Below are 72,089 nucleotides of genomic sequence, written 5' to 3' on the forward strand. Positions count from 1 at the left end.
GTAGTTTCACCCACTGTACATGTGCAGTGCATTGCTTTCCAGCTTTCTATGTATTTTTTCCAGCTTCAGAAGTGTAATCTTGTCCTTTGTCTTTCAGCTCAATTTGTGTTTAGATATAAACCACACGCATTCCCTCACTGCTGCTTTCTTGTGCCAAATCTCCTCATTACTCTGGGAGTTCTGTAGGTCATTTACCATATAGGAACAATACACGGAGTACACAGAGGAGTGGCAACAGCAAATAATGTCGAGGAACCTGACAAATGAGAAATGTTTTTTAGTTGGAAATCACTGCTGTAGATCAGATCACGTATTTGTACGACTGCAAAGTAGCAAGATAGCTTTTGATATTTTTCACAGTACAGACAACAGTTTACCTTTGTCTTCTTTGTTTTTAGAAGATGGATTTTCATACAAAAATGTCAAGCATTCAAAAGGATTTACTATGTCTAAAGATTATCAATGTTGTCTGCAAATATTTTTCATAAAATAAAAATGTGGAAATTAATTTTTCATACAAGTATTAAATAAGTCCATAAGTAACTTATATTCTAAAATGTATTTACTCACACAGCAGTGGAAATACTAGTACCTCTGTCTAAGTACTTTCTGTGTAAATGATGTATATGATCTATACTTACATGATGTAATTTTTTATTTTGTATTTACTTGGTTCTAAACTTACATCAAAACCTAATGTATAACATTAAAGTTTGCACCTGATCTGGAAAATACAGTGCCTGTAGGTGAGAAAATTATTTTCTTGTGATAAGGAAGCTGACAGTCTCTATGAAATTGCTTTAATTGCTTTATAAAACCAGCTGCTCTTTCCACTGTAATTTTCTCAATGAATGCTACATCCTCTTGCCAGCTACCATTGACAGAGCTAGCTGCCTTGTCAAAGTGAAAATCTTTCTTCTTTCCTGACCATCTGGGTCTTCTGGTCCACATAGCTTTCCGCTGTTCTACGTTTCTCTGTCTAAATTTAGAAGAAACAAATTGGCAAGATATCAAAATCCTCCTTCACACAAAAATAAATCAGTCCTTAGTTCTATAAAAAAAGTCTATCCAATACACATTTTCATGGACTTGCCAGTAGTTCAGAAATAAGATAAGGACATTCAAGGAGAATCATCTGTGTTCTTTCATCATTTCCTCCAACTTATAGATGCAAACATAAAAACCCAATTTTTTTTGCATGTCTACTTTTTTTCAGAGAAGTACTACATTTTCATGTGCATAACAAAAAGTATAGAAAAAAGATTTTCCTTTGAGATGGGTTTCATTTGAAACCTGCTATCTTTTGAATTGCATTGTTAAATCTTGTATGTAAGTTCTTTTTCATGCCTTTTAAATTTTTTCTGAAGAGTTTGTTTAGTTTCAGAATGAATAAAAGTTAAATTTGTGTAAGTATTCCTTCACTTTTTTCCCCTGTACTTTAATTGGTAATAAAAAGGCACTGGCTGAGGGCTGATTTCCATTAGTTACACTGGCTTTGCCCTGCCATGGTTCCATTTACATCAGTAAAGTTACATTTAATTTGCATCACTGTAATGGAATTATTCTTGTCCAGTCCTTTTCCAAGTGTATATGAAGCAACTAAGCAAGGAGTTGAAAGTCTAGTAATAGGAAGTACGCACTCTTTCACTGGGACATTTTGAAAATTTTATTCAAAGCTGGGGAAAAAAAGAAATATATCTTTGGCAGAAAGAGTCTCCCACTTACAACTTATGTTCCGTTACACAAGTCTGAAGTGTCCAGGAACCATAACTTCTACATATTTACCCAGCTGTTTTCCGGAGGGGTGCTCACACAGGCGGCCTCAGCTACAGCAACAAGATGAGACTCACCACCTGTAGCAGTCATAGAGGGAAAAGCTGCTATCATCATCTTCATTAACTTGGGAACCTGTCATGGGACATATGTTTTTCTGAGAAAGGTTAGATACTCAGAGTGCTGTTCATGTCTGTGTATAAGAAACCTCAAAATATATCTTATGTCTGTTTTACAAGCCAGTACAACCTGAAAGTAACCTTAACAGATGTAAAAAACAAATTCAAATCCATTTACATATTGCAATTAAAATATAATGGTGAATTATTAAAAATCCCTAACTATGTGTGTTTTTTTAATTCTGCTACTTTAAGAGAAGTTTTTTGATAGATTTGTTTCCATGCAAGCAGAATCTGTGGTTCAATAGAAGTGGTCTAGTTCTGTACCTACATGTTCAAAAAGCCTGAAATTTAGTCAGAATATAAAATATATCTGGAGTATTCTCATCTCTTTAAATACCTATGAACTGTTGTGACATTATGGAAAGCTGCAAAGAACTTGAGGAGAAGAGATAATTGAGTAGAAGGCTTTTTTTCTAAAGTCTTCCAGACATTTCCATTTTAAGCTTAGGTTAAGAACTAGTTACTAGATCAGCCTTTTGAAAGTATTGCTCCGTTATCTTGGAAAAAAAAATCAATTTTCCTAAAAGGAAAAAAGAAAAAGAAGTGTCCAAAATTACATCTTTGTTCTCTTTGTCTTCATATGTCATCTGATTCTAGCTGATCTGGTCCTTCAAAAGACTGATCAAATTTAAGTGCTTGAAGCAGAGAATGTTTCCCGCTAGGTTAATACAAATTAAATAAATATGATTTTTGATTATAATTAAAGTCAAACTTTTTGCTCAGAATTATAACTCAGGATATAGATTTCATAATGAAGCATGCACATCAGTTATAGTTCTATTTATGCTCATCTCTATTTTGAGGAAAATATTTTTTTTAATAATTTCCATGTTTTCTGGTCTTTAAAACTTAAAATTGATGATGATGATGATGATGATGATGATGATAAATTAGACACTGGAAATGAGCAATTGATTTTTTTTTTTAATTTTATTTGATTTTTTTTGTAAAGAAGGTCACAGTTCCTTAACTTAAGAAAGTTTCTGCTTTATATGAACCAGGGAAACTCTCAATTTCCCACATTTGAGCCTGTAATTTTGCCATGTCATGATTCCTGCTTGGGACAAATCTTGTAGTTTCTCTGAAGCAAAACAAGATGAGCATCAGATGCAAAGCATGACTTTAAGCAGCATACATTCAATCTGAAAAAGGTACCAACATCCTAGGATCTTGCATTCCCCATCCCTCATCAGACAGACGGAAGTAAACTGTCTCTGATTTTAAAGTGAATTTCTCAGCAATGCTGCTGCCCCGGTTTCACTTTTAGAAGTTTACTGATCTGAATGTGATATAAATTTAAGAGTGAAACATCTTGGCATTGAAAGAAGGTGTGTCTTTGTAAATAATTTTCCAGTTTTGAAATATAATCATAATATAATATATATGCTATATTATATAATGTATATATATGGAAGAAGGGAGAGAAGTGAAGAGAAGGAGATAATCTTTTGTCTCCTCTCTCTTCTACCTGTTTTCTTCCTTAAGGGAGTGTGCAAAGTTTGTTTCTGTTAGGCCTGACTCCTGCAGTGCTCTCACACAGAGACCACTGACAGGGCACTGTGAAATCTAGATTTCAGCTTTCACCTGAAGTGCTGTGACCTGCATCTCTCCCTGGACAGAACTGAGTGAGGTAGGTAGCCTTAAGCACTGTGCTCACATCTGCTGTTTCACACCACACATATAAAACAATGAAACACTCTTTTCCTGAACCAGAGGGTAATATATATATATATATATTGACTTTCTGATATGTCATAATGATCATACCATATGTGTGTCCAAATGCTGACATAATGAATTCTTGAACTCTAATGTTAGCTTAACTCCTCCCATTTCATATAATTACTTCAATGTTCATTGTTCCAAAAATCAAGTACGTGAGAAAGACTATAGTCTTTTAGTTGGTATCACAGAATCCCAGATTAGCCTGAGTTGGAAAGGACACAAAAGGATCATGAAGCCCAGCCCTTAAGTGAACAGCCCACATGGGGATCAAAGCTGCAATCTTGCACCATGCTCTAACAACCTGAGCTAATCTCACGGTCAGCATTCATCAAAGAACTGAATCACCTGCTTTTATTCCGTGTTTCTAGTAACTGCAATGTATTCATCTGGATAAATGCAGTATTAAAATCAGAGGGAGAATGACATGGGTTCTGGAGAGCACTCTGACCTGATTGACCTCTTTGGAAGTATGGGATCAGGATTTAAAGTGGAATATGTATCAGCAGTGTTATGCTAAAGGCCAAATGCACCGAGCTGTTGCGTAAAAGGATCCTCCTCTATCAGTTCTGTAAATGTAGGGAGGAAAGGGGAGAAAACAGTCACTAAATTTCATAAATTTTTTCATACTTTAATAAGATGGCTAATGTATAGGGGTAAAATAATTTTTAATGTTTTATTAAATATGTGCAGGATTCCTGAATCATTGCTTTTCAGAGCAAATTTAACTAATTTCCTGCGTATTGCCATATTCTTGTCATTCCTAAATGGTAATTTAATTGCATTCAAAGTTAGAGAGCACACCTGCTTCTCAGTTCAGCTGCTGTTTTCTTTCTCTTCTTTTAAATTTATTATGGAGGAATAATAAAACAAATAAACACAGTAAAATTAATAGCTACTCTTTTCTTCACATAATTTGGAAGTGAAGTCTGGACAGTTGAGAGGGATGTATGATTTGGAGTATATGAAGCCCACTGGTGACTCACAAAGGAGTACAAGAGCTTTTATTGATTAGTGTTTGAATAACTTGAAGATAGATCTGTGTTTGTTTGCTGACAAAGAGTACACAGACGAATACAATGATAAAATTCTGTAAAAAATAGTGGTTTCTCCTACCTGGCATTTCTTGGTAATTGCTTTAAATACATTAGGAAAGTTCTACAGATAATTCTTACCACATATTATTTTATATATATTATTATTATAAGTATTTTTAACCTAATGCTCTCCTCAGATCCCTTTCAAACAATCAAGTACATTTTTTTCATCTTTTTTAGTTTCAAGAAATCTACCAGAGAAAACCAAGCCAATCCTATATTTTTCAGATCTTATATCAGTATAAATTTCTACAATCAAAACTTTTTTAGTTTTGAGTTTTGGAATACACTATAAACTTCTACAAGAGAAAAGCTATGGAGACCTTATCAAAATACTTGAAAATGATGGGTCCTTCTCTTCTGCAGATGGATATTTCTTAAGCAAATAAAATTTAGTAAGCAGAGTGCAAAACTCACTGCAGTGTATTCAACACAGTACACGACCACCAAATTAACATGTTCTTCCAAACAAAACACTGAGGTTATTTCATAATTTTGAAATGAACAAATCCAGTGCAGAGCTACTTGAATCCATGGCAGGTCATTCTCAAAATTGTTCTTTAAGAGGAAGATGTGACCTAGAAGCTTAATCAGGCATTAAGAAATTTTAATAAATTATGGTGACATCAGGAGCTGTTAAATGACCTGAAAAATCAAAAAGGTATGATACAAAGGTAGAAATCAGGCAAATTGACCAGGAAATAGTATAAGTGCACGGAGACAAAACCAGAAACCCTGAAATGCAATATAAGCTTCAACTAAAAGAGAATGCAAAAATAACCGGGAAAAAATTCTACTTATATCTTAAAAGGAAGATAAAAGCAAAGGAATATGAAAGTTCCTTAATTACTGTGACTGTTAAATAGTAACAAATGATACAAAATGTTTGAAATATTCAAAATCATCAGGCTTCCACCTTCACAGGAAAGAGAATGCAACAAAGAAAGGAACAAGGAAGACCACTGGAAGTAACAGACCAGTTGGTGTAACTTTGTGTCCTTCAATATTTTTGGAACAAGTTATTAAACTATTTGCAAAAAACAAAACCATAAAGAAGTAGTAACAGTAGGACACAGTCAATACAGATTTTTCAAGAGTGTTCACTGTGAAACTCCCTACTTCAACCCAATCACTGATATGATGTAAAGGATAGTCTAGATTTGTACTAAATCTGAACTATAAAAGGACAGTTAAGTCTCTTGTTCACAGCACTCTTGTTCTACTGAAAGACTGGCAAAGCGCAGATGTATTCTAAGTCATGCTCAGGTCAACATTTTTGTAAATGCCAAATGCCATAGTTGTAGCAGACAGAAAAATTATGCCTTTGTGCATAAAACCAGGCTGGTTTTAGAATGATTGTAAGTTACTTGGAAGACAGTTCATAATATGATCTCTTCAAATTTAGACTTCAAATAAAAAAAACAATAGACAACATAAGGGACAATTTAAAGAGCTATATTTAAGAATATGAACTTGAATTAACTAATAAAAAGAAAGAAAAATATCTACCTATGTATCAATAAAACAAAAACCAGTAGTGTGATGCATGAAATCAACTCCGTAATGCTACTGGAGAACATGCACGTACAGAGAGAAGTCTGCAAGTTTTCTCAGGTGTGGTCATCCACAGTGTCTAGTTTTGGCCCTTACCATTCACAGATATTTAAAAAAATGGGAAATTTTTGAAAGAAGAGCTAAAAATTTTAAACTACATGGCTTAGTAAAAAAAAGTTGGAATAAAGGCACCAGTTTCAGTTTAGAGAAGAAAATAGAGAAGACACTTATTTTAAAGAGCTCTCTCATGGTGTTGGTGAAAAAATGTTCTTGTCGCCTTTGTGAGACACAGGGACCAGGTTTAACTTTCTGAGACTTCTTTTATTGAAAGTTATTTTTATTAGATCGTAAGACAAGCACATACTAGGAAACATCTATTTACCTGCTTAGTATTCAGACAGCAAACTCAGCACACCTAAAGGAGATGATAACTTCATGTCCTTTCCAGTGCTATCATATGAATCAGTGGTGCTCCTGAAAACATTAAGGGTAACAGATCAGGCTATGAAAAGAAGCTCAAGAAGGAAAAGAAACCCTTTTACCATTTTTTATTGCATTGAACAGCATCAATTAAGTGTTGGTAAAAACTTTGGTAAAAGGTCATTTTATGTGAATACTTGTCTCATTTTGAATACAATGTCACAGGCAAAATTCAGAGCATAGACGAATTCACTGATGCAGAATCATTGGCAAAATAATGGTGTTTTATTTGTTCCTACAGCTGGCTACTGTGAACTGTGAAAATAGAAAATGTTGTGAGCTGTTAATTAAATTGTTATATTAAACAGAAAGTTGAATTACTATTTTTTTCTTTTTTTCTTTTTTTTTTAATTTTAGTCCTTTGGGTGTTGTATTTACAAGCTTCAGGACTAAATATAATTGTCTCTTTAAACTGGTAACTAAATTACTACAAGGAGCAATCATACTTTTCACAAGCCTATGTTATATAAGAAAAGTACAAGAGAAGAATGACAAAGTAGATTCATCATCCATTTTTTTCATGAGAAGTATGAACTAAAACATGGAAGTCTGTTTATAGCTTTTAAAAAATGCTGCAGCTGAAAGATTTTATTCCATTTTCCCTTCTGTCCCCATCTATCTATTCTCACTCATCTGTACATCCTCCAGTGATCTTGGAGCCCCAGAGTAAGATAGGTCATCTTTCTGATGTGGTTGAGAATACATTTTTTCCTTCTACCCCCTGAGAAGAATACAGTGGGATTAAGGAGCTGCATCCCCTCTCCCTGGAATCACACAGCATTGAGAAAAGAATGAAAATAAGGAAACAAGGGTGGAACTGTCACTTTTAGCAGCAGTCACATTTTATAGCAGCTTAAAACACCATCCTAATTTTACTCTTTTAATTTTTCACACAAAACTAAAACAGATTGCTTGGTTCTAACTGTTCTTCACAGAGGACTTTGACTGGTATTACTAAGTTCATTACTATTTACCCAATAAAAATTACTCCTTCCAACCTGTGGTTATGTTCTTCAGAAGTTAGGATCCTAACAGGCTGTATCTGTGCATCAGTGCCTTTAGCTCCCTGAATGATATTTTGTGACTTTTCAAGATGCAAGATAACATTCCACTAGTTGGAGCAAAATGTTACAGTTCAGATAGTCTGCTTAAATATCATTATAATGCCCTTTGACTCAAACATTCAAACAGTCTATTTATTTCCCTTCACCTGACATGAAAACCACATTAAGACTTCCTGATTCTTTGCCAGTTTTATAGTCAGAGAGAAAACACTGTCAAGAGAGAATATTTAGCTGATCACAGGCACTCACTTCCTGGATATGTTCCACAAGACTTATCTGGAAACTGGCTGGAAGTTCAAGAATGATGTCATTTGTGTTTCATGTATCTTAGTCTGTTGCACAGGGAGACCTTTTTATTCTTGATGCCAAATCTTGCAAATGTTCAGTCATGCATTTCACTTCAGCATGAAGTAACCAAAAACATCAGACAAAAGTGTCTATTCATCAGAGCTGAAATATTCACACCTCAATAAGGAGCCAATAAGAGATCTGGTATTGGAGCAGCATACGGAGGAACTGCACATTATGACAAATATTCACCAACAGTTTGATCATTTCTTACTGTCTTTTGTCATGTAACTATGTGAATGGAACAAGAAATACCCATTATGGAATTGTCTCCAGCTAGTTTTACATCTACCATTCCTAACCAATTTCATAAATTAGGCCTAGCTGACATGTCACCACCACATCTCTGAAAAGTCATAGAATCACAGAATATGCTGAGTTGGAGGGACCCAACAAGGATCCTCAAGTGCATTTCTTAAGTGAATGGCCCAGATGAGGATCAAATCCACAACCTTGGCATTATTAGCACAGTGCTCAAGTAATTTTATTAAATCCTAGCCATGTATGTACCATCCCAGGAACTTATACGGTCTGTATTACTTGCTTTTGGAAATAAACCCTTTTGATCAATTTAAGCATGATGCAAATACCCAGTGCATGTCTTCTGTTACATTATTAAATACTTTTTTAAGTACGTTGCATAGAAAAGTTGCTCATGTTAGAATATTTTGAATTACTCTTATGCCTATTTTTTATCATGTTGTACTTTACTATTTCTGGATTAGTTTTCATTTTCTGTATCAGATGGAGATACTACTGCAGAGGTGTAGTCAACTCTGTGTATGTCAGGGACACTCAGCTGAGCAAATGACACATCTGAAAACTCAGGTCCATAACACAGTGAAAATTCACTGGGGTTTTGTCTTCAAAATGGATATTGCAGAGGGAAATGAAAATCTACAAGAAGACATAGATGATTCAAAACATAAAATGGCTCTGATATGAGAAGAAACCGAATACACTACGATTCCTCTAAAAGCCTTGGGAAAACAGAGACAAATCTATGCAACACATTATGAATGGCAGATACAGTATGGTGCACTAAGATATAGTGTAAATTAATGCAGCTTTTGAACACAAAAAGAAACACAAGAGCTGTGGAAAAGACTGCTTTACTTTAAGATGAAGAAAAAGGGTTTTTTCTGAGGTGAGGAGACTATGATTACAAAGTTGTTGCAGCAGTGAGAATCCTTTTCATTCTAAGTGTCTGGTTTTGGTTCTAAGTATCAGTAAGTGCTATCTTCCCTCTGGTACAGTTTTGTAACCACTATTGATTTTAACAAAAAAAAGAAGTGCATGAAAAACCCTAATCTTTTCTTAGAAAATAGAATGTGTAGGACATGGTCCCTAGTGGTTTTGCTGGGGGTTTTGTTTGTTTGTCTTTGTTTTGCTTTTTGTCCTGAAAGAGAACAAAAAATACACCTAAAATCAGAAAGCAACAAAACCGAAATCCAAGAAAGATGCATTTTTTCATTTCACATGATTTTCTTTTCAGGGAAAAACATAATCAAACTGTATTTTTCCAGTTTTCTACTTACTTATATGGGAGGTTTATATGAGCTTCATGTTCTGTCTAAAGCCAAAGATTATGCTATAAAAGCCTTTTGACAGGTCAGGTCTGTTGAAGAGGAAGCAGTCTTGCTAAAGGATGAGGAATTTTTTTACTTTGTGTTTCAGAATTTCTGCTCTCTGTCCTTCTATCAAATTCAGCTGCTTCTTGCCAGTTAGTTGTTTCAGATGGATGACAAATTTAGTTTCTCCTTGCAGACAAATGAAACTTGACAAGCTGGATCTGGGCATCTAGGCAAATTACAACACGGAAAGCCCTGACAGGATTTTAATCTAGAGTAAAAACTTTCTCCTAACCAAACATAATTCCATAATATTAATGGTTTACCACAAAGACTTCTAATTTTTTAACCAAAGGAATTACATGCCATATTCCTGGATTTACATTTGACTTCTTCCTTTTCTTTTTTTCTTGAATTTCTTCCAAAGCCCTTTGTACTAAGGCTTATAATGACAATACCCTTTGTCTTTTGAAATCCACAAATACATGTAAATAGATTTTCAGATTCTGTTGAAATGTTTCATTTAAAAGTCAAAAATCTTCCTTGGAATACAAGAGCAGATATTTCTTGTTTTGCTGCCTTTTATACAAGCTTTTTAGAAATCATTTAAAGGCTGAAATCTGCTTGTTTTCCATTGAAACACTCTATTTACTTTTTCCATTCCATTTTCTATAGCCTCTCTTCAGATATTCATATGATTGTAACTCCATAGACAATGCCTTCAGTTTTCTGTTATATTCGGTGTATCTTCTGAGAAAAAAATAGCCTTTTTCATAAAGTTTGGTTACAGCTAGTTTTCCCTACATGATAGTCTTTCAATACGTCATCTGAATTATATCTCTTCTTTTTTTAAAAAAAAATCTTCCAGCTAAAAAGTATTCCTGTAATAAAACCCAGTCAAGAGGAAATGGAACCTGATCCTTACCTTGGCTGCATTAGTAAACACATAACTAATCCAGAATCTGATTGAATTGAATGAAATTTAATTGAATCAAAATAAATAAAATATAATATTTTCAGTTGGAAGGGACCAGCAACAATTTTCTAGTCCAACTGCCTGATCACTTTAGGGCTCACTGAAAGTTAAAGCATATTATTAAGAACATAGTCCAAATGCCTCTTAAACACCCACAGGCCTGGAGTATTGATCACCTCTCTAAGCAGCCTGTTCCAGTCTTTGACCACCCTCTTGGTAAAGAGATGCTTCCTTCCCCCTGGTGCAGCTTTGAACTACTCACACGAGTTCTATCACAGGATACTTGGAAGAAATGATGTCCTGTTCTCAGAAAACTGTAGAGAGAAACAAGGTCACTCCTCAGCCTCCTTTTCTGCAAACTAGACAAGCTCAAAATTCTCATCTGCTCCTCACTGGACAGCTCTGTTTACCACCTCCTCTGGACACAATAAAGCACCATCATATCCTTTGATTGTGGGGCTCTGACCCACTGCTTGAGGTAAGGCTGCATCAACAGTGAGTACAGTGTGATAATAATCTCTTTTGCCCAGCTGGTCATGCAGTGTTTGATGCACTCCAGGATGCATTTTGCCCTCTGGGCTACCAGGGCTCACTACTGACTCCTGTCGAGCATGCTACCAACCAGCCTCCCCATATCTTTTCATGGCTACTCTTCAATCACTCCTGTTCCAATTTATACTTGTGTCCAATGGTATTCTGTCCTGGGTGTAGAATCTAGCATTTGTTCTTGTTAAATTGCATGCCATTATTGCTAAGTCATCATACTAAAAAGAAAGTTTATGATCTCTATCAGGCTCCATCATTAGCTTTCCACCATGTTCATTCCCTCACTAAAATGTAGCTTATCACAATTGAACGTATAATAATTATTTCAGAGGTAGTCTTGGCAAATTAAATAGCTCAATGATGATATATCATGATAATATAGTGCTAACTCATTAACATGGTGAAATAAAGTACAGAGCTTGAGACACAGAATTTTTAGCAAGATGCAGATTTTTCTTCACAAAATAAATCTGAGTATTGCAAGAGAAGAATAAGTTCAGTTGTATTAATATTTTCCTCCTCCCAAAAACCTGCATTGCCAAGATGGACAAATTTAAGTGTTTCAGTAAAAAAAAGCATGGAGTTATTTGGATTCCTAAGTCTATTGTTAAGGAGAAGCACTCAGTATGTCCTCTTAAGTCTATTGATTGGGAAATTCATACAATTTTATTTCATGAAGGAGCCAGAGGTTTATGTCAGTGGTATAGGCATACATCCTAGTCAGGGAAAAGGAAGGGATGTCTCTCTTAGCTGCCATTCTTCAAGGAAATTCATGACTGTGCATTCCATTCCTTGACTCTATTTCTAATTTCTTTTCGGTGACTTCATGACAGCAACTCTCCGCATCCTTTTAAAAATGGTAGTAAAAATATTATATATGTCAGCATGACATGTATTCTGAAAACTGGTTCACATATGTTCCAGATAATGCCAACCAGAAGTGAAGATTGGAGGGGTTTTTTTCCATTTGGATTAAAAAAAATATGCTTAACTTACATACAGTAATTTAAGATCTATCCTTCTAGCCAATATGGGACTAGCTTTTTTCTCACTTCAAGCTTAGCAACTCAATTCATATATTAAGGGAAAATTTAAATGCATATTATGTGAGATTTTACTTTGGGTTCAATATCTCCATATTTTCTCTTGGAAAAGAAAGAATTTTAAGGACATTTGAATATTATTAAGGCGTGTATATAATGTAATCATCTGACATGTTTCTAGTGCATTAACTTACTCCACTTTTCTGAGCTCTATCATATAAAGGAAATGACACTCTGGACATAGAATGTGAACTTAGTTATTCTGTAGAAATATATTCATACAAATACAGAATAAATGGAAGAGAAATATAACTAACACACATTTTTTTGTTGTCAAATTGAAGAAAAATAGAAAAAAAAAAAAGAGTACTTGAACCTGCAAATATCCATCAATCAAGTACCATTGATCCCATATGTTTTCCATAAGTAACATAATTACTGAAGTATGTATAGTCAGTGTCTTTAATTATACCAAGCAATCATTCATATACAGGCAAAAAGACACCATACAGTAATATTTCCTACAATAAATATTAATGTATGTGTATCTAAACCAATAAGTACATAAGTATACATATACACACATATATGTGCTTGTGCTATGATATCTGTTTTATTTTTATTGACTTTTTGCAGATTTAAGAGGGATATTATATTTTGTCTTCACTGGGAGGTATGTTGTCCTTTTTTCACTCTAAGATGAGGAATTTTCTGATTTTGATACCTTGTTTTATCATTACTACTTTCTTAATATATTATGATTTAAGTTGATTACAGTTTAGTAAAGCATAGGAAAAATGGAATGATTGTTATTAATTTATTTTGGAAGATTTTCTGGCCTGCACCTGGTATTAAGTGAGCTGTAACCTTTATGGAGATTTATTATGAGAAAAAATTAAGACAGAAACCCCTATGCCAAACCACTGACCTTCCATGTTGTATTTGTATTTTGTTAAAGCAAACCAGTACCAAGACAGACCAGCATATTAGGAAAATAAATTTCTCCCTCAGAAGATCTCTGTTGCCCATCTGTCTATATAATGTTCAGTATCTTTCTAAAAATAGTGGATGTATTACTATGAGACTTGATATTCAAAGACTGGGCTCATAATTTATATCATCCACTGTAGAACTGGCACTACTAAGACCAGGGGCAGATCTTCCACATCTGTTTATGATAAACAGATATCAACACATTTTTGTTAGATCTTCTTCCAACACAGGCATTCATGTGGAGAAAACAATTTAGGTTCTATTATGAGCAGCAAGTTTGTGTGCCATTTCTGGTGTTTTCATGCTCATTTAAAAAAAATATGTATATATATACTTCAAGCTGTATAAAAAATTCATTTTCATTTTTACATGCTAATGAATGCTCAGTTTTGAAAGCAAACAGCTTGATAATGAAAATCAGAATAGTGTATTTTTTGGGAATTTAATAAGCTACTGGAAAGATAATTCCCTATGTGATTATTTTTGCAGACTTTCCACAAAATAATACTCATCATACTAAAGCACTGACAGAAAGGTTTAAAATGAAGAAAAATAGATGAGTTTAAAGAATCTTTTGGAAGTTTAAACCTCATTATAATCCTGGAGCAAGGGCTACATCTCTTAATTTCCTAGTTTTACATGCTGCAAAAGCAGAAAAGTAATATTGACTTCCCTTCTTTGCAGGGTAAAATGTAAAATCAGCATTACTTGTCATGATGGAAATATGATTTCTTAGGCTTAATATATAGCAGATTTGGCTGTATTAGATTAACAATTAATATTCTGAAAATTTAGATAAATAAAACACTATTGCAGAACTGCAATCTGTATGACTTTTGCTTTGGTAATGGCACAGAAATTGCAATTTTTATGAGATGTGTCTCTATTTTTTTCAATATAGGTGCCATGTCATTGCCAAAACTTGAGATGCATGTTTCAAACACATTGTAAATTACATTGTAATCACTCTTATTTTACCTCCAAAGACTATTACTGTCCTTTGTATTTTAGTGTAATTTTGCAAAATGCTTGATGATATTAAAGGATAACAACAATTCAAAGTTCAATTTGTTACAAAAGAGTCTGGACACATTTAAACATATACATAACTACCCATCTGGTAGCTATAAAACCCTCTTTATTGTTACTGACTGATTAATTATAGACTGTTCTCCTACACAGTCATGTCAATGGTCATCAAAATGTTTCAGCAGATAAATTTGCCAACTGTCACTTGTATTATTGAAGAGAAGGTAGTGATTAAAAAAAAAAAGAAAGTTGACAGGTGAATTCAACAGAGTGACAGAGTGTATCTTGCCACCAAACCAGAAAGGCTGTGTTAATGGAAAAGTACCATTTTGATAAAATCCATTAGTGTCAAAGCCTGCAAAAGGGGAGCAAAGCATGCCCATGTTGATAAAAAGACCTTTCATGCCAGTCAGATTCAGTAAGACTTCCTGGGTGGATTCACATTTATACTAAATGGTGTGTAATTTTTTGGCTAAGCTTAAACATAAGTGACATCAGCTTCTTTAGCCCAGAACAAGAATATTCATAAGAGGAATAATAGTTTAAAATCACATGTCACCAGAATAATTTAAGTTACATATTTCAAATCTGTATAACTTTCCTGTATATATGAAACCTTAAGCAATTTTCCAGGTTTTCAGATTTTAAAAGCTTCAGAATGCTTGACAAAAACCTTTGATAGCACCAAGAAGGAAAAGCATAAAATAAATAACGAATTATATTTTATCTGTTATGCAGCCTGAATGCAAAGACACCTGGTAATTTAATTTCGGTCATATTAGTAAAATGTCAAATTGACAATATGTGATCAACTATGTTAATGATTTACAATGCCTTTGGTCTTCAGCACATACCCTTATCTTCCATGCCACAAATCTAAGTATCTTGTACTTTCCAAATCTGATAAAGAATAGGTAACTTTTCAGTTTACAGGGAACACGAGACAATGAGCAAGAGTCCATCTAAACTATTGTCTTCTCCAGTGTGGATGAAGCTATTTTTGACCGTACAGTAACAATCACGCTGATGAAGTCCCATTTTAAATGAAAGGTGAGTATGATTGATTTGATTAGGTAACCCCATAGCAATGCATTAGACTGATATGTTAGAAAATAGTAAACTGATCATGATAACCTTGACCTGAATCTTCAATAAAAGAAAATTAAGAAAAAATTTTGATGCCACTTTAAATATAGCTCTAAAAGCTGGTATGCTGACACCTGGGAGAAAATGCAAAGCAAGTAAGCAGATGGCCTGGAAACTTAAAAAGGCAACATCAGCTGATTCCTGACAGCAGGGAGGTAGAGATTTGGCAGCTCTTACAGTCTCCAGTTGCTGTTTTCATTCTCATTATGTGGAAGTCCAAGTCTTTCTCTCACCACGGGCTGATATAAGACAAGGTGCTATACTGGCCACCAGTTATTCATATTTCGCTTGTCATCAGATCACTAGATAGACGAACAGGAACTATACCTATTGCTGAGTGATTATAAGGTCTAGAAGACTGATTGATGTATATACTTGAATTTGCTGACCCCTGAAGCTGGTGCTCTGAATGCCCTCTAAGATAAGGTTTTGCTGATACAAAAGCAGGAGGTGTGGGTTCAGTAGATACAAAGAGCTTGGTCGTTAGCCTGGAGCCAAGGCTGAAAGAATCATCCCTATGACTGCCTAGCCCTTCCCTTTTGCAGAGATATCTGCTGTGTGTCAAAGTACCAGCATCTGCTTGAAAGTGCATTCTCTCTGTGAAACTTTCTGGTATTTTTCTTCCACCCTTTCTGCCAATTACTGACTGCTTTGTGTTTACAGCTATGTCTGGTTGTTCTGTACTTCTTTCAGGACTGCACAGGTGATGAGTGCTGAAACACAGACTACAGAATCTGCCTTCAACCATAAAGATGACAGAAGAAGACTATGCTGTTTGGATGCAAAATTGTATAACAATAGTCCTGAGTTTCCTGCTTTCCATGGGAGGAAAATCATGCCTGGTACTGAAAAATAATATAAAAAATTATGATAATTTAGAAATGTGTTTTGTTAAAAGTCAGAGGCTGCTATTCTAAATGCTTTCATGGACTGAATGGAGGAACATAGGAGCATTTTTCTCTCAGTTTTCTTCCATGTAAGAGACTTCATAGGTCCTTTAGTGCTTCTCTGTTTTATAACATGTGACCTGAACCATCTCCTGCAAGCCCAAATGTAAAGAAGATGAAGACAGGCACCTGTCTTCACAATATACATAAGTTACCCAGAGATGTAGAAAAGGCCAGCAAGTCCCCTACCCTGCAACCCTGAATGTTTCTTTAATTTTTTTTCCTGTTTATGACTATTGTTGCTTACATAGTCAATGAATCAGATATTTTACTTTTATTTCTGCCCCTAAATCTAGTTTTCCACTCACAAAAAATTCCAATTTTACTTGAAACTCTCAAGAAACAACAAAAGATTATGAAACTACATCGTAGTTTCACTGATTTGCAGAGATCCTTCACAAATATAAAGTTTCATTTTCCCTTTATTTTGGTTTACATAAACTTAATCATACTGTGGGTTCACTTTTTTGCTTTTGTTTTGAAGATAATGTCACTTAAATTTATTTGGAATCTCTCTTTTGGTTTAATATACTTTTTTACACTGTTCATAACTGCCTTGTCCTCCTTTCTCATGCATATATTTTCCCTGCAGACTTTGTTTCTGATGCTTCCTTTTTCTTTGTTGTTTTTTTTTTTTTATCAGCAGACCGACATTATCACTGAAAGAGATTTGTTATAAAATGACACAAGTGGTAGAGAAATAGAGGTGCAGTTTAATTTATTTAAAAGTTTCAAAGCCAGATAATCAAAGTGAACAAATAAAATATAAATTATTTGTACATTTTGGACTATTAAACCACAAAGGTATTTGAGCTTTTCCAAAGACAACTGCAGGTTTATTAGAAATTATCTGTTCATTCTGCCATCAAGAAACAGGGAAGCTATGTTATTTGACGAATTTGTTCTGATAGTTTCCAGTCTAGCATGTGATTCCTTTAAATGAAGTCTTAAAGTCAATTTATATTGTTTACAGATACTTCTCTCAGTTTACTGGTTAAAGTAAATATGAATATAAAGTTAATGCTAACATTCATCAACAATTACACCCCAATTTTCATTGCTGTATAAACAGTTGTTGTCTAGGAAAGACTCCCTAGCTTTGGGAGGGATAAATTTGCCCAGCTTCTTCCCATTTCCATGTTAAATGGCACGCCTCAGCACTGAAAATCCAGCTGTTCTGCAGCTGCTTTGTTCACTAATTAGTTTTGATTCTTTGTACACTGACCTTATGTTGTAACTGTGATGGTGCTTTCTGTGTTCCTGACACACTTTACGCCTCTGCTCCAGATCCTCTTCTCACCTCCTGCCTCTTGAATAAAGGAATTATATGGCACTTCTTGGGGACTAGTTCTTTGGCTCCTCCGATGTGGTAACTTAAATATTCCTTTGTTTTGATTTACTAGATTTCATACTATGACATCATGGGATATAAGATGGCTGTAATGGTATCTCCAGAGACATGTTCAGCGTAGCCACACTAACAACAGAAAACAGGTTCCATCTAAAAATACCTGTATTTTACTGGTCTGTCCAGTTTCTCTCAACAGCATAACCATGGAAGCAGTGGTAAAACAGAGTGGACAGGGTATTAACAGGGTTACATTAGGAGTTAGGGTGTGATTGTGTTGAAATCTGAGTCATTGTTCATATCTGAGAACAGCTTTGGTATATAATCAGCCTCTTGGGTAATCTAAACACTCCCCACCCTCTTGTGCAGAAGGACAAGTCTGAGAAATCAGAAGCTATTGTAAGTATTAATTTGGGCTGGCAACGAAGGCCAAGTCACAAAGTCCTTAGTATATGAAAATTTCTAACTTAAGCAGGAATTTTGCCTGCATTAAAACACGTTTGATACATGTAACTAAGAAATAGATAAGGTACTTTTCGTGTAATAGATAATAACGAGATGGCTGCTTAACTTGTTCTGCTAAAAATAAAAAGAGGTTGTCCAAGTTGTTAAACTTCCTCTGAGCCAAACAACCTATACAAAAGAAACATAAGTATGTATACAACAGAAATGGGGTGCCTTCCTATCTGTTAGCATCTTTCTGTTATCCCTTTTGTAAGCTGTTTTTTATCGTGTCACTAATAAATAACCTTTTTGTTTTGACATGATATTAATGATATGGTATGTTTAAAAATACTAATCTTAAGTGGCTATTAGGCAAAAATTACATTTTGTAAATGTTCTCAGAGTTGATAAATTTAGGGAGTATTCTGAATAAAAAAATTTTCTGAAAAATAACCCCTAAGTAAAACCCAAAAAAAAAAAGAATTTGATTGCAGAAGCAGTGTACAAATATATAATTAGAGGGCAATTAAAATGCTTTTCTTCAGTTTGAGCCTTTTGGTTTGCTGTTAAAGTGAAATATAATGCAAAAAAAAAAAAAAAAAAAACCCTGTAAAAACAAATCTTGGTTCCAGAAAGGTTCAAATTAAAACCTTTGTTTGGTATGATAAGAGAAATAAAAAAAAAAAAAAATCATTACTGCAGTTCCTTATATTAATGCCTTACAGCTTTGTCACTTATAGGTAGACATGTTATTCTCCTGAATGAGCCTATCTGTTTCTAACAGCTGTTAGTAGAAATCCTGCAAATATTTCCCTGAATCAACACTAGAAATTTTTTTTAAATGAGCTAGATTCAGGAAACCATGTGTGAGACTGTGATATGTAACAGTCATTCATATTCAAGAAAACTTTCTGTAACAGTAATTAAAATAGCAGTTAAATTCTGTTTAAATTCACGTATAATAAGTTTCTGGTAATTTTGTTATCAATAGATCACTTTTCTAGTGAAAAAAGCACTACAAATTGATAATATCACAGCTTAAGTATCTTCATGCATGCTAATATGATTCCCATATTAAAAAACTGACCTGAAAAAAGAGCATGTCCTTTATCATCTCCTCTTTGCATTTCATCAGCACTAGTTGCAGTACAATTTACTTAAACTGGCAGGGCTTCTTCTGGGTTGAATTTACTCACATGCATCATTTTGAAATTGTAGTAAACACAAAGCATTTAAATTTGTATCTTCTGAAGAAAAAGATTTTTAAAAGCAGGAAACTCAAATTCTAACCCAATATGTTGCCAATCTATGTCAGCTTAATTTATCCTGGTGCAAAACAATAGAATTATGTGGAGATATTTCCATATGTAATGGTATTTTCATTGTACCACTTCTAGGGCTCCCCCATCAATTATCAGTCAGATTCTCTACCCTCAAAATCTGAAACAATCAAGTAGCTCAGGAGATGGCCTTTCCCTGGGACTGGAAACACACAGCTTGCAGCATCAACAGACAACCCTTCCTCTGACAAAGGAGAGGTGCTACATTTTAATCATTGCATGGTGATGGCAGACTAGCTCTGGACAACAAGACATATTGACTATTTGGTTATTTGGTATGACTTTGAAATGCTACCCCTTTGGTTTTGAAAGTGTCTCAAGGTATATGTGAGGAGGTCAAAATATCTTCTGAACTCATTAGTCCTAAAGGGCATATTTTGCAGGATGTGTAAGATAGTGACATTTCAAAGGACGGGCTGATCTCACTTGTCTTCTTTCCTAAAACACTACACATGTAAAACCATGCAGGAAGTCTGTAGACTTATCTCTTTAAGTGTATTTGTGTTGGCTCTTACTTTTTTTTTTTTTTTCCATGAGAATTAATTATATTCATAGATCTGCAAGAGATACTTTCCATTATAATTTTGGACAATAATAAAAATTGTCTAAACAAGGGGAAGTCTTTTGGCAGGCTGCCAGTCAAACTCCCAGTACTACACTGTTTCCATATTTTTTCTGTTATTTATTCATAGTTACATGCATCAAATTTTTCACACCTGCAAATGACAAATAGCCAACTTTCTAATTTTTTTGGCATCCATGTCTTCAGAAAAAGCCTAGGCCAAAATCTGCTATGGACCCCAATCTCTACATTGTTTAAGTCAAGAGACCAGATGTTTATGTGTCTAGTTAAATCCTCCTTTAGGATTTTTGAATTTTTTTGATTCAGAAAACACAAGCTAAAGAAAACAAATGTTTGTGCATATGTATTTATATACGCATACATTTATAAGCAAATAATTTTATTTTACAGTGTGTCAAGTATTTTATAGTATGTCAAGGCATTTAGCCTTTTAATTCTGAAACTCTCTGCAGGTCTTAAATGACTAGCTAGCCAAGACATTTATTATCTCACTTTAGATGTTAAGGACAATAATATATAAATAATGATAACTTACAATGTAGAACTTCCTTGTAGGTAATGATGCACAGGCTGAGGTCTAACCATCATTTTAGTAACTCAGACATGAAGATCAAGTTCATAACACAGACTTTATTGAAGAATATTTCAAGAATATTATATTAGTTAAACAGTTTATTTATTGAATTATCACATTATTTTTCTGCTCCAACACACAGTTATTTTATACCCACTGCCCCTATTTTTTCCATACATTTTTATAAAAATTTGGAACATATCAACAAGAATAGAGAAATTAAATAAACAATTTAAGACAAGTTTGTAAAACAAACAAAACAAAACAAAACAAACCAAACAAACAAAATGCCTCAAACCAAACCAAAACCAAACCTATTAAAAATCTTCTCAATCACTTCAGAACTGCTTTTCTAAATTAGAAATGATCTGGGTTTTTTAAAGGAAAGTTTTTCCCAAACTTCCCAGTGTTCAAAACTCTCCTAGATGAAGATTTGAGATTAGAGTCTCCTAGAGAACATGAAGCACTAAAAAAGATCTTACTAGAAATGCTGTTTGGTTTTAAGGCATCTGTTTTACTAACTGTATAACAGGATGAGGTAAAAATGGAAAAAATATTTGATTCCCATCAGACTAGATTTCAGAAAGCTAGGTCTGGTATATTTACTATGTTTGACCACTTGGATGACCTTCTCCAAGCCGCCTAGAGAGTGTTTTTAACTGTCTGTAAAAGACATAACCTGGGGAAAGACAGAAAGGAGAACCTCTAGGGTCTCAATCAAGCCTGCTAACTGTAACTGAGTTCTTTCATGAAGTGAAAAGATATTCTTGCAGTAAACTTAGAGATTCTCTTATAAGGTAGAGGGCTTGTGGAATCTGGAAAGGGGAACACAGCAATAAGTAAAGCTGCTCTTTCTGAGAGCTCTTTCCAGCTAATAATTTGCAGTCTTAGTTTATTCAGGAGGATACCTCAGAGCACCTCACTGAAAAAATAACTTTGTAAAAGGGTGAAAAGTGTAGAACAGTATGCAGACTGGTAGTGAGCAATTCATTAATTTAAATGCACCATGAAAATCACACTTATGACTAAATCTAATTAAAATAAAAAATACTAGAAACTGGAGGTGATTGGAAAATGTATGTAATGGTATAGTTTTACTAATGATTGAAAACTGGAAACCTAGTTGTCTAACACCTGATGTTGGTCATTCTCATTGTGCTTTAGGTGTCACAAGAGAGCAGTTGGGAGGTGTGACTAATAAACTGTGCAGTGTGGGGAAGGTCATATTGGAGTTTACCTTAGAAGCAACTTAGAAAAAAACTCATGGGGAAGACACACATGCTTATCCATTTCTACTAGTATACAACGTACTCTGTGTTAGTTTCTACTGTCATATGATAATGGGCTACCTAATTTGGCAAGAACAAAAAGATTACAGCTGTCCCCAGGAGGAACAAAATATGGGTCCCACAAGTATATAGTTTATTTCATATGGACTACATTTCCTTCTACTTTAGTCTTCTTTGATAACTGTTCCTTCTCTGAATTATTTCAGGTCAGCACATCTTTGCAAAATAAAAATCATCAGGGAAAGTTTCCTTGTGACCAAAAGAAGAAACTTGTTTACAGTAGATATGGGGCAGTGCCTTCCTTCTTGCTTGTTTTTGTCTTCCAAGGCAAAACTTAATGTTAGGAAACAAATTACAAGGTAGGCTACTGACTAAAACCCAAGAAATAAAAGTAATACATATGTCATGGGATTCCTTAATCCTATCTCTCTCCCTTTTTATCCCTTTTTCTTTTTTCTTTTTTAATCATCTGGTGATTGCTTTTTCTTTCTTATTTTCTTTTGGTTCAGTTGAGCAAAGTTAGCTTGTCTATCTTGGCAAAAATCCCAGAAGAAATGGGGTAATTGCTTCACTTTATAATGGATACCCATCTGAAGAGATGTAGATCAGTGGCATTACAGAAGGGGACTGGTAAAAACAACCTTAAAAGACTTTGAGAGAGTATCCTGGAAAAAATAGGAAAACTCCCTTGCTTTCAATACTATGTGTTTGAAAACAACACTGATCTGAAAAATCAGAGCAAATCCATGGCATTTTGAGACAATCAGTATAATTTCCCTGTACATTTGCACTGTATGGCTGGAAACACTTCTCTTGTGGTAGGCTCATTCTTTGTGATGTCAGCTTGTTTTGATTACAGCAAATAATCTGTATTTTTCTGTGCAGAACTTAACCCATGCTCGACCTCTGTGTGATAATTCTCTACTTCTTGCAGAAAGGAAAAGTGCTATGAATAAATGTGATATTAACATTATTTATCTTTTCATAGTGTTTTGTATTCATGAGCATGTCTCTAAAAAGAAAAAATTGTCCTCCTCCCATGTTTTTACATTTCTTCTTCCACTTGGAAAATAAAAGAATCTAGAAATTCTAGTTGGGTGGTTGATTTTAATTTCTTGTTTTGTTTAATTTTATTTGCAAAATTATCTATTTGAATGAGAGTAAAATTCACTTTATATTTAGAAGGTTCTAGATTTTATAAGATAGTGAGTTTTAAAGGTATTATTTCAAAATTTCCTTTTTCAGCATTGAAAGACACATCCCAGTGGAGATCTCTCCTCTGTAATTAGTTTCCCTGACTGCACTGATGCAGTTTATTGTCTGTTTATTTTACATCACTTTTTTCTAAGCAGCAAATTTTGTCCTTGGATGTACAAATGTGGCTTCCATTAATACAATGAAAATTGCATGTGTGCATCCAAGGGTCAAATCTTCCCTTAAAAGTGAGATTTATCTTCAGATTAGCTACTCTAAGAGCCCTGGCTAGGACTTCAACAACATGAATCAATTTTATTAAGAAAATATGAACTGTAATGGAATTCTTTTTAAACCCTACTTGTTAAAATGGGACGAGATGAGATTTAGATACCAGCAGAAGTCTAACTCTATAACCATTTTCTCTGGTGTAAATCTGGATCATTTCCAATGATTCTTTCTGACACTTTGGTTCTAATGACCTTTAGGTTGACAGTCCGAGAAAACAATTATCTTGTGTTTTTGCAAAATCCCTTTGAAGTTAATGAGAATCCATGTGCATAAACTTCCCTTTGCAAGATTAGATCCTGAATAACCAAGGAATTTGGATGGGTACCAAGGACAGTAAAGAAAAGGAAATTTAAAATTCTTCTCTAGACATTTCAGTTTCCTTTATATTTCTTGAAGAAGACATATAGTTCTTCATTTGTGAGATAGGACATGTGACTACTTGGTGGGTTTGGGTGGATACATGAATGCATTTAAATAAATGTTACATATATTTGTAAGATTCAATTCTGCCTACTGAACTAGGTAACGCCACTGAATTATAGTACTTTTAGTTAAAAGAGTAATAATTACTTTAGGAATGGAGCTTATTTTGCAAATTATGTACAACAAGATGTGCTATTATCAGTAATGATCAGAGCAGTTAATTCTGAGCTTACTGTGCTAAAACAAAAATTACCTCCAAATTGTCAAAGTAACCATATGGTTCACATTTAGAAGTACTTTCATAAGCATTACTGTGTCTTTTAAATGAAGACTTTCTTAAAATCTTTTGCTTTTATGTAGAGAGCTTAAGCTATTTTTTATCCTTTCCTGGAATAGTAACACATCATTATGTACAAGCATACAGAAATTACAAGGAGTTGAAGAGGTGGGTCACTTTTTATAGGTATCTTACTCAGAAAATTAAATAGCTGTCTTCTGCTTCTGTCTTCCGCTTCTGTCTTCCAGTGCATAATTTACTTCTACCTTGTTCAAAACAACTTGTACACTTATGTTTCTTTTTTACTTCATAAAAAAGTAACTGACAGCTAAATTTTAAAGTGTGCATATTATTCCCCCTTTCAGCACAAGTTTAATTCATTTCCCAGTGTTTCAGTGTGTTAAATATTTCACCTATAGGGAAGTCCAGATTTGGTGGTCAGAATACAAGTTTACTTACTGCTGAGTGCTCAACGGAGACAGGCAGATCCAGTCTTTATCCCACCTTCGATCCTGAGCTGCATCTGAAGACGTGCAAATAGGAGCACTGGATATATTAATGACAAAAGCATAGTTTAACTAAGAAGGAAGATTAAAGGCTTGCTCTTCTTATAAATTTGACCATTATTAGATCCTCATCATTCTTTTAAATTATGAAATATAAATGAAATGGCTGGACATGTAAACAAAGTAAACAAGAAAAAGCAAAGTAAAGACCTTGGGTTTCATCTTAAATATTATATATGTTCTGGAGGCTTTATTCCTTTGTTGAACATATGCTAGGTTCAGCAAGAAAGATTGAAATCTTTACCCTTAAAGCCCAGATTTTAATCACATAATTGCAGTGGATATAAATACATTTGCATAGTTACTGAAGCATAGAGTTAATATTCTTGGGCTCATACTCCTTCAGCAGAGAGATTCAACTCCCACTGCCTTCAGACTAACAGAATAATGATTACTAAGGTCAATGATTATGCAGAAAAAATGGAATTTTCAGAAAATTAACATTTTTCAAGGAGGATAAGAGCCTCTTTATTGGTTTTTGTTAGGTTTTTTCCCTTCTATCCTTATTTCTAAATTGGGTGAACCTGAAATAAAGGTATCTTTGAGAATTCTATGGCCTCAAAAACACTGGTTTAAAAACTAATTTCATTTCCCTCTTCCATCTGTTACTACACAGTATTCATAGAACAAACTCTTATTTTCTCTCAAAGAATAAACTCCTTGGTTAGCCTATATATTGTGTGACACAGCAGTCCTTTTTCTTCTGACAGAATGGCCTATGGTATTTTGGGAATAACATGACAATAAGTGTAGGAGGGAAATATGATCCAATAAGGAGATCAGTTTTATAAATGATGGAGAAAGCACTTAGTAATTAAAACTGCAATTCCCATGAAAAAATCTACCCTGGCAGAGAGACTGAGTTTGATGAGAATAACTTAAGAGCCAGTCCAGTTGTAGCATAATATTCTTTTTATATTTTTTATATTCTGTCATTGGAATAATTTCCATTGGAAACTAAAACCAATGAAAAAATATTGCTGCAGTATGAACTTTCACTGCATTTCAGGACTATTTCAGTACATGTTGATGTACTCAATGCCCCACAAATTTGCAAATTTACACTTTCTGGTTATCTCTGACAACTGAGAAGACAATTAAAAATAATCTGCTGTTTTACAGACTTGTTACAGAGCTGTTATATTTGAGGGAAGGTTGTGTATGTCAGATGGTGGGGTGTCGGTGAATCGGAAATATCCACAGCTAAGTGTGGATGTCTGCACAGATGTATCTGTGACTGAGCCAGGTTCTTAAGCTCTCACTGTTCACTGATCTCAGAGGTGTTTGATGCCATTTCAGATGCTCACAGGGTCAATTAATCCTCCACATGGGATCATACTTGGCAGAGGACCCACATGAGACCAGAGTAGGCTGGAGCAGCAGAAGAAAATGTGGCATTTTAGGGCATCTCAAGTGGTCCTAGAGCCTGAATGGTGGCACCAGAATTGCACTGCTTGTGATAGGATGATCCTTACACCTACTGACTTCCACTGGGTAAATTCAAGGGCAATATGTCCAACAGAAGATAACAAAAGATTAGGCAGGGATGTACTCTCTAAAATCTGTAATTCTAAACTAGAGAATTACAGGGGCATAGGACAGCAATGGACTTCAAACAAAAAGCAGGCAGACTTCCATGCTACAGAATGTGCCACAATCCCCTATTGGCTTGCATTAGTACTCCCACCAAGGCCAGAGCACTGGGATAAGTGGATCATTGCTGTAAGGCTGCAGGAAGTTTCTTTTATCAGTATAGTCGTTCTGCAGAGTCTGTCAACTTCACTAACTAAATCTTTCTTGAATATATGAGAAAGATAATTCACATATAGCTCATGCTCACATGAGAACAAATGGGTTTAGATATTTTAACCTGAACATTAATGCCACGGTCCATGGCAATTAGTGGCTTGCAAGAGTAGAAATAGGACATGCTTCTGCTTTTCCTAAATGGGATTTCTCCATTTGCAGAAAATCTTAAAGATTTCTTTAGAGACATTTCTCAGACAGTGAGTAGTAGCATTCTTCCTATGGGACAGACTCTAACAGAAAAGCAGTCCATGAGGTGTATCAGCAGAGGCAGACATGCCCAGGTATGTTATAATGGATATAATTTTTTCCCTTCCGCCTCTCTCTCTTTACAATAAGCAAATAACCCCATGCTGTCTTCTATTCAAAAATGTTATTGCCTAAGCATGTTAGGGTTTTTTAATACTACTATAATAATACAGGCAGAAATTGCTTTTGTCCTTTCAGAGATGTGTTTTAGGAAATGAAACCTGAGGTATCTTTTTTCTACAACTATTCAATTCTAACCCTGAATTCCCAGTGATAATGCTTACAGAAAATTTCCTCGCGTGTTTTCAATTCATTTGTCTCAGAACTCATTTTTATTTAATTTTGACCTGTAGTTTTTATTCCACAAAGTCATGTAGTCAAAGACGTTCATTCTCCTTTCTCTTCTGAATTCTCCCTGGTACTTTAAGAATTCTTAGCCTCATTATGATATAATGAGGCTAAAATGTATATTTTATTGGACAGGGACTTGAAAGATAGATTCCTACATTAATTTTCTTTTTAGGGAAAAATTTGATGTCAGCTATTTACTAAAAAATAAAATACTGTGTAGAAAGACTGGTATTATACAGCCAATATGTAGGACACATAAGCAATTGAAAAATAAAAAAGAAAATTAAGCAGAAAGACTATTTAAAAAGTTCCAAAAGAGTTCAGTTCTGGGTCTGAATGTCAGTGGGTATAAATCAGTGCTCTGGAGTTTGAGGATTTCTGTATAATACGAAGCTGAAAAAAATTAGGCTTCTATTGCTAGCTACAGAATTTATGAAATTATAACATCATGATTGCGACAAATCTAATACAGCAAATATCACCAGGCCAATTTCAGCAAATCTCCTTATGATTTCTCCATTGTGGAAGCTCATGTTAAGTCCAAAGCGTTGATGGGCTTTGGAGGTGGTGGGAGTTTGTTCAACCTTGTGCCAGTTTCCACAATGTGAGAGTCTGAGTTCTATTTAGTCTGTCTGGTGGCTATCACAAAACAAAATAAATGAATAAGCACAGAATCCATCAGTCATCTTTTCTCCATGCTTTAATTCTTTAAATTCTGATATATTTTAAACAACAAAATGAAACTGTCTATTCTATAAATGTGTTGGAAAATATTATGTAGATCACTTAGCTACAATTCTGTTATTTTCACTGAGTTTGTTTGGCCTAAATTAACTTTTAATTAACTGACTTTTTCTTTTTTAGCTACTTCATGTAATTCCTTAAGTAGATTACATTAATGACATATATGATCATCAGCTTATTAATACCTGGGAGAGAGGGTAGAAGTGAAGGAGAATGTGAATTATTGTTCAAATTTTTTAAGGTTTAAAATAGAGTTTACTGGTGATCATATGAATAATTTCTTATAAATGCAGAAAACTAAGTAGTGGGATCTATTGCTTTCATGCAACTGCAGAAAAAAAAGTCTTTTGACTTTGCTCAGAGTTTAAATGTTAGAAGATTTGGCCATAGCCAGAAAATAAGTATCATCCCCTAACACTTTTTTCTCTTCTTCTTTCTTTGAGACAGTATATTTATTTCACATTTGTATCTTTTTCTTTAAAGCAAACATGAAGAATTTAGTTGTGAGATTATTACTAGAGGGCTTTTTTTTTTTTTTCATTAGCACAAGAATATTATTGTTAAATAATTTTTAGCTTTAAGGAAAAAGAGTTAGATGGGGATTGAAGGTCAGGCAGAATAACAGTTCACATGTAGAAAAATCCTGAATCTGTGAATGTTCACAAAATTTTCATTTTTGCAGTTAAAAGCAACTTTCTAAACAACTTCTAAACACCTTCCTAAAAATGAAGCCTGAAAGCTGCAACTTACTTCTCAATTTACTGTTCTAACCACAACACTGCTTCCAGCCTTCAGAACTGACTTTGCTTGCTGCTGCCTTCTCAGACCTGTATTCTCCCTTGCTTACTGAACACCCAGATTTATCTAATCTAATATACTGGGTAATTGATACCAGCTATAAAGCTCTAAGCAGGTTTACAAAGTAGATTTAGGAAGCCTCTATGAATCAAACTCTTAGAAATAACAATGGACATCTTAAAGATACTCTATGAATAAGTCGTAAAATATTTTTCTCTCTAAAATTTTTCAGCTTTAGAAACCCAGAATAACTCAAAATCTATAAGCCTAGAGAACACATGGAGTGGACATGTTTGCCAAAAATCGTTGCCTAATTTTATATAACTTGTATTCACACTCAGAACTGTTCACTAAATATCCATTTCATGACTACTATTCTTCCTGTAAAGAGCTCTTTAAAAAAAAATTGTGCAGTCTAATTTTCCTCTATGACTTACTGTAAAAAGGATATATCCCTTTAAAAATACATCAGGAAGGATATAAAATTTCATATTGATTTATTTTTCACTCTTCAAGTAACATTCAGCATTTCATTTTTTTTGGGGATGAGTTTTTAGATTGCTGTTCCCTGTCATTATTTATTGGCAGCCGAGGTAAGGAATTCATATCTATCTATCTGTCTATATTCTTGTAAGGTCACCATTCACTCCAGTGTCACAATGAAAAATAAGCACAGAAACCATCTTGCAGGTCTTCTGATTTATATTGGTGCATTTCTAGTTCTGCTAGAGCAGGTTTCTACAGCAGACATCCACTGAAAAAATGTCACACGTACTCCTGTATCCTTCAGTACCTGGAATCTCAGCACAGCAGTTTGGGTACAGTTATCATCCCAAAAAGGATTCATCCCAAAAAGCACCAACGTAAGTTCTGGGTCTTAATCAAGACCCAGAAGTGAGTCATGTGTATCAAACTCTTGATATATTTAGATAAAAAAGGAAAATTCATGTGGATCACATAAGGAGATGGACTTTTCAGTAGAACACCATCCCACGGACATGTGTGTTAAAATTTCTCTACCTAGTGAGTGCAGAATAAGTCTTTTGAATTTGCCTCCATCACTGAATTGAGTTCAATAGCCTGAAAAAATCAGTAACATTTTACAACTGTCTTTTGATTTGCAGAGAGATTAGGTGCTTGTCTGTTTCTTGTCACTGACATGACTCATGTATCTAAAATACAAGGCAACTTCTTGGCTCTATGGAGTTATCTCAGAACATCTGCATGGAGCAAATCTGGTTTTCTGTCTCCGGTTTCTTGGGTCAGCCTGGGACTTTTGTCTGAAGCAATAGAGCAGCCTCAGAACTGCTCTAAGCTGCTCCTGGCTGTAACCAGCTGCCAGAGAGAGTGTAAAAGTATGGAACTAAATCTCTCTTCTCTAGCTTGGAAGTTTTTCATCAATTAGCAAAACAAAACCCTATCCTACTAAACCTACTCACCACTTGAGTCTCATTTTATGGAAAGAAGTCAAAAAGAGTAGAGTTTTTCTACAAGTAATGTGAAAAAACTCTACTGATGATTTGTGGTATTTTTCTGGCATGATATATGAACAGAATGCTTCAGCTTCACTCCTCTTGAGGTTTGGCATGCAGATGAAGTTTGTGTCATGCTAAAAGCTCCACTTTGAATAACTACATTCTAACAAATGCCTTTTTTTGGATGAACTTATGAATACTTGAATAAATATTCATGTATCTAGCATTTCATTTGAATTTCTCAGATGAAATTACAAAAAAAGGGCTTGAATTCCTGGTAGATATCCACAGAAATATAATATTACTATCAGTAGAATTAAATGTACATTTTGTCCCACTATTAAAGATACAAATATAGAAGTCATCTAAAAATTATTAAAATTACAAAAAGAAATCTAAATAAATACAAATAAAAATATATGTGTCACCAAGCAACTTAATGGGTAAAGTAACCTTTACTCAATACTCAAATACAGGATTCATAACAATTTGTAAAGTGCAAAGGGACTATGAAAACAAATGGGTATATTTGCATAACGTGCAGCACTATAGCACATCATTGCTGCTGGGAATCATTGATAAAGAGAAAGAAGGAAAATGACTGCTTTTTCCTCTAAAGAGCAAGCTTCTAATGTAGTTGAAATATATCAGATTTAACAAGAATTAAGGTGATAATAGTGTAAGAAAATACTCTATGGTCAGGTTGACAATCCTCAAACTGAAAGGAGACAAGCTTGACAACAGTTTTAAAACATTTCAGTAGTAGTAATGCCTTTTTTATAAAATAAATGCATATTATAGAGCTACAAATGAACACAAAGCAGCAATTTAAGTTTCTGAAACTAGTTATCACACAGTCACTGAAGTCACCAGTCTCAACATATCACTAAATTCTGCTATAATCTGTTATGATTATGAGTAAAACTGCCAAGTTAAGGAAAACTATTATTATATTCTGAAGGAATTGCTTTAGTACAGTGCAATTTGGAGTACAAAAAACACACTTGTTTGTATGGTTCAGAAGCCTGTGAGCTGTTTCAGTTGAAATAAGGTCAATTTTGCTGTTTTTATTCCATTCCTCAAATGAGACAAACCTTATGTTTGCATTAATTTGGAGTGACTCATATGCCACTTTCGTCCTTCTTCTAGATTGCCTGTATCAAAATAAAACACTGAAAAGTCTTTATTTTCATCTAAGAGACAGAAGTCCTCCTCAGAGTTGTCTGATTCCAAGGCAATCTGATTCCAGTCTGAATCTATGACATTATATTTGTGGCCTGTCATTTAAAAGGAAGAAAAACAATGCCAAAATCAAACTTTGATCTTCCTATTTATCAATAATCTGCCATTCTATTTTAATTACTGTTATAAATTCTTTTGAGTATTAGATCTTCCTTAGATCCCATCTGGTGCCTCACTGTCCCTTCTGAGACAGTCTGACTCAGAGCAAGCTTCTCTTACCAAATTTACACCTGAAATATGCAATGCTCCAAACCCCTTTAAAACGGCGGATATCTCACAACACCTGAAAAAGGTTTCTGTTTTGTTCAAGGAACTAAAGTAATTTCTTGAAGGCCTGATGTTCCCCCATTTCTGTAACACCACCAGTACTGATCAAGTATAGAGCTCCAAAAGAGAATAAATCTTGCAAAATCTATGAGAATAACTTTCAGAATTCTTAGTCATTAGTTAATCTGCAATTATATGTCTGCTGCGTGCTGTTTAACACACACTCTTCCTGCAGGCATACCTGTAGGTGCTTCTGAATGTCTCCCCTCACTCCAGAAAGAGGAGGCTGCATTTTCCAAAATACCCTGGATTCAGAAAGTCTTCTGAGTATAATGAGAATATTGAATATAATGTAGGCTGCTGAACACTCTAAGTCCTTCAAAATCTATTTAGATTTTTAATCAGATTTTTCACTTCTAGCAACAACAATTAAAAATACAACTGTGAGGAAAGTACTTTAATTTTAATTTCTCCTGTGAATAAGCATTATTTCTTCTTAGTGCTATAATTATTTGTATGTATTATTTAGTCAAGGTCTCAAGTGTGCCTGAAGTGTTCCAGATAAATTGTTATTTACAAAAAAAAAAGTTGCTTGATTGATTAATTCTAGTGAGAGAACATGGATAAAAATTCCCATACTTAAAGAAGTACAGAACAAGCTCCAGGTATCTGGAGGAATATTTGCTTTTTTTCCCCCTTTTATTTTTTTTCTTTTTTCTATTTTTATCAAGAGAAAAAGAATATAAAAGATTTCAATTTATGTGTGACTAGGGAACAGACTGTAAAGAAAGTGGTGAAAGAGACTCTCTTTGGTTTAGACTGTCAGATCAGAAACTTGTAGGTCTCAAGAGCAGAGGATATAATCTCCACTAGTGAAAATCTTAATACTTTGATATATTGTTACAATTTGAATTAATCATTTCGTGAAGTAACAACCATGGAGACATTGCAAGAAAAAGGAAAATGTCTGCTGTAGGGAACAAAAAACTAGAAGAGGTTATAGAGATGAAGCCTCTGAGAAATAACCAGGAAAAGAAAATTTTCATACATTTTTATTTCATAGTAACTATGTTATCTGTTCTGATTTGCAAATCAATTTATATTTTCTTAGAAGAGTAGTACATTTTTTTTAATGTAAAGAAAACTTTTCCCAAACCTTAATATTTATTTCCTGTTAGAATTAATATAGGACACGCATGGGACATTTCCAAAGCTTATAACAATATCATCCTGGTTCTTTATATCATCTACTTTTTGCTTTCTTACTTGTTGATTTCTGTCTAAAGTAGTTATATAATCTCTTTGCAGAAAGGGATGATGGAAAAGAAATCAAGTCTAGCCTTCTATGTTGGCTTAATGACCATTTAAATATTTCACCTTTCTACATCTATGCCCAATGCCACAAGCACATCTCCTCCCATCCTACCATCAGTTAAACACCACTACCACCAGCAACAAGACTGTGGATGCTGATGAATTACCAGTAACTGGCTGGATTTATGCCACAATCTTGAGAACACTTATCCCATGCCAGCATTTACTCATGTAAATGAATACTCATTTAGATTAGAAATTCGAATTTAAATTAGAAATTTTTCACCCAGAAGATGATTGGGCACTGGGACAGCCTCCAAAGGGAAGTGGTCACAGCACCAAGTCTGACAGAATTCAAGAAAGGTTTTGTCCATGCTCTCAGGCACATGGTGTGGCTCTTAGGGATGGTGCTGTGCATGGGAGTTGGACTGGATGATCCTTGTGGGTCACCTCCAGTTCAACATATTCTGTGATTCTGTAAAGATGGTGTGGGGGAAAAGTTGTCTCCCATGGAGTTTTCTGAGTGTCGATCCCAGTAACAATGCCTTAGGTTACCTGCAGCAGATCCCAAGAAGGGGTGAAGACAAATGATGTGGAGCGTCTGCAGTGCTGACTCTGGTGGGTTTTGATCCAAAGCCTGTTGGCACTAACAGAAAGAAATTCATCTTGATGCTAATGGTTTGGCATAGGAGTTACATTATCATCCACCTCAAGCCAGACATCTGGTAAGAGAACAAAATGTCTGCAAAGCGTAATTCTGAGACCCTAAGGATAAAAATTTTCTACCTGTCCTTTCCTTCTGATTCTCAAATACCAAGATCAAGCTTTCCTGTTCAAAGCAAGAGCTTGCCATGTTTGTCTTTTCTTTATGCAGTTTGAGAGGGAGATTCAGGACTGCTTCTTCAGAGAAGATGAAATTCCTGGTATCTATTTCATATTTGAACACAGTTTGAAATTAGAGACTGATGAAATATCTTTAATATTGGTACCTGTCAAAAATGTGGTGGTATAACTATAATCTTCATTACTGTGATTTATGATCCCTGAATTTTATGCCATTTAAAGTAAAAATAGGAGCCAAACACATACATGTGTGTTTACAGATAATGTAAACTAAACTATGTATTACTAAAAAAGACATTTTGAATTAGATTGTTAATAGTAAATTGTGCAAATATGAAGAAATATCTTGTAAAAAATATACATGCCAATAAAGCTGTATGATTAGCTGATACTAATATGACTAGCTGATAATATTACCCTATCTGATTAATAAAAAATTCCCTATGGCCAGGGTAATTTCAAATTTGTAGTCATTCCAACATCTTTTTTTCTGTTTAATTTTCAGAGGCTGCTGGGGTAACACAGATTTCCTCCTCAGCTCTTTTAGGAAAAAGCAGAAGGGAGGATGGGGCTAATGATTTTAAATCTTCTTAAACAAAGACAGAAATCTCTAATGAATGCAATACATAAAATTAAATCTATTCTTGTCTTCAATGTATTAAACTAGCTGTCATAAATCCAATGAAATTTAAACTGCAAACTGCAGCTGAATAATCTTAAGGCAAGTCACAAGATGAGTTGTTTATTTCTGTTGGGCTTATTACCACCACTTGACCTAATTATTTTGACGCTTCTACAGTAACACTTAGGAATAAAAATAAATTGACAAAAGATGTAATTTTTTTTTCCCCCTCAGGGATAAAAGTAGGAGGTAACACTTGTCTAAAAAGGAATCAAAATAATCTATCTTCAAAAACTGTAATATAAATATTTAAATCAAAATTTCTTACCACAGATTGAGTGAAGATCTTTTTTAAAAGATGAGAGGAAAATGTAGGGCCTTCTGAAAAAAAAAGAGATTAAACTTAAAATCTAAACTTTGATTATTTTTATGCCAGATCAATGTTATATAGATCAAGGGAGTTGAGACTATAAAGCAAAATGGAGAATATGGATTCAGAAAATGTTCATAATAATATTGTTACTAGGAAAAATAATCACAAGTACCTTCTTTTATTAAGATTATAGACAGACGTGTACAAGTAGTGGTTGAGTGAGAGGAAAGGCCCTTTATTTTACCAGCAACATGTTGTCAATTTTTCAAAAGGTGCCAGAGGTTTGGAACACTCCCACTCCAATCTTCAAACCACTTTTCAGATATGAACAACTGGGCTGCTGTAATGAAGCCTAGGACATTAGTAGGCAGCCAGCATCTTTGTTTTAAGAATATATACACATTTGCATATATTCTGGTTTTGCAAGGAAAAATGCATTTTTGAAAATGTTCTTCTTACTTTTTTGGGAAGGAAGAAAATTAGCTACTTAAAACACAGTGCTGCCAGGAAAATTTAAAGGGAAGTGAGTTTTTAAAATTATAGACATCTTCTTTAAAGTTATAGACATTTTCTTTAAAGTTATAGACATTCTTTCTTTAGGGAAAGACAGATTTAGGAATAGTTTCCTATTCGGAAGGTGAGATAAAATTACATATATATTTTTTTATATCTATTTAATATGTGTCACTCTTATATCATTCTACTACTATTTCTTTTTTCAAGATAAAGGTTTTGAGTATTGCTCTCCATTTCCTAAATGTCTCATGTAGCATAGGACTCCCATCACACATTTTATTACTTTGACTATAAGTTGAAGCCAAATACAAATTCCTCTGTTTTAAGAAAACACAAAACAAATCAAAAAGAGGAAAATAATGTTGATCCTTATACAAAGATTGCACTGGTAGATTTGGAATGATAAGAGTTAAAAAAGAATATAATTTAATTTGTAAGACCTGTCCTTGCCTCTAGCTGACCAGTGTAAGGAACAGCTTGAAAGGTAGCAGCAGACCAAAACCACTGAAACTGGCATACCCACAGAGATAAGGCTGGCCCTGAGTTTTATACCCTTTTGATTTCATTGGATTACTTCCAGAAGCACATACAAAGTCTTTCAGATGCTTTTGTCCAAATATATCCATCTCTGAGGACATTGTCACTGTCACTTCTTTTTTCTTGCTTTGTTGCATGAAAGGGCAGCACCATGAGGAAATGGCATTGCCAAAAAAGTGTGAAAAATCCTGCCAAAACCTCTAAGCTTTTAGGATCTCAGTGATTTACCTGTTCTCAAAACCAGCAGGCCAGAACCCCAGACCTCTAACAGGCTCTGCTTCCTCCATGGCTGCCAGGAACCATGCTTTCTCTTCCTGTGTGACTGCTGTCCATTCATGGCTGAAACCTTAAAAAACAGGCATTGAATTAGATCACTGCTAGCAAGGTCAGAAATCTCCTGACAGTCAGATAAACTGAGTAATGCAGCTGATTAATTTCAAGAGCAAATATTCACATCTTGTTCACAGGCAGCAGAGGGTGATGATCCTTTGTCACAAATTCATTTTCTGTAAGAAGAATATTATATATTTGGGGCTTAAGATACTAATTTATTTTGACAAGCTCAGCTTTCTCTCCTGTAGTTTTTTCAAGAGTGATAAAAAAAATCTACTTAATTCAATCCTGAAAAGTTCTTTAAAGGGGATTTTATTTTTACATGCTTGATATAAAGTCACCAAAATGTGTTTTAGTGAGAAAGATAAGGCAAGCCTTGCATATTTTATGAAAGTTGCTACAAATCAAATTAAGGTTTTCAAATCATGTCACTGTTTTAAGAGTCAGCTCATACTCTGCTTTTGCTAGTTTAGCCATACTGGTTCTGGCAATATCTAATAACTTATAGAAAAGTGAAAATCTCGAGTATAACTATGCAATTAGAACAGTATGGTGGTGTGATTCCCCTCCCCTTCTCCCAAGATCCTGCATGCCATGACCTCCCCTTGAATAGGGATGCCTCTCGAGGTTATTCCTTGAGGTTGAGAAATTCCTTGCTGCAGCAGATTCTGTTTTAAAACCTCAGCTAAGTGCTATAAGGGATGGATTGCACATATATAATCCTTTAGACATAAACCGTTGACCAAACCTGGGACTAGGAATGGATCCAGTCACACCTATTTTTTTTTTAGAAAGCAAGGGGGTCCTTTCATCCATTCTGTACCTCATGACTCAATGGGAGAGTCTCCCTGACAGTTCTGTCTGACCCTGTCTTCTACACAGTAAACAATCAAGTGTATCTTGCCAGTGTTGTATTTACCATTGAACTTTATTATATTGAAAAAGTATTTTGTTGCTTCCCTCTTACAGGTAAAGTGCCTGGTTCCATCCGTGACAAAAGGAAAAGATGAAGATCTGTGCTATCAACAAAACTTTGCAATTTATGTCAATTTATAAGATAAATGTTGATGCTTTACTTATATATTAATTTTTATTCTTGATAATGTTATTTAAATATCCTAGCACTAGCTATGCAATCCAGCAAAAACCACAATACCTTACAGAAAAACAGTTAAGGAATTACCATTCCCTTCACTAAATTATGCTTCATTGATAGATCTAGCTTTTAAAATATTACCTCCAGAAAATTTCCTCTTCTTAGTATAGGAGAGCTTAAAGTAAGAAACATCATTTTTTCTGTAGGATTACTATAGTGATAAACTATTCTACCTTCATCTTTTTACAACTTAAATATAAAGGACTTTATATTTATATATCCTTTCCCAAACTGAATCTTCCATCAGAGAAGATTTTATTTCTTTATTTAATTCCATCACCCTCACACCTCCAACAATCCGGTGTAAATCTGAACTTGTTTCTTATTCACCAGTCTGAAATTGCATGTTATTCACCAGTAATGAGAATGACTATTCTGTTTCCATGTAAAAATGACATGCAAAACTTTTCTTTGGACTTAATATGTTTTGGAAGACCAAACCAGTCCTGGCAGTTTCTACACACATGGATCTAGGATTTGAGCCTATGAGAATTTCATACTTGGAAGGATTTTAAGGTTTGCATCCTTATAGTAGAATGTCTCCCATCATGTCTTCTAGTTCAGACACTGTTTCCCTGGGATGAGCAGTGTCTGTTGTAGGTGGGTTATTATACAGCAGCTCCTCAACTGCCTTCCCGTCTATCTGCATGCTATTGATAATTTTCTCATGATTTGCTGCAGCAAAAGCCAATGAAAAAAATTATTTTATTAAAACCTGATCCAGCAAAACATCTAAGCTCTGTCACACTGAGCAACATGCAAGCTGCATACACAGGCATGGTGTAATTTGTGCTTTTTGGAAATTTCTTTCCATTGTTTTTCTTTGAATTTCAACATTCCATAAATGTATAATCTGTATCAGTACCTGTGTACATAGCAAATGCCTCTGTTGTTGTGTTAATTTCTACCTAATTTTTAGAACAATTCACCCACTGAGATATGGAGGGTTATTTTAAACAAAAACTCAAATGAAAGCTGCCAGAATTAGGCACACAATGCTGACACACTATAATTTTCTACAGAAGGCTCAAGGAATTTTTTGGTACTCATTTGCACAATTTTTCCATGGGCTAGGCTTTTAAAATTGGATCTCATTTCTGAAACAAACAAATAACCCTGACAAATACACTCAAAGAAAGCAGCAACATCAACAGCAACAAAAATACATTAAAAGATGTGAATCGAACCTCAGAAGCCGGATAACATTCTTGGATAAAGTTCAGAGGGAACTCATACAGCTTTTTCATTGGAAATCAATAAAGATGCATTATTGCATTTTCCTGCAGATAATTTTTAAGTGTCTACAACTGCCAAGTCTCTAACTTACTATGAACACAAGAGATAGAAAAAAAGACTTCTAGTAGAACAGATGTTTTATTATTTCATCATTGATCTGCAAATGCACAATTTTAATGAAGCCATTTTTAATTTGCACCAGTAATTCACGAAACCTAATATAAATTCATGTTCTTTAATCTTATGAACTACAGAAGAATTAAATGAAAAGTTCCTATTTTAGTCAGTAAACTTTTACTGCCTTGGATGCAACATTTACATTGTGTATTATATCAAATTTAGTCCAATGTATATTTCAAATAAATTTTGCAGTATATTGTCCTTTTTAAGCTCTTCTCATTGCTAAACACTCAAGAAATTATTCTTTACTAAAATACCATGTTAAACAAAAAAGGAGGCACAAAGGATTGTACAAAATCCTTTAGAAATTCTGCAGCAGTCTCGCATGTCTGATGGACTGAATGCTGAGGATGGAATTTGCATAAGTCCTGTCAAATGGGATAGGAAAAGCACCCTTTTTTTTTTCCTTAATTACAAGAAGCTAGGCAGTAAAGCACCAGCACTACTCAGATCTTACATTCCTTCCCCATTACTATCAGACTGAATTAGCATAACAGAAAAATATATGTGTATCTAAAGAGTAAAAGACTAAGTGCCAAAGGATTGCATCAGATAAGGTGTTACCACATTATTTCTTCCACTCTACAGAGGAAGAAGGAAAAAGACAGCTGCAGCTTTACATGTTAGCAAAACTGCTGAATTCTATTTGCAAGAATTTCTGTAAAGCACATTGGAAGGATAAAGTATTTTATTATAGCTACTGATAGTATCTCTGCTGCTTCAGTTAAAAGGGCACTTTCTAGCAACAAGAGATGTAGAGAAGATCCTTCACTTTTTTTTCCAACTAGGGCTCTCTAATTCCATTATCCCTGCAAAATGTGTTTGACCTAAAGTAAGCATTTGCTAAAAGTTATACGAAAGGAAGATAACACAATGAGATGTTACCATATGGAGGTGGTATTTATTGTCTAATGTGGACTGCCGGGCTGCCATCAACTTTCCCCTAACCTGAGTAATGTGGAGCTGGGCTAATGACTAAACCTAAAAAACATGAAGCATCTACCGTAGTACATTAAGCAGCAATGGGTATCGTTGCAGTGTACTGGAATTGCACCACTGAATTAAACTCTTCAAATGGCTCCTGGCATGCCTTTGTCCCTCAAATTGCAGTGCGCCAAGCAATCCCTGGAAGAGCTGGCCAGTAATTGTGGGGCAGAGACCATTAGCAATAGAAAATTTTATGTGGCTACTGGAAAGAGCTATATGGAGAGCTCCTGTTCTCTGTGTGTCTGCAAAATCCTGTTTTGGTTAGGCAGGATTGTTAACTTTATGTCAGCGGTAGTCATGCCAGACTTAGTTTGGCTCCTGCAGAGTCACTTGGGTTTCTGCTTTACTTTACCCACATTTGGAAGAAGTGACTCACTAAAGCAAGTCTGTGGCCTTGCCAGCATGGGGTTTCAGCTGAAATGTAGCACTACACCAGAGTGCCATCTGGGAAGTCCCATGACACTCTTTCTGCCCTAATGGGCACAAAAGATCATTGTGAAAGACTGATTCCCTGGGAGCTGGCCTGGCTATACTACTCAGAGAGTCCAGTTGGGATGAGCCTGTGTTGGAACACTGCCTCAGCAGGCTTAGATCCAGGACCTCAAGGTATTTAAGAGAGTGTCTTTTTGTGATGCCAGTTTGTTCCTAGCTGCACTTTCTTACTGAAGATCCATGTGGCCCAAAAGCCTTGGAAGCAATACAGCTGCCCACACACAGCTCTGAACCTCCATTAAACTGGGGGCGTCCTGGCTCTTTCTGGACAACCAACTGCATCATTAAACCATTGAATGTGTTTCCCAATTGAATGTTTCAGGTCTATGAATATATGGGAAAAACCCTTACTCTTTGCTCCCCTGCTTCCTGAGCTTAAGGAGGTTTTAAGTAACATAATAAAAATGTGACAGTGTTCTGGCTATCGCATGGTTTCCTAATCAAAGAGACCATGAGCAGTAGTGAGTGGACTTCTTTTCTCTTCGCCTCACCTGAGAAGTTCAAAATGGATTCAGAAAGAGGTGAAGAAATAATGGCTAATATAATAAGAAGTATTTGTAATTTCTACAGGATAACCCATCAGGAAAACATTAATTAAATATTTTATAGGTTTGTGAGAATGTCGTGGCACAAATGCCTTTAGAATGCCTTTGATGTGATAAATGCAATTTCTTTCTTTAGCGTTAAGAAGAAGTTAAATTAATGGATGTTACGACCTCATTCAGATCACCAGAAAATATCCTAAATACTGAAGTATCTGAAAAAGTATAACTTTTCTAGCTAGAGAATTACAGTGTGCAAATTCAGTTAGGAATTTAAGAGACGGATGTAGTTAATGGAGAAATCTATATGTCCTGAGTATGTATTCAGAGATCCTAAATATAGTGCCTGCATTTTTTTATGGTGATTGGATCACAGAAATGCAAAGGAAAAGAAGTGACCATGTGAATGTGTGAACTAAATGAAAAATTGTCCATTTGCAACAAACACAAAATTCCGGACAGGGAATGCCCTAACATTAACCAATTTTTTGGTAGGTACTGTCTGCACCTCTTCCTAGTTATTCGCTACTAAATAGTCAGCCGTAATTTCAATTGTTTATAAATCTGGTCTGACAACTTAGACAAGTTTTTCTCCTCTCAAAATCATAATAGTATTGGTCCTAGGAGAAGGTCTGTCTGATCTGCATGGAGATTTTCAACAAAGAAAACCAAAGGAATCACCTTTAGGTAGTGATTTTATTTTTTTTTTTGGCCATTCCCTGTCATATTAATAAAACATTTTCCAGGAAAATAAAAAGAGGTTTTGCTGTAAAGAAAATACTTTTAATAGACTCTACATATGCAGAGCAAGATATTTTTGCATATTTATTCATTTTGTAATTTAAAATTAGGCTCATTGTAGTCGCCTTGCAGGCTACATGAAACTAGGGTGCTGGCAAACTTCAGTAGAGTATTCAAATGATCTCTGCACCCTTTTCTCTGCCCTCACAAAGGGTTTATGGAGCACATAAACCAAACCAGTGATGTAGAACCGTGTGTTTTTGAGGTGTCTCTTTGCTGGGTTTAGGGTGATGCACAAGAAGTTTCCAGCTGTAGAAGGAGGAAGAAAACACATGGAGAAACTGAGAATCATTAGCAATCACTGGAGGAAGGAAAAAGGTATATACATGCTCATTAATCATATCCACACAGCTGTTTTGCCAATATTTCTGCTGTACATAGAAGAGCTCTGAGTTGTGCACTCACTCTGGATTAAGGACTTTTGTTAGATCTGTTTTGTTACTGAGTGTCTTTAATTTTAAAAAGAAAGCAGACAAAAATAAATTCTAAAAAGTTATTAGTGATCAAAAAAAAATATTTTCCAGTCTTATTATATAGGTAGAGACAATATTATTAATCCTCTAAATTTCACAATTACTTTCATGTCTTCACCATAGGTTTCTTGAACATCTTATCTATATTCTTGAGCGTCTAAGTGAAAGGAAAGATTTTCAGTCTTTAGTCTGTATGGCTATAAGAGGTATGTTTGAAAGACTTTGCCAAACTTAGTTCATCAGGTTATTTCATTTAACAATTCAAGGACTTTTTGTTGGATTTTTTGTGGAGGTTATTTCCATATCACAAAGTAAATCCATTTTCTCACAATGGTTTTATTTTGGAATAATAGGTTGACACAACACAGAAATGCAGTTTTCTGTGGCATATTATGTAGTATATGGATTGTGAAAGAGCCAGAAAAAGTAGTGGGTCCTTAAAAGTTCCGTATATCTCAGTGATTTTGTACAAGATACTTTATACTGTAATAGGGCTTTACATGTGGAAGAGATCATGAGAAATTTGAACAGGATTTTTTTCTTAAGTATATAAACTTGATCAAATTCTTGACAATGACAGGCCTATCAAAGGACTACAGCCTCCAGCTGGGCAGCATATCCCAGCCAGCCCCACAGCAGACTGATCTTTAGGCAATTTCCTTGGATGCCAATACAAGCAATGTTAGAGCCAGTGCTTTCCATGGTGCAGCCAGCCAAGCATCCAGATGTCGTTGCTAGAAAAATGTATATCACAGCAGAGCACCTGGATTTTGCAGCTGTAATGTTCCATGTTTAGTTTGCAGTTAAACCTTCTCAAAGTATCTGAAATGAATACTGGGAATAAGAAAGACAAAAGAGGTTAATTTGGAGCAGTAGCAGAAAGCAAATGTAGGAATAGAAGTGCAAAGTATTTTCCATGTGGCAAAACCCTTTTTTAATGACAAGTCATATCTAATTGAGTGGAATTACTTTCTTAGAGTACCTATCAACAGAATAGAAACCTCAAAGTACCCAGCTATAATGACAAAGGTGCATTTTCCAGAGGAGATCTGATTTTGTAACTAGTACAGAGTTCAGTGTTGCAGTTTGAAAAACACGATGTGTATGGGTGCCTGCTGGAAAATCGAACTGAAATTCTTTAGTATAGCAACATTACTTGTTAGAATTTCAGCTGTGGGAAAACTTAAAACCTTAATGGTACAATATTTGAAAAAATGAACTAGTCCTTTTAAAATCTTCTGCAATTGAACATTCTTCAGGTTTCTCCATAAAATATTGTGTACTTTCTACAAGTGTAGCTCCTTGTCATAAGGTTTCAATGCAAAAGTTTCATGGATTTAGGTCTTATTTTAATAAATTTTAAATTGTCTCATGAACCCAAGGGTGAAACTACTAGAAGATGACATCTCTCCTCTCATCCTTCCAGTCTTAGAAATAGAAATATTGTGAAAGTAAAGAACAGTTACATAATATGTCATAAAACTTTCTCAGCAACAGTTCCTAGAAAAATTACATCAATTTAATGTGAGCTGGAAGGAGATCAATTAGTGAACATTCCCTGAGTTATATCCTGTCACATTCTAACCTACATTTTCCCTTACTTTCACAAAGTCCCAGGATATTGAACAGATATTAGTGACAGCAGAATTTGTTGCAATGTGACTGGGATTATTAAAATACACTTTACATTTGTGATCTAGTGCAATTGAAATTCATACACTGAAGATGTCAGACACATGAGAAGTGCTTGGATTTTCTGATAAGTCACTGCTCAGAGCTGCTGCCTTTTGCTATAGCGGTATCAATTGGTTTATCCTGTTAAATCAAGGCTCTTCAATGACATATTCATGTATTGTGCAGTAGCATGATGTTCAGAAATATCTAAGTCTATTACGTGCCTAATGGGGTTTTGGATAACAGAAATTGAAAATTAAAAATATCCCTCCAAAATAATGGAAATCTTTGTCACCCCACTTCAGGATAAAAACTAAAAATACAACTTTTATGAGCAAAGGGATTCCCAGGAAAATTTGAGTTTGGAATAACATAAAGAGAAATATTTTGGCTTCCTTCCTGCCCAAAATTCCTGCCAGTTTTACTGGTGGCAAGTGAAATTGCTGAAAGCCTCACTGGCAGAAAAAAAGTACTTCTGGTCCCTATTAGCTCACTACCTCTGTGCAATTAATTTTTATTTTCATGACCAAATAAAGAACAAATACTTCAAAATTTCAAAATTTTAAAACTTCAATTTTATTGACATTTCTCATTGAAAAGTATTCCAACAAAAATTTTCTGAGTAGTTTTAGCCCCGGCATATAAATACCAGTCAAACACTTTTTGATTTAATATTAATTTAATCAGCATAGTATACATCATAGCATCTATATCGCACTCTTTCACATCTCAAAATTCATTTTATATAAAAGATGAATGGATACAATAAATAATACAAGTACAAGAATTTAAATATTCTTGACAAAGATGATTAGACTTTCTGTTTACTAAGCAAACATAATTTCCATATTACAAATGAGGAAATAATTTCATGTGGGTTACTCATCTCAACAAGATCACACAAAAATTCTGCAGAAGATGATCCTTTAACCTAAGCTTTCCTCATTTTTAGTTTCCCATGTTATCTAGTGCATAGTTCACCTTCTTTGTTTTGACATGGATTAGATTGCTTATAATAAACTTCTTGTAGGACAAGTGATACAAAGGTGCATCTGAGAGCAACATGAGAGAGTCTCTAGTGCCATCCTGTAAAAACTGTGCCATATATACATGAATGTTATGACCAAATGTGTCTTCTATGCAATTTGACATCTATTTTTATTGGGTTTGGACATATTTATTGCTAATAAGTTGATCTATGGTATCTAATGCTCCTACTCAGGCAATTATTATGTATTTCTCTGTAGAGTTGTTTCTTACAATAATTTAGTTTTTAAATATGATTTATCGTTTTGGAAAACTGGTTGTTACAGACAGATTGAATTGACTGGAGAACCCCAGGAGCCATGAATGTTGAAAACTAACAATGCCTCAGAAATTTCTTTCCATTTCATCTTGATCACAAAATTCATCAGTTTCTTGACTTGGTTTATTTCATATTAACTTAGTACCCTGTAGAGCGCTATTTCCAAGGCAAAGCACAATGAAATTTACAGAACCGCAGATACTTTCTTAACTGCAAGATCTAGAAAAGACAGCACTTCAGAAGAGCAGGCAGGGGTTTAGAAGCTGAAAAGTTAATGAAAAAGCTGACCAAAAATTTGGCTTTCAAGTTGCTGCCTCCTTCTCAGAACACTAGCCTTTTGTTTGGCTTATATGTCAAATCAGACAATAATTGCCTGCTACAATGGGCATGATAATTACCTGCTACAAAACCTGATGGGTTTTTTGCCATTTTTTGCTCACACTGTCTGGTAAGTGCTCTGGATTACCACTACCAGACAGCAGAAGAATTGAGCAGAAACCTACAAGCATAAAAAAAGACCAATTTTTCTTTTTTTTTTTTCTTTTTCCAAAGTGAAAAGTGTCAGTTTTTTGTCTTTGAATGCATTTCAGTAATGTTTTTCTACAGCAACAGAGCAGAAAGTGCAAAGGAAAAAACAATTGCAAAATTAGATCAGAGAAGTATCTTGTCTGGTGTTATCACTGTGTATCTGTGTTGGATTTGCTGATGTTGACAGCTCTTTTTTTTTTGTTTAAAGTTTTTACAGATTATACCATACTGTACGTATTATGCCTGAGGCAGGGTTATTTTAGCTGCTGCAGTGATCCTAAAAGTCATAGGACCATGATCTTCATTCATATTTTTCAAAAATCACTTACAATTGATAGTCTTCTTTCTCAAGATAGATATTTTTTATCTGTGTTTTGTAGCATGAAGTAAAATTGAGTCCTGTATGTCTCTGGAAGCTCAGCAAGGATGCTTACCTCTGTGAGTGATGCTGCTTGCTTCACAAACTCAATTGTTTAAACACAGTAGGCATTCTGGATAGGGATTTTATTTTGAAGCTGCATCATCAACCACCATTACAACTTTGTGATTTCAATTTTTATACTCCTGGTTTAGAACAAAGCACAGCTAACATTTAAACATAAGTTTTTTAACTTTCAGGAAGCCCCAAGTATGTCACCACAGTGGCTAGTATGTATTCTGCTCCTATGAGTTTTGCAAATGCTACAGCAGCAATAGAGCACAGTTAAAGATTATAGCTTTGAAAATCCATTATTAATAGCATTTAGGCATTCTTCTAGCAAGACCCAATCACTGAATAAGCAGTCTTGCGCCTGCCAAACTTTAGGATCTTGAGGCTCTTCATGTGTTAAGAGCAAATTAATTCATGCTTATTATACACTACCATTGTTTGTTCCATTATCTATCTACAATCCTGTGTTTAACCCATACCCAAGCAGTTCAGTGAAAGCCACTCTAATGTAGGACAATCTTGTGACTGTACTGATTGTGGTATCCAATGAATGATGCTTCCACGTGGGATCATTATAAAGTTCAGAGTATACTGTCCTGTTCTTCCAGGAAGGAAAATCCTACATTTACATGTAGATTTAGCTAGCACACTTGAAACTTTGTCTTTCCTATTTGGTTATGTTGTGATGCCATAAGACTGACATTAAGTAGGCAAAATGGCAAAGGTTTGTCATTTTATCAATCAACTAAAATCAACAGTTTGCCAATCAACTAAAAAAACAGATGAGTTTTGCTCTCAGGCTAAATTCAGGCTGTTTACAAGGAAAATCAGACACAAAAGATGTTAAATCCTCAAAATCAGTATGAAGAATCTCTGTAACAGCAATACTGAAAGACTGCTAAAGAGATTTTACCTCACTTTTTGGACAACTTCTCCTCCCTGAAACAGGATATTCCTTTTTTTTTTTTCCTTTTTTCCTCAAAGTCAGCTTTCCATAAGCCTAGAGGACATTGTTTTGTACATCTTCACAAGGCAAACCAAACCACCCTATGTGCTCCACCACCTCATAAAGGCAGAAGCAAGACAACTAAAATCAGAGAAACAAAAATCTAAATGTGGCTGAATACTTCAGAAATCTGTTAAGACATTTTCTTAGAAGATATTACCCTCTTTTTCCTCTTTGCCACTGACAAACATGATGAATATTTAATGTATTGCACATGAAATGTTAAATAAAGTTTAATTCACATCTTCCTTTAAGATAACCCAGAGGCTCTTCAATTCTATGAACACTGTTGCCTGCTAATTCCAAAAATTCTGAATACAATTTTAAAGGCCTATCAAATGAAAAAGGATGAATGTTCACATCAGGAATGAAGAGATTCATATTTAAAATGTGTGCATTTCAAAATGCTTTTTTCAATCTACTTCATAGGCTGAGAAGTACAAAATAGAAAATGGTATTAATGGAGCTTCAGGTTTTCAGAGCTTTCCCTGAATAAATCTCTAGCTAAAATGAAAGCTACTCTCAGTAAGTACCTGCAGTGCACATAATGCTTAACAGGATTAAGGAATAGAAGTTGAAAGGTGTATAGAAAGTGCCTAATCACAGAAATCTATGTGTGCCCAGATTGTTCTTTCTCATACTTTTTAAGCTTTTCAGAATAGAAATGAGAACAAAATATGAAAATGTCAGACCTTTTCTTCCTAGATTCCTTACTTGAATGGGGCTTCTTTATACATTCTGTATAAAGAAGTGTTTCCCAGGAGGTGTCCAGGATCATTTGTACAAAAGAGAATGGTTTTGCTGTATTGAGAAACTTTTTTTATGATTATGAAAATGAAATGAGTTCAGGAAAACACATATCCTGTGCAAAATGCTTAAGGCTCATAAAAACATTATTATTCAATTTTTCTGGAGATGTTCCCCACAAAGGCACTTTACAGCAGGCAGTCCCTTTTGGCAATTTGAAATCACTCTGTGTATAAGAGACCAATCTTGCCCTCACAGATTGTGCTACTGTGCTATTGCTGCTTTATTCCTTATCACAGAAAGCTGTTTTTCAAAACCTGTGAGAACTTTGGTAAGGTGGATACAGCAATGCTGACAACAATCTTGGGTTTTGTGCAAATAGAAGTAGCTATATCTGATACTCACACCAACTAAGCTTCTGAATTGCCCCTTGATATATCTAGAGATATTATGTAACCCATATTTAGTAATCTGTGTTATTCTGTGAGATCCTTAAGCCTACTGCTACAACAAAATTGCAAATTAACTCCAAATAATATTGCTTGAGAAAAAAAAAGACTTTTAAAATAGAGCTCAAAGGTGGGATTTTTTTTCCTTCATATCAATCATAAGTTTGCTTGGTAATTGATTCCTGAATCTACCTAGGGTTAACCTAAACACTAAAACATTAATCTAAAACCATTTTTCTTAGTAATAAGTCAACTCTTACTAGCTGAAAGTGGCTTTGCTTCAAGCCTCACATAAATAAAATATAATTAATTGGAGATCTGAGCAGAAATTAAAACCATACAAAGGGCAGGTTTACAGTTCTTTTAATTTGATGTGACATAAACCCATGTACAGTATACCAGCCAGGAATTGTAAGCAAAAGCATAAGAAAAATGAGAAAAATGGAGTATTTTATATAAGACAATGTCATGGATAATTTTGAGATGAAAATGTCAATAGAAATCAATTGGCAAAATTATTGTTGATTATTTTATTATAGTAATGTGATTGAAAAGTGAGACAATATATCATATAATGCTCCTCACAGTCTCCGTCAGGGTCATTGAAGACTTATAACAATATATATCAAATTCCATTTTCTCCTACACCATACATGTCTTTAAACTTGCAACAGATTCTTTCTATACATTCATACACTCTGAGAATTCTGACTTTACAGTCATGTGTTTTAAACTTTATTAAATTTTAAAAAAACAGGCAGATTTTCATAACCTAATATATAAATGAGATTCCTAGAGGCTGGTCAAGAGTTATAAAAAGGGTTTGGAATCAGATTAATGAAATGTAAGTTGAATTGTCTGAAGAATACACCTAAGACAGTTTCACTGGGCATGTTTGTCTGGATAGTGTGAGATACATTTGCAATTTCAGCCTAGGAGGAAAACTACTGTTGAACAGATTCTTTCTGACCGAAATATTCAGCTTTCAGACTAGCTAGTATTTAGTATTACAATTTGGATCATAAATCATATTGTTTAAAAAAAAACTAGTTAATATTTTAATCTGTTCATTGTAAATTTTTGCCCATGCAGATAAAATGAAAGCATGCAAATATTTGATATAATTCAGGAGTGGAAATGTTCAATATAGAGAGACCTAAACAGCTACATACAGTAATGATATAAGAATACCTAAAACAACAATTGAAAAGTGAGGTGATGTGTCCTAAGAAAATTATATTGAATTCTTTGTTGTGGAACATTTTCATTATTTTTGCTGAGCCACTGTCTTTTAATAAAGCATATACATAAAAAGGGAAAAAAAAAAAAAAAATCCAGACCAGAATATTCTGTGTGACATTTCTGAACACTTCTGACTTCTGTGGACAGGTAGCAATTTCAGGACATACTCAGCTTTTAGATAGTCTGTAAAAAGTGCTAGATTATAGCATGAAGTAGAATACTGCATTAATTCTGAACCCTGATGAGCATCTTTGGACTTATAGATAGGTTTACGACATCAGACTACATAAATATGTTTATTGCATCAGTAGCCAAGGCGAGTGCCTCTAGTGTTGGCATGATCAGCAGCAGAGCATTCTAGCATGATCTACACAGGGGGTTTCCTGAAACAGGACAATCTCACAGGAGCCATGGGGGCTGCCAGGAGCCACCAGCTAACACAAGAGCAGCGGATGAGACCTGCTTGGGGCCAGAAGCAGCAGCCGCCAAGCCCCGCACATGCATAGAAGGAGCCTTAGGGAGCACTAGCTACCAGGAGTGCCAGCCGTGGGGTGGGCCAACAGGGCATGGCATGGCCCTTTGCACAGCGGGGCAGGAGCTGCAGCCCTGCCAGCCCAACAAGTGAGCAAGGCTATCCACTCAGCAAAAAGCCATGGACCTCTCTGCACCCACCAGCACAGGCACAGCTGCAGGGTGTGCCTGGATGTGCTGCCAGGACCAGCTGACAGCACAGTGTGGGGGTGAGCTCGTGCAAAGGAACTCCTTCATCCCAGGAGGAGGTGAGCAAGTGAGAGTAAAGGGGACAGTGAGAGATAGACCCTGTTCCCCGGGGCTCAGCACTGGGATCCGTTCTGTTTAATATCTTTCTATGATAGGGATGAGGGGTTGAATGCACCCTCAGCCAGTTCACAGATGATGCTAAGTTGGATGGAAGTGTTGATCTGCTGGAGGGTAGGAAGGCACAACGGAGGGACATGGACAGGCTGGATCAATGGGCCAAGGCCAGTTATATGAGGTTATAAATATGGTTATGTATGAGTACTCTGTTCCGTTCTGGCCCATCAAGACACTGAGGTGCTGGAGCACATCCAGAGAAGGGTAATGAAGGTGGCAAAGAGTCTGGAGCACAATTCTCATGAAGAGCAGCTGAGGGAGCTGGGGTTTTTTAGCCTGGAGAAAACCAGCCTGAAGGGAGACCTTAATGTTCTCTACAACCACCTGAAAGGAGGTTGTAGCCAGGTAAGGTAAAGGTCAGTCGTCTCTCCTCCCAAGTAACAAGTGATAGGATGAGAGAAAAGTGCCTCAAGTTGTGCCAGGGAAGGTTTGGCAGAGGCCAGAGAGCAACAAAAGCTGAAAGCTCTGCAGATCTTCTAGCCTTAGTGCCGCGAAAGCCATGGGACAGATGAAAACTCAAGGCAAAAACAAGAAGCAGAGGCGAAACAAAGCCCAAGGCAAGAACAAGAGGTAAAACATGGGATGAACATGATGACATGACCTGAGCCTCTGGCATAAAAGGATGATTAGCCAGGACATCTCTGTCACAAGAGGGAATCAGCAAGGACTTGATAGTGTTGCTATGGGAATGGGGCAGGGGTGTTTGAGCCAGAAGTAGTAAACTATAAAATGCTGGTAACTTCTATAATAAACTGGCTTTGGATGCAACACCCAGCAGAGTCTGTGCCTCATCAATCTCCACAAAGGTTTAGATTGGATATAATAAAAATTTCTTCACCCACAGGATGGTTAACTATCAGCTGTTTGTCAAGGCTAGTTCAATGCAGTAATCAAAACCCATATGTACTTTTGAATTAAATCATTAGAGGAATATCAGAATTTGTGGAGTTGGTTTTTTTTTTTTTTAATCTATCCACTGCAGAGTTAATGGTTCCACCATTGTATAGAAATCCTAAATCATCAAAGAGGAAACAGTCCTCACTCCTCTTCAGACATCATGGAAAATAGAGATCTTTCCTCTTAACAGTGTAGGGAAATAAAGTAATTTATGATAGGCAAATGGGCAAATGAGTTCCAGAAAGTTTATTTTACAGTATGTGATTATTAAAGATAAAGCACTTACTTTAAACCCAGATTTAAATAGTGTAATATTTTTCATGGTCTAGAATTAAAAGTTTGAAATGTGAAGACTGCCTAGTTCAGATGATCTAGTAGCAGTAATACAAAATAGTTTGCAAGACAAAGGCCAACAGTTCTGTTTTATGATTCTTTTTATTTAGTCATGTATCTGATTTTTCAACAAGGGCTTAGTTTCCAAAATTGTTACCTGAAAATTTAAATAAAATTTGTGAGAGTTGCTGTTGAAACTGCAGTGTTGCAGACAATTTTTTACTATTAAGGATGCTAAATGAGAAAAGCTGGATTAAGCCCTGCAGGTACATTCTATAATGTTTGTTGAACAGTTTAGATTTAATATGTGAGTTAGCAATAGATATATCACAGCACACTGGGGACACTTTAAAGAATTGTTATTATTCCTGTTTATTGGTGTGGTTTTTTGGCAGTGTAATGTACTGCACAGTAGAGTAATTGCCTTCAAGAAAACAATAAGTATTAACCCCCAGTGAGAGAATTTTATGGAAAATATGTTGCCTAAAATCAACAGGCAATGATACATATTTCCTTTAGGTTCACTTAGCTATTTTAGTTTTATCACATTTTATCCTTTTTATGCTTGAAGAAATCTTTTGTATTAACTTTGCTACTTGAACAGGGCCAAGCCATAAACTCAGGTAGATTTATTACTTCCTTCACTGTTACATTTATCTGGCTTTTGTTATGGGGAACAGCAAATATACACAAATATCTTATTACCACACTTCCAAGAGGTGCAAGAACATAAAATGGAATTCTTATCATATAATGAAATAAATATGGTGCAATTTAAAAAGCATTTAATTTTTTCAGCAGGAAAAGCTTGTTTAAGATGGAGTGCTTGTATCCAACAGGCCATGTAAGTGGCTCATGGAGAGTTTAAGCAATACTAGTTCCTCATAACCAGTAGTACACAGGGATATGGAATGACTTGCCTCATAATCTGCTAATTTTAACTTCCCAACACAAATTACCATGTGCCAGCTGGATCGTTTGGAAACCAGGAAAAGGTTGAAGTCATCTACAGAAGTGCCACCTTAACCTCTTTGTTAAGACAACCTCAAAGTATGGTTAGTGACTAAAACTATTTATTAACCAACTTTGCATCATTACTTGAACAAAAGTAAAAAAGTTTAGCATAAAACAAAACAAAATAAAATAAAATAAAATACTTTTTAACAACACGAAATTGCATCAACTGATATTATCAACAGTATTATTTGACAAAAACTAGATTGTCATTTCTAGGAAGGATGATATGCCAAAGAGTTTTGAATGCTCCTAAGTATTTTACTAAAGTGTTTGATATTATTATGATGAGTATTACCTAATGGAACTTTACGTGGTATTGCTCACATAATGGTATTTCACCACTATAAATTCACCTCCTAAATTCCTTCCTATCTGTCAGAGGATGCTTCCCACATAAAACTCTGGAAGAGTTTAAACTTTGATTTGTTAGCAGGCCACATTAAGTTATTCACAAGTATATTAAATTTGAAGACTGGATATCTGGCAACTAGGTTGTAAAAGAATAAACCAAATAATTGTAAAAAAAGCCAAAAACTTTAATAAGTATCTGACTATCTAGTGAAAAAAAAAAAATGGCTTGTTAACACAATCCTTATATGAGGCCACTTCAAGAGTGATTTTTGATGAAATTTGATATTGAAAATATGGAAACACATTCAGAGATTAAAAAATAATATACCTAAATAGAGAACATTTGATGATTTAATGGATCTTAGAATTCAGGAAACCATTTGGTCTCACTATCAAGTATCTTAACTCATTATTTAGAAATAGTTTATCCTGAAATGTAAGAGCTTTTAAATGTAGATATTCCTATTTTTATTTTCAAAACTCATTGAAATCAAAGATATTCAAATTTAAAAAATGTCAAATTATGGAGGAAAAATCTTTCTTGGGCAGCAAACAAAACAGAATCTTTATATTTTCTTTCCAAAGTGGAACTGGTCATTTTAAAATCTATTTAGTTTTTCAATTATCTTCAGTTTTATTAATATTCATTATAAAAAGGAAAACCTGTAATACCTGGCATAATCTCTGCCTATTTCATGTCATTCTTGCTTTTAATTTTCCTGCTGCTGCTCTGTGAAGGCAAACATGCCCCTTCATATGCTGAGGACATCTCTGGAAATTGTCTGGAAGCAACAGAAACAATTTTTTGAATTTTTCCTTCACTGACAGCTACCTGAAGAGGGCGGTGCTCATCACCACATTTTTGATTAACACACTAATACTTCATCTACACAAATATATGCTTCATTGATAATAATTCTAACATACCATTTGCAAGAATCCCCCCAGGAAACAGTTTAAAAGTTTGCCAGTAACTTCAGTTTCTTAGTTTACTTAAAAAAAATAAATTGCGCAAGGCTAAATCCAAACCTATAATAACAAAACAATAGTTCAGGATGCACAAAAGAATGTATTAGATTCATTTCTTTTTTAAGTATTTTGGTTAAGACATCAGTTTAGAAGCAGAGCTGTGAAGCAGTGGAACAAGCCCAGACTCTTCCATTTTTTTAAATTACTTTTATGGGGTTAACCAAACTTTTTTTTTTTCCTCATGCAAGCAAAAGTTCTTGAAGTGAATAAGTTTAGGACTGTTATGTTACATCCATCTAATTTAAGGAGGTTTTTTTGAAGTGTCATAAATAGCAGGAATTTAAGAGTTACTCTTTTCTGTTTCGCTTAAGCCATTTCCCCAATTTCTTTAAGTCAAAATCAATAAAAGTGTCTTCACCTATTTTTTAGGATTTAAATGCAATTTGCACTTTTAATTCAGTTGCTAACTCTCACCCAAAAGAAGAGGATAACTGTGTTATAGTAAATCACTCACTTCTGTTAATTTAGAAAAACAGTAGTTCAGAATCATTTCATTGTACATGCAATGTACAACTGCTGAAAAATGGATAACTATTGCAGAATACATATCGATTTTGTATGCTCAATAATCCTAATGTGAAAGTATTTGCATAAGTATTTGCATTAGATACAATGCAAATATATGTTATTTGTACATGTCTAGAACAATGAAGACACCTCACAGGAAACAGAACTCCTGCTGTCTCTAAACCCAAAGATCCCTAAAATCCAAAACTCAAATGATTAAGCATAAATATTTCCCATAATGCTGCTGATAGCTGCGACTGTTGTTTCATAAAAAAAATAAATACAACACCTTGCTCTAGTACTGCATGTCATCCAGTGCAAAGTAATCTGCTTGGACAGTACCAGGGCATAGAGAAACACACAATGAATACTAAAATGTGTTCTCTCACATTGAAATACTGTATAAAATTTTCATAGGCAATATAGAATCCAAATGATCAGACAAGTTCATGGTTTGAGCATCTGCCAAAAGCAGATATTCTAAATTATTCAGAGAGTCTTCAGATTTGAGGATAATTTAATGCCTATTTTACATTATTAGCCACCCCACAATCTGCCATCCTGTTGCCACTCTTTTTGAAAGGTTCCTTACTTAGATTGTTTTTATTCATTAAAACTTTTAGCTCGGCTGCAAATGCTGCTGTCAGTATTTGCTATTTCCCTGTTATCCAAATCCTCAAGTTCTTCAGCTGCAGAGTGGGTGAACAGGGAAGGCACTGGGGATGAAATAAAATGTAATTAAATAAATAATAAAGGAAATAAATTTAAATATATAATACTGTCATATAATAAAGATGTGTTGTATAGTGCAGTAGGAATGTATATGCATTGTGAATTACAGTGACTAAAGCAGACAAGGTAAGATGACCTGAGGCTAACTAAGTGTGATCACATCTTTCAGTCACTTTTACCTAATGACAAATGAGAAAGGATGACAATAATAAGTTTGTATGTTGAGATCGCCATGTGATTCTATAGAAATACGTTTATGAAAAATTTGGACCAGAGGTACACAAAGAAAACATGATAGAGAATGGTAAATAATGCTGAAAAATTTAAGGCAACAGTAAATGGAATAATATTCATTGGAATGTCATTTTTTAAAGAGAATATTTAATTCCCCTCATGGTGTTTATGAGTTGAGAGTCCTCAACAAAAGCACTCAGCATGGACAGATCATAAACAAGATGAAAAGCTGGAAAAAAAATCCAGATTAATCACACAAATTATCTATATTCTTTGAATGAAGAGAATAAAACCTACATTCATTTAAAAACTACCCACTAATGAATTGGAAATAATTTCATTACAGATTCAGAATCTACAATAGCATTTTATTACTAAAATCTCCTGTGATTATCTTCCCTAGAGGAGTGAGAAAGATTTGGCAAGTGGAAGATAATCAAGAATAATATTGAAAAGACGTAAAAGGGTCACTGCTTGAAAAATTAAAATAGCTCAAATTTCTTATTCAATTCTGTGAATGTGTGAACAACACTGGAATTAGCACAGCCAGAGAGTTTGTGATTCTCCAAGGGCTAGACTGGACTTGTGTTCTACAGTAATCTTGCTTTGTATCTATTCTGTCTGGATATAAAGCTTAAAAAAGTGAGATCTCTTCAGTTAAAAGTGGTTAGTTACCTGAATCATGATCTTGTGTTAGAGTACCTTATCAGTATGGAATGAATGGCTGTACTAGAAAGATCTGCTACTTTCAGTGTAATTTATACATACAGCATCAATACAGAAACAAGAAACATCCTGCAGCTTTGCAGCAGTTGAAACCAAGATGTTATAAGACCATTTTAATGAATACAATTGTTCACAGACATCGACCCCATCAGATTAATGATGGGTTCACAGGGTCCACTTTTTGTCAAAGTATATGAGTAAAATGAGCTAATGAACTGATAGAGACCCTACATAATGCTGACTGCATCAAAACAAATAAAATACCACACGATACTTTTATGGCCCCAGTATGTGCTCAAGGACACTGTCGAGTTCTTACATATTCTAAATTGCTCCTTTTCATTATGCCTTCTTCTGTGGATTACCAGAATTTTATTAGAATCACTTCTCAATTCTGTTTATTTTCACTTAATATATTTACCTGAATGTATAAGATATAGTAAGCTAAATGAATACACATTTTATAAGTTCTTTTGACTTGAATCTTGGATTTTTTTCCCATTTTGAAGACACTTTCTTTATGCTTTGCCAATATATATTTATCCAATCTCTTTTTAGAAATCTTCCAGAATGCTTAGAAACTTGCAATTCATGACAGCTCTCTGAACCTACTCCAGTGTTTCATTGTCTTACTTTTGGAAAGATTCTCCCAACAGCTTGAATCTCTTCTTCATAGAAACCTGTAGCTTTTTGTCTGAGCCATAGCAGATTATTGTAGTTTCTTATTGCAGCATCAGTCACTGGAATATATCCCTCATGTGATTTAAAACAAAAATCACTGATGAAAAGCAATTAACCAGCAATCTCTGAATTATACATACAGAATCAAATTGGGAAATCACAAAATGTTTGTAAACATCTACAAATTTCATCACTCTTCTATAAGTAATCCCCAGAAATCCTCACCCCCATCTGCTCCCTCACTCGCCAGATATGCTTGGTAATGTGCGCTTCTCCCTACTCTCTTGCAGGAGACCTGGGTTACAAATCCTACCCACCTCTTCCAGAAGCATATTCCCTTACTTACCTACACCTTTTGTTGGAGATGGAAAGGTGGCTTCTAACTTCATGAGCAGTCATGCTGCTCTCCACAACCCACTAATCCACACACCAGTGAAAAAGCACCCTGTGAGGTCATATATACAAACCTGATTCGTGAGTCCCTACTTGTTTCCCTCCTTAGCATCAAATACCTATTTAGATTTAAACTTCTTCTGGCATTCAAAGGAAAGGAATTTCAGACAGACCCAGGAAAATGCTTGCATGGAACCCAGCCTGATTACTGTGCTATTGTGCAATATCCACTGTCAAATTTCTGTGTTTCTTTTACTTGTCTTTTCAAACTGACTAATTTTTTCAGAAGTCACAACCTACAAAGGCTACTGTCCCTTCACAGAATGGAATTAAATTTGTTTGACCTGTATTGTTTTTTGAAAAACTCAACATGACTCTTCCTAATTTGTTTTTCCCATTTGGTTAGAGATAGCTATTTGATTACATTTAAAAATATTTAGCCCCTGTCTTAGGCTGTGTAGAAAATATGATGGCTTCAAAGAGGGGTGATATTGTTCTAGGTCACAGTCAGTAGTTAACAGGAAAGTCTATACTCCTTGAAGTCTAGCTTTATGTGGCATGAAAAGCTGTATGTGTGCACACTATACAATGTTGTGTTCTCTAGGCCATGCTGTATGGTTTCTCACAACTTGAGTACAATTCTTCAAAGTAATTATTTTAGGACAACATGAGGGAATCTTAAACCAGTCTCTTCCCTATGAAAAAGTCACACCCAGAAGTCAGTAGTGTTAGTGTTAGGACTGCACAGAATATTGAAAAATTACAGAAATCTTCTATTGAGCAATGATAAATAAAAGGCATTCTCAAAAGCATAAATCTAAACAGCATATCAGTTGTGTATAGGAGTCCTAACAGCTCTATTTCTTACTAATATTTAACCACCAAGACACCTGAAGAAATATTTAGGATTAGGAAACATATTTTAGCTAATAACAAGGGAAATAATTAAGTTGAATGGTGGAACACATTTACAGACAGTGAGATCCACTCGTGTAGACTCTCTGAATGAGTCCTGCAGGAGCTCCTGTGTCTTTGGAAACTTAAAACTGGAGAGGACAAAGCATTGCAAACTGTCTTTAGTGAAAAATTTTTCATTAGTAGTAAGATGAACTGCATGATACTTTGATAGAATTCTCCCATCTATGATTCAAATTATCCTAAAAATACTCCCTTCAGGTATCAAGTAGATATAAAATATCACCAAGTGTTGAAGTGCATTTGTATATACCATGCAGAAACTTAGTTTCTCTTGGCTTACATTTTATTCTATTTTATATAAAGACTTCTTATTTTACAATCTATCTATGAAGACAAGTCTGCAGTTTTTTTATCTAATTCAATCCAATAAATTCTTCTTTCCTTGTCAGATTAATAATTTTTCATTTTGAACTCTCCATTAAACTTTGTTGTTACTTAGAAAATAGAATCTAATTTTATGACCAAGGCAAGTTTGTAATTCAAGATAACAAGACCCACTTTTCCAGTAGAGCATTGTATTAATGTTTTTATTAGCTTTTCCAAGTGTTTGGCAACAGACCAGGGAGCACTTCTATCTAAATGATAATTTCTGGCACTCGGACAGTTTTTCCCATTGTCTTTAGAACAATCATTATAAGCAGAGTGCAAGATGAAAACAAAGTTGTTTAGGTGATAGAAATAGCTACCAACTCATATTTATAAATTAAAGATTTTATTTTTGTTCTGAACTACACCAATGAGCCAGAGCATAACAGAGTATTTTAAGATAATTTATTAATCTGAAATGTGGATTTAATTGCCTGTCTATAAAGCACTTTACAAAGACTCTTTCACTCAAGAATCTTAAAGTAACATTATCAGCAGCAGAGATGGCAGCAATGCACACATGAGGTTAACATAATAGACTAGGTTGACTTTATCAGAGGAAAGAAGTATTGCTTTAGGACTGGTCAATGAAACATACACTCCTACATGTTATGACATAATTGCATTCATGCAGCTGGACAGATTTTCTTATCATTAGCCCTTGTTTACAATTGTAATAAATTTTCCTTCTCTCAGCCAAATCTCACAACACGTGGAAAGACTACAGGTATTGCTTATACCCTCACTGGAAAAAATAACTACCATAGAGCAACAAAAATCTTACCAATTAGAATAAATTATTTTTAAAGGGGATATCTTTTTGGCAGCTTGATAGGATATCCTGTTATTCAGAAGTAACTTATTGTAGTAAATGAAATAAATTATACTCTTTGTAATTAGATGGGGATTTCTGAAATTCTGAAAACCACTTTTTCAACTTAAGGATCTTGAAACCATATATGCCTCCTTTCAGAGGGAAAAAAATATTCCACAAAAAACAGGGCATGGTGCAGAGCGAAGGGAGAACCTTTTCAGTTGCTATACCAGCTCTCACTGTGTTGCATGGGACCTAAAGATGGAGGGATTCTCACACACATGAAAGACAGGAGAAAAGACAGTCCTACACCTTGTTCTATCACTAGGGGTACTTTCCTATAGAAGGTCTGTGACTTTATGTGTACCAGGAGCTGAAAGTGGCCTCTCCTCATCTGCTCTGCCATCATTAGGTAGGCAACAGATCCATGACTCCTTCTTGGAGAGGTTGTTATTCTCACAGAAAGTTGTTTACCTTATTTCTGTATCAAGTCTGACCTTCTTTTTTCCACTGCAGCCTTGTATCCTTCCTGGCAAGCAACTCTCAATGCCCACACCATCAGCATCTGTGAAGGACTGAGTTGTATTGAGCTGAACTGACAGTGACAGAAGCAAGTCAGTCCCTTGATCATCCCTACTGACAACTCAGCCTTCTCCTCTCTTTGTGAGCTGCCAGAGAGATTCCCAAATACTGCGCTCAGATTCCCCAACAATCTTGAATATTTTCTGTTCAGCACTTGTGGCAAACAAACATATTCCCTAGAAACATCAGCTGAAAACATGTCCTTCTCAGTACATTTTTCATAGCCTGTTTTTCATGTATGGCCGTACATGGTTTTGCATGGCAAGGTTTTGGTAGTGGAGGGTCTTTGAGTGTGTCTTCAGGGGCTCTTCTGTGACAAGCCATTGGAAACTTCCCCCATGTCTCACAGAGCCAGTGCCAGCTGGCTCCAAGATGGGCCTGCTGGCCAAGGCTGAGCCCATCAGTGACACTGGTAACACCTCTGGGACAAGGTGTTTAAGAAGAGGAAAGATGCTATTGAAACAATTGCAGCCAGAGAAGAAGGGAGGGAGAATATGTGAGAGCAACAGCCCATCGGACAGCAAGGTCAGTGAAGAAGGAGAAGGATGAGGTGCTCCAGGCACCAGGACAGAGATTCCCCTGCATTCCATGATGCAGGCTATCGTGAGGCAATTGTCCCACTGTAGCCCATGGAGGTCCATGGGGAAGAAGATATCCACCTGCAGCCCATGAAGGACTCCATGCCAGGGAAGGTGGAGGCCCAAAGGAGGCTGTGACACCTTAAGAAGCCTGCAGGTTTGCTGGGCAGGACCTGTAATCCCTGTGGGGGACCCATGCTGGACCAGTGAAGCTACTTTCAAGATTTGGTTTTACTTTTCATTATCCTGCTGTGATTTCGTTGTTAATAAATTCAATTAATTTCCCCTCACTGTACCTGTGTTGACTGTGACGGTGAGTGATCTCTCCCTGTCCTTATCCAAGGAGCCTTTTCTTGCATTTTCTGTCCTCTGTCCAGCTGAGGGAAGGGAGGGATAGAGTGGCTTTGGTGGGCATTTGGATCCCAGCTGGGGTGAACACACCACAGACCTCTCAGTAGCCCCAATTCCTTGAATTCATACAGTCAGCTACTGTGTCTGTATAGTTTCTGGTAATAGATGTGAACAAGATCATACTTTTTCAGCACAGTATTTATATTCCATAAACAACCAACATTTTTCCAAAGCTAAACAGCTAAATATTCTCTTTATAGTTCTTTCCAGAATATGCTTCCTATTGCACATTCAGTCAGGGACAATAGATTCCTCAGTTTGTTTTTATTTGCTCTGTCCTCTCCTCAGCTTCTGACATTTTTAGTTTTGAAGTTTATATATTAGTTACAAAACCAAGATGTCAAAAATACATTTCAGTGTAGAATATGCACAGCTAGAAACATTTCCATTGTTATGGGGGGTTTTATCCAATGGAAGGAAGAAATATTTTCAAGATGGGATTAAAAAAACCCAACAACAAACCACTTTTTGACATTAATTTCTACTTTTAGAGAATTTGCAATAAAATCAAAGGAATCATAGAATCACAGAGTGTCTTGGGTTGGCAGGGATGTTAAAGATCAACTCCCCTGCTGTGGGCAGAGACACCTTTAACTGGATCACATTGCTCAGAGCTCCACCCAACCTGGCTTTGAACACTTCCAGGGATGGGACACCCACAACTCTGGGCAGAACTGGTCAGCTATAATTTTTTCCCTCATATAAGAAGAAAAAGATGTTCTACTGTTTTCACATCAGTTTTGTATTTAAGAGAAGTGGAAAAGGAATTTCTTCTGCATTTGAGCGCATCCCAGAGCATCTTAACCACATGTATCCCTAGTTTGCTACATGAATATTGCATGGATACACAATAGTTTTTTAAAAGGTTTTTGAGACCTCTGGAAACAGGGCAATTTTGACTTAGAATTTTTTTTACTGGAAGAAAATGAACTGATTCCTTTATTTCAGATAAGTTCCCTATACATTATGCTACCCCAAAAAACTTTACCTACATTGAAGAAAAATATTTTTTTTCTACTCCTTCTCTTCTGTACTACTCTTTCTGACTGTTTGTATTCTGTACCTCTTTTTCTACCTTCCAGATTTTTTTTTCCACAGCACAATTAGTACCCCTACTAATATATGAACTGGAAAATAGTGTCTCAGTTTTGGAGTCAGTAGGCTGGGTTCTTTAGAGATAAGTCTGTGTACATGTTCTGTCATAGGAAATACTATGAAATGATTGTTTCCAGTGGCCCTTGCTAATCTTCAGAACATCCGTTTCTGTCATTGCTCCCACATAAAATTCTGTCATGAATAAAGAAATCTATATGATATCTAAGTTATGCAGGAATACTATTCATCTCAGTCTGTTTCTGTGCTTAGTTTTGCATAGAAACAAAGACAACCACAGTAGAAGGCAGTCAGTGTCCTTGCAGTCTCATTCCATCCAAGATCACCATTGCGTGATTCATTTAGATGTGTGAAGGTAAGCTCTCAGAAAAAACTTTCAGATTCTGCCTTGTCACGCTTTTGTGTCTCCCAAAGGAGAGCAAAAATTTAAGCAACCTTATACAAAATCATTGTCTATTACCTCATCTTTATCCCTCTGATCAGTCCTGTAAATGTTTCATCAATGTCTCTTAACGTTGACATCTTATCACTGCTCAAAAAACTCATGCTTGATGCACTTTAAGATATCTAATTTGCATTTTTTCCAGATGCAGTGTACTGGTAGCGAATGGTCAACTAATAATCTGAGATTTTTGTCTTCCGTCCTTTCCAAATTGTAGGATCTCAGTTTCTAGTAGAAACTGTTCTTAGTCCCCAAGTGTATGACCCTGGCCCTTGTGCTATTGAATTATATTCTAGTTCTACTTTTTCTATCCTCATTCATATCAATAGGAATGTGCCAAAAATATTTCCCTGTGGAGACTGGGTTTCCTCTTGTGTAATTAGCTTTATCAAACACAAGGAAATACTTAAGAAATTTGCTTTCCTTTACATATCAGAATTGATTTGATATCATATTTGTTAATTTCCTCTATGCATAATTTCCTCTATGCAAATGTTGCAAGGGTCAGAGAGGAATTATAACTTTTTGGATTAGTTTAATTATCTAGACTTAAAAAAAAAAAAATCTATCTTCTCCCCCTCCCCTCAAAAGCCCAGTACTTTCATAAAACACTTATCTGTGGAGTTTTAGGCTACAAAAAAAAGCATTCACATCTGATGTGTTAATTAATGTAGTTTATTTCCCTTGTTCTGTGCATCTGTTCACCAAAAAGCAGGAAGAGACCCAGTTTCATTTGATGCCTTAATAACCTAATTTGGGACCAGACAATAAAGATTTTTGCATTCAAATGCATGCTGATACGAAATTAATTTTCAGTTATTGTTATTTAATGAATGACAGTAATAGGGCATTTAGAGGGAAACACAAAACACAGAAAGAGATTTGTGTTTATGTTTACATTATTTGTATGCCTGACTAATTGTTGAACGATAAATTATTTTTCATTCAAGTGATATAACTCTGTTTCTGTAGTCTGAAGCACAGATGAGGTACTTGTAAATAGTCAGTAGGAACAGTTCCTGTATGCTCTGGAATGTTCACTCAGGCACTTTGCATGCAGTTTGCACGCAGGACCGTAGCAGCAGGGACTGTGCATGCATGTAAGGGTGCTGGTCAACAGCTGACTGAACATGAGCCAGAGTGTGCCCAGGTGGCCAAGAAGGCCAGTGGCATCCTGGCTTGTATCAGCATTAGTGTGGCCAGCAGGACCAGGGAAGTGATTGTGCCCCTGTACTTGGCACTGATGAGGCTGCACCTCAAGCACTGTGTCCAGCTCTGGGCTACTCACTTCAAGAAAGACGTTCAGGTATTGGAGTGAGTCCAGAGAAGGGCAATGGAGCTGAGAAAGGGCCTGGAGCACAAGCCTTATGAGAAGCAGCTGAGAGATCTGGGGATGTTTAGCCTGGAGAAAAGAAGGCTCAGGGGAGACCCTATCACTCTCTACAGCCACCTGAAAGGAGGCTGTAGCCAGGTGGGGGTTGGGCTCTTCTCCCTGGTAACAAGTGACAGTATGAGAGAACATAATCTTAAACTGTGCCGGGGAATGATCAAGTTGGACATTAGGAGGAATTTCTTCAGAGAAGGGGTCATTAGACATTGGAATGAGCTGCCCAGGGAGGTGGTAAAGTCACCATCTCTGGAGACGTTTAGGAAAAGACTGGATGTGGCACTCAGTACTATGGCCTAGTTGATAAGATGGTGTGAAGTCATATGTGGGACTCAATGATCTCAAAGTTCTTTTCCAACCTAGTTGATTCTGTGATTCTGTGATTCTAATTGGTCAGCTGCCCGTATGAGTTTAGCAGAACAGGTTTTCAGGGAGTTTCATCCTACCCAGCCTGAGAAAACTTTGTGAGTGCCCTTCAACACATGGACAGTGACACACAACCCTGTTCAAAGATTCAGTCTGTGCAGAAGCTTCACCTTTATGCAAAGAATTCCATTAAATTGGAATGCTTGGGTTTGGATTTTTTTTACCGATCGCCTGGAGTGTCTGTGTGGTAAGTATGGTGCACTTAGCTAGTACCTACTAACCAGTTTTGAGAATGCTTTTCCTCAGTTACAAGTTACTAGAATGTCAAATAAGTACACATACAGTTAATGCAGGTTTTGAATGAAACAGAGAGGACACTACTCTTGTGATCTGGATTCAGGCTGTGCCTCTTATAAGCTACTTTTTCCTAGATATCTCAGGCTGATATTTCTATGTTGAACTGGTCTTGTTTGGGTTTCTTCTTAGTTATTTTTATTTTTATTTTTTTAATCTGGACAAATTTAATGTGATTCAGTGAGGAATCTGGCAGTATACATATGCAAATATATATATGCAAATATATATACCATGGATAAATTATCATCAAATTCTGGAATTTAGAGCATATCTGAAATAAGATTTTTATTTTTTTTCTTCTAAGAATAGTTTCAGAAATATGTCTTTGAGAGATTAGCTTAATTTACATCATACTTAGGATGGTGCTAGCAGCTGTTAGGAGTGGTCCAGTGTAAATAAAGTTGAGTTGCAGATTGGGAAACAATTGTGACAGAAATTTAAAATTAAAGACTTGAATTTTTACTACCAACAATGACCCATAATAACCCTCTATAAACTTGAAATATTTTGTTGGCTTTTACAAACAACAGAAGTCAATATTAAGTAGCTCCTTCACCTGCCCTAAATTGGTAATAATTTGTAACTGCTCTTTCATAGAAGCAGATGATTTGTTAGTATTATCTGTACAGGTGAAAATATACATTTAATGTCCCTTAAGTTCCAAAGCTATAACAGCTTCCATTAAAATAATAGTTTAATATATTGCTTATTTACTACTTGAAAGCATACATACAGGGGAAAATCTACATCAGGGAATGGAATGCACATAGGACTTACAGCCAGCCATGCTTTGGAAAGTCAGAACAATTTGTAGTAGCATTTCACATAATCCTTAAACTTTTACTGACCCATGATTCTACATAGTTTTAAGAAGGAAAAAAAAAATTGAAAAAGCTGCTGCACTGACTTGCTAGCGCAGTAATCTTTCACTACTACATAATTTGGGAGATAACTCCGTGACAGACAGCCCAAATAGGAAGCAATTAATGTGATAAGTACAGAAATTTTGTCTTTTAAAGCATCTTCTAATGTATTGCCACACTCTTTCTGGACAACATTTTGATAACTGTTGATTCTACTTAATTACTATTTTCAATGGAAAACATTGTCAATAATGTCAGTAGTAAATATAAATATTTCCACCATAAGACATATTTAAGAAGATATTTTGTTGTTGTGGTCACATACCTCTCATTGTTCACAGCATTTCAAGTTACATTGCTGCTTGTTAATAATACCAAAAAATAATGCCAAATGTCCTGGAAGCAAGTCACACAAAGTACAGGTCTCTCAACTGTCCTTTTCTTTCTCTGTTTCTTATATAAATTATTCTTTCTCTTTACTCTTTCTCAGATCAGTTTGATTTTAGAGTGAGTTACCATATGCAAGAAAAGAAATTTTGTCTTCGTCTCATTGCTCCTCTTTAGGTTCAAGCAGCTTGCAGTTAATTTTGCCAGTTTGTTTTCCGCTTTCAGTTATAATCAGTAATGTTGAAAGTACTGAAATATTAATCATATGAAATCCACAGAGTTCAGCTATATCCTTTTCCCTTGGAAATAATATTTTTTAATTCTTCAGTCCTAAATAAAGAAATACTTACAGGGTTTAGGGTTTTTTGGTTTTTTGGTAAGTTGGGGTTTTTTGTTGGTATACATTCAAGTACCTTACTGCTTTTTATTTATAACTGAGTAAACCCTCTAACAGATGCCAATTCAATTTCCTTAATCTTGCTGTGTTGTAAAAGGTGGTCAAAGTGAAACCTAGAAAGGAAATATAAACATGCTTTCCACTCAAGCTACAATTTAAGCACCCATGTGGTCAATATTTGTTTGTAGATATGTTTTTGTGGCTCTTCTCCAAGTCCATTTAAAACTACAAAGAAAGAGAACTTTATCTGCTATAGTCTTATGGAAGAAACCATCAACTATGTTATTTGCTGACTACATGGATTTAGTACTTGTATCATAGTGGGCGGAAAAAAAAAACAAAGATCAAGGAATATTTTATATGTAACATGTTCGATCTACACTTTAAACTGGATGCTCTCTCAACAGTGGAATTTGTATAGGGCTTTAATTGCCCACGTAAAAATTTCTCAGATAGTGATATTACCTGAAGGAAAAATCATTTAGGATGATTTAAGGTTGAGTCACCAGCCCCACATCAACCTGTCCTCAAGATGGTCCCAGATGAAGTTCTGTGGTCAATTGCACAGCAAACTCACCAGCCAGTTTCTAAAGCGAAGGAACAAGAACTGTTCCTTGAAAAATAAAAAAGTCTTACAGGACTCTATGATTTGGAAATCCTATTTTTTAGAATAATTAACAGCACATCACTGTTTAAAACTTCATCTCTCCTAGGTGCTTGTGCCATTTGTCAGATGTTGAAAGACTGAATAACTTTTGCCTGTAGGAAAAGGCACTGCAATGAAATGGCAGTCAGCTGGGCTGTGAGCAGTGATGATACCCATGACACTTGAGGAAAATTTTATAAAGGCTCATGTAGAGACAACACCAACAGAAGATTTCCCCAAAGAGAGATTGAAGACTAATGAATGAACCCTGTATAATTTTTGGAAAGATGTTTCAATAGAAAAAGCAAAGCAATAACACATCTAGAATTACAGAAACAAGGAACCTCTGTACGAATAACACAATCATGGCCTGCTAGTGACTATGGACATAGCTGGAGACCAAAATTCAGAAGAGGTTGTGTTTTGGGTTTTGTTCTGTATTTTTGGGGAGGGGAGGAGAGGGTTTATTAACATGACCCACTCTGTAAAAAAAAATTAAAGTTCATACATTCTCTGCCCCATTGTCCCCAAAAATGACAGTGTTATCCCAGGAGGGAAAATAAAGTAAAATAAATAAATGTCGGAAGGGTATTCAGTAAGGAAATAAAAAAAGAGAAAGAAATCACACTACAGAATTTGTCAAAATATAAAAGACCACCTTTGGAGGCCTATCAACATCATAAAATGTTCAACAGAGATTCTAAGCAGCAGGCATCCAGAACCCAGGGATATATCTTTAAAGCTGTGTGTTTGCATCCCTCAAGAGAATAAAACCCTCACTCCATTTTTATTATTTATTTTATTAGTAGGGTGGTTTTTTTGCTTCTTGTTTGTAAAAGAAGTCACTATACTTAAAAAGTACACTAATTAGCAGAGTAAGATTTCTTCTTTTGGAAGGACAATAGTGAACTGAATATTTAGGAATATTTAGTAGTGGATCAAGGCTTGTGGGGTCAACCAGCACCTTCACAGTAATGAGTTTATTCTTAATAAGTTCATGATTTTCATTATATTGTAAAATTATGTTATTTTTACCCAGATAGAATAAGGAAAAATCCTCAAATTGTGAGTTTTGTTCTTAATTGAGGGAGTATAAATAAATATATTTGCTAAACAGCAGATGCACATTTCATCATTTACATCTTGATTAATGTCTTTTTACTGTAAATTTGTACAATAAAGCATCATAGATTGTGGCTTATATTAACAAACCACGTGAAGCATCCTGTAACTCTTTTTGATGTGGGAAAAAAGATTCTCATTCAAACACATATATTTTCACAACAGGAAATGGAGACAAAACACAGTGACAGTGCTCTATATGCAGTGGGGAATCAATGTCAGACTCTCATAATTATAACATGAACACAACAGGTACCCTGTGTATCGCTCACCTCTACAAAGCTGCTATTAAAAGTGAATGAACTCCTTAGAACTCCGTAGGAGCTGAGATCTGCTTGGGTGTTCCTTTTATTTTTTTCATTTACCCCAGATTGCTGTATGTCAGCAGCAGAACAGAAATGAGAATGGTGAGCTTGTCAATTATTCTTCTGTGCAGAAAAAGTGTTCTTATCTGAGTACAGGAAGTGTTACATCAGTAAAAGGTGATGAGGTTGTACACAATAGGGCTTTTTCTTAATTCAGCAAGCACAAAGACAAGAATATTCTACTGACTGCCAGATGATTCCTCTGTGGTATTCTCTGTGAAACAAAGAATGTAATTGTGACAGCTGTTTTAAACTGTAATGCTGGAAATCCAAGAATGGAGGCAAAATTTTGCTCTTATAAGAATGACAGAATTGTAGGGATAGAAACAAACTCTCTACATGTCAAAAGGTAACTACATGTGTCACTGGGAACATTAATTTGTCCCCTATTTCAAGAACTCTCTGGTTCGATTTTTTCTGCATGGGTGTGCCTTGCTTTAGAAGATTCACTGGGATTCCATGCAGATTTTGTAAAGTCAAAGACTTCATTAAGAAGCGCTTCTTATACCCTGATAAGTACCATTTCAACAGTTTCCCTATCCTTCCCTTCCCAAACAGAGAAGTAAATAAGACATCCCACATAATTTTTAGTTTAATGATCTCATTTAAAATACTATGCTGAACCTATTTAGTCCATTCCCATTAGGCCTGTATTTGTCCATTTTTGGGCAGATAGAACGAAAATTGAGAACTGGGTTTACAGTTATTAATTGCCAATGGTATGAATCATGTTTAGGAACTCTACCTTATGATAGTCTGTATTTCTAAAACTGTGTTTTCATTTTATTAATTAAATATGCATTACTTTAGAATTAAGGTGAAATAAAATTTTCATTTGTTAAATGAAATAGAACTGAATTGTTATTTTAAACTCTGATCACATATTTTATTTACAGATATGCTGATAAACCCTTTTCACCATCAATAATCTCCCTCTACAACTAGGCATCATACTAATAGCCTTTTAAGCGATCTTTTATTACGGTGCAGCTCAAGTGGAGCATATGATTTCGTAATTCTGAAATATATTACATAGTTTACTTTTTTTTTGAAGATTATCTTTCACACAGGCTGTCATTGTCTTTACAGCTGTGTACAATGGTATTTTGTGTAGGCAAAGCTTGAGACAGACACTACTTAACAGATTCCGTATTAACATCTGAGTAGACACTATTGTTTACATATTACATGCTTGACCACTGTTATCAATTTCTTCTAATGAGAATGCTATTGTTTTGTGAGGGGATTTTACAATTTTTTTGAGGAATAACTCCAAATATTTATCTAGTGTTTTATGATCTAAAGCAAATTCAAGATAACAGACAAAATTTTAACTTTAACAGACTTTATTTTAAAATTATCTTCAATAGCCTACAGACTACAATTTCAAAACCACCAAATCCATGCTTCAAAGAATGTATCTTTTAAATTAATACTGACCATTAAGTAAATCAGTTGAAAATCATAAAAGAAAATGCAAGCAGGGCAATCAAATTTGAACATTAATTGTGCTACTTGGACTTATGGGTTTTTCTTACTATGTCCTTCTGAAGAATTATGAATGGTCTGTTATCTTTACTTTTTTCAAATATTGGGAACTTTTAAACTTGTGAACTATTGCACATCAGCAAATGGGAAAGAGACAATTTATGGCAGACAAGAGAATTCAGGAACACTTTATTCATTCACTTATTTACATCTTTATTGCATTTCAGACTTGTGTCTTCAAGGCCTTCTCCTACCCTCTTTTTCTTCCCTAGTTCTTTTATGAATGTCTTAAAAGCCCAGATAAAGAAAAGAGTTTCAGTCAAGCTCCACTTAAAGATCAGAACATTCTTAAAGCTGACCCAATTTCATCTCAGTTTTCCAAATTCAATAGGTTGTATTTACAAAATTTAAACAGCCAGTAACTAAACAAGAAACAAATTCAACCAATCATAAACATGTTATTGCAGTCAATGTCCTAAATACTGAAAATGTACAGTATGCAAAGAAATTGTTCCACTCTTAATTTGATTCATATCTCCAGAGATCTGCCTCCACTTAAATACATGGAGGACTGGGGGAAATAGAGGTTTTAAACCAATAGAAAATGACAGGTTTTTTAAACTTCCAGTAAGTTATGGGAGAATATTAATAGGTTTTAAGGCTAATATAGGATTGTAATATTTACATCCTTTCAGCAGATGGAAGTACAGAAAAATCAGTGGGATAGCAAAGCTGAGATGACTGTACAAGACATTTGATCTGTATTACACAGCAACTGGAAGTAACTCTGATTACAGAAGGCACAGAAAACATGATTGAATTAAATCTAGCAATTAAAAGTTACATCTCTTCATTTCTTGTAAGTCCTGATCAAGTCAGTATTTCTATGTAATGTAGAGATACTGCAAAGGAATCTGGGAGACATCTGATTCTCTTTTGAGCCTGGAAGAATTTAGTTACTGAGAGTTACACGTGGATCAAAATAGTACAGTTAGTGTTTAACAATGGCAAAATGGCTGTTGTCACTTAAATTGACATTGTTGTCTAATAAGATGATTGAAGACTATCTGTCATGGTATAATTGTGGCAAAAATCAAGTTTGTTGACCTCACCACATTTCTGCAGTTTTAAATGGGTTAGAACATACATCTTCCATATTTTTGTTTAGTAGGACAAGTGCAAACTATCCTAGTCCACCTCTGTTAACAAAGTAGCTGACAGGAATGGATATTTTTGAAAATGGGCTTTACTTACAGGGTTTCAGCTTAAAATGCAACTGGTCAAATAGTGTATATTGACATAAGATCTAAACAATTACCTATGCTTTATGAGTACATTCTCTGTGAAGTGCTTATCTACAATTTATGCAAAAATCTACTGCCAGTAAGATTTACCTGAAAGCTCCTCAGGAAATCTAAGAAAACAGTATCAACCATAAAGTTTAAAACCCTATTAATACAAGATGTATTGGGATCCTTAGGGCGATATTTCAAAGAGTTGGATATTTCACCCTAATTAGAGTCACTAGCAGAAAAATGCCAAAAGGTCTTTATGATCTACGTAAAGATGCAAACTTAAAGCACACGTCAGGCAAATGAGATAAAAAAATTGTCCTTGCTTACCTACTTAGAGATCAGAGGAGAAATATAGTCTGGGAGGGGTTTTGATTTTGATTGTTTTACTTTTTTTGGTTTATGGGGATTATAAAAACATCAAGAAAAAGACAGATACGAGGAAAGTGCTCTAATAGGGAAGAAGTACATCTCAACTTAAAACAAACAAACAAGTGTCCATACCAGACAAAACAGGAAAGATTAAAAACTTCAAGAGGCTTTACAATGAGTGAGAGTAATTTTGCACTATTGTTTAAAACAATTATCAATAGTGTTTCTCTTGTGCAAAATTGAGCACCGATCTGTGGGATCATAGAATCATAGAATGCTAAGGGTTGGAAGGGACCTTAATGATCATGTAGTTCCAGCCCCCTGCCATGGGCAGTGACACCTTCCACTAGACCAGGCCTTATCCAAACTGGCTTTGAATACTGACAGGGCTGGGGCATGCACAGCCTTCCTGGACAACCCGTTCCAGTGTCTCACCACACTTACAGTAAG

This window comes from Coloeus monedula, assembly GCF_965178545.1.
Source record: "Coloeus monedula genome assembly, chromosome: 4".
In the NCBI taxonomy this organism is placed as follows: domain Eukaryota; kingdom Metazoa; phylum Chordata; class Aves; order Passeriformes; family Corvidae; genus Coloeus; species Coloeus monedula.